The sequence below is a fragment of the Juglans regia genome, chromosome 1, assembly GCF_001411555.2.
Source record: "Juglans regia cultivar Chandler chromosome 1, Walnut 2.0, whole genome shotgun sequence".
NCBI lineage: Eukaryota > Viridiplantae > Streptophyta > Magnoliopsida > Fagales > Juglandaceae > Juglans > Juglans regia.
This window is the reverse complement of record NC_049901.1, coordinates 31,608,515-31,677,828: the sequence shown is the minus strand read 5'-3', so window position 1 is coordinate 31,677,828 and position 69,314 is coordinate 31,608,515. Positions and strand designations below refer to the sequence as shown.

Below are 69,314 nucleotides of genomic sequence, written 5' to 3'. Positions count from 1 at the left end.
CGCTTGGGTCCGTGTTATCAGTTAACATATGGTGAACTATGCTTGCGTCCATGACACCATCTAACATATTATAACATGTAGTGAAACACACTTGGATCCGTGTTATCACATATCATATGGTGAATTACACTTGAGTCCGTGGCACCTCATAACATAACCTGTGGTAGAGCATGCTTGAGTCCATGTCACCTCAAAACATCATATCTTTCATGTGGTAGACCATGCTTGAGTTTGTGACTTGCACATCCACCCATAACATAAGACCAATTTTAAAGTTTACTCATCATTCATGTGTTTCTTACTAACTTTCATAATGCATGAGAACATGTTTGACTTCATGAATTTATCTGGCATGGCATACTCTTGTGCATATCATAACATTATACATGGCAATTAATATGAGTCTTATACCACATAGCATAACATAGGCATGGCATAACATGATCTAAACATTACATGACCATTACATGGCATACATGATCTAAGTATTACATGAACATTACATGGCATACATGTGATTTTCATGACATCTCATCCATCTAACATCAATCCATATCAGCATAGCATACATAGGCTCATTTACAAGCATATCATCATAATTCATAGTGGTTCGTGAAAAGGGGCCTAACTTTGACCTTGCTCATAGCGTAGCGTAGATAAACATCACATTTTTCATGCACAATTAGAATAACAGAATTGCTACAGCTACCCGGCGTTGCGTACCTTTTGCGGAACCGGCTGGCGTGGCCAGTATTATTTATAAAAAACAAAAACAAAAACAGAGGCAGAAGGAAATCAAACCCATCCCCAACACCAAAATTGTCTCAGTTGCTAACTTGCTACAGATCCCCTAGCGCTAAAATCCAAAATCAGTTTCACTTGCAAAGCAAACCAAAGAAAAAAGTTGTAGCGTCGAGTACTAGCCTGTAGCGTCACTAGTAAAATCGGTCTCACTTGCAAAATCGGTTTAACTTGCAACGCAAACCCAAATCTGTCTCAGAAATCAAACCCACGACGGGTACTTGTAGCGTCGCCGAACCCCATAGTCTCGAAGAAAGATCTGGATCTACGCCGGTGGTCGATTTCTGAAAGAGAAGTTGTGCCCGTGCTGGGTATGAGCATCTTTTGGTGTTTTGTTTTAATTTTTATATTACCACTTCTGCGTATGAAAATAAAAGAACATAGAGAGATTAAATTCCTGCGAGAAAGTAGGGCTTTTTTGTTTTGATTATGAACATTTTTGTTGAACCATATCATTGCTAAAGTCTCCCAGTAGTTTTGCACAATGTAGTAGCTATATTGATTTATTTTGCAATTCTTCTCTCCATGGATTTTTTCTTCATTTAAAAGCTGTTCTATAATATGAAGATGGGAGTGCTGCGAAAAAAGTGAGAAGATGAAGATGAGAAGAAGATGCGCAGTAGATACAAAGAAGAAGTGAGATGAAAAAAATGGGTCTGCATGAAGAAGTACCTGATCGTGTTCGTCTCCGTGTTTGAACCAAATTGTAGTGATTTTGGGTATAAACGAAACATCCTGTTTTATTTTATACACATGGATGGCCGTGTACGCCGGGTTCCCCAACCCCGGGTGCAAGTAGCTTTTTTCTTAGAATAATTACAGCACACATATAATTATGATCATGCTACTTACCTCTTAGTGTTGCTTCCACAATCTCACATCGTAGCTCGTGACCTATACGATGCACTAATCATCACTAACGTTTCTTAGAACAACATGTCGTAGCATTCTAATTACTTGGAATCATACCATAGAGATAATTTAATAAATATTCAGTTATACTAAAATTAATAGATAGTAATATTATTTAAAGCTCATAACATATTCCTTGATTTTCTATTTAAATATAACATAATAATTTTATTAAAAATCCAATTAAATAGACAACTGGAATATTAACTAGAATAATAGACTCAATAGTATACTTTAAAATATAATTTAAATTCCTTATAACTTACTATTGTAGCATGGTTTATAAAAAGATTAATACTTAATAACATAATTTAACTCCTAAGTATGTTCTTGAAAAATAAGGTTTTTGGACTAATATTACCGGGCCCAAACTAATCTTAAACACAAGTCCCATTTAAAACTAAGCCCAACCCCAACAAAACTCAACCTAATAAAAAGGGCATTTTGGGAAAACATCGTAAATGGGCATGGGCATTTTGGGAAGGGCGAAGACAACAATAAAAGGAAAGAAGCACAGAGGCTACGGAAGAGGAGCATCGTGGGACAGGAGGATTTGGGACTCACCGAGAGAGAAGGAGAGATGCGACAGTGGAGGTGAGTTGAGTTCAACGGCGGCAACCAGAGGATTCCTCTGAATATGGTGGTGCGACATAGGGAGAGAGTTATGAGAGAAAGAGAGAAACTATCAAACCGAAAGTAAAAAAGAAAGAGGAGAGTGGCAGACAATCGTGGCTTTATCAGAATAGTGGGGATCCGGTGGAACTTGGCTGGCCAGCAGTTTCTGGGTTACCTTGTGGTGGTCCGGCGTCCTCTAAGGTTGACAGTAGGTAGTGGCAACAACACACACAACTGTTAGTTAATAACAATAGAGAGAGAAATGATAGAGAGATATGGGTCAACGCACGCGGTGGAGGAAGGAGGGCTTACCGTCAACGTTCTCTATGGTCGTTTCCGATGAGGAGAGAACCTCGGTTTGCTAAGAGGGTCTACAGGGCTCTGCTAAGGGCTAGTTTGCTATAAGGAAGGTGATAGGGCTTTTATTTTCAACATGGGGGCTTGCTGTGAGAAAGGATTTGGCCACAAGGGTGCTACTGGTTTGATGAAGGGAATATTGTGAATAGAAAGGAAGGATTTATGGGAGGGTTTTCGGAGCGTGAATTGGTTACCAAATAGGAAACTATTCAAACTAGGAAACCAACAAAAGAATACACGGGGTTCTGATAGGGGAAGAAACCCAATCAAGTAAAATCACTATTTTAAAAATTATCTGTTATAATATTTACTAAAATAATAATAATAATTATAATTATAAAAATAAAAAAATCTAAGCCCTAATTTATGACCCGTATGTTACAGGCTAAGGGCTCGAAGGGGGTCTCTTAGTGTCATCTTCTGTCATCTCGTCCTGGGTGTGGTAATAGTACTCATAATGCTCGGAATCATAAAAAGCATTAACTCTTTCCTCATTGAACCTCCACTATGGATCCTCGCTCTCAAGCCAAGGATCTCCCTCCTCACGGAAACGAACGCGACTAATGAGCAGTCAGAAAAATCTAATGTGTCGAGGGGATAGGGGTTAGGATATAGCAGCTCCTGCTTAGCATGACGCTGGTCAGCTGCCTGCCTCGAGTAAGGTTGATCTGGTGTAGCTGAAGGAGTCAATCTAATACGGCGTCTAAGCCATTGAACCCTAGTCTCTGCCATCCACCTGACAGGGTCATATGGCTGGCGCTCTTCATGTGGCAAGGCTCTCCTAATATAGACATTACCTCTCCCGTCATAGTCAAGGACGTGAGTCCTATGGTACTCCAACCTCTCCTGCTAAGTCCAAAAGGTATCAATCATACGGTCTAGTTGTCTACGTCACTATTCAACTCTAAGCCTCCAGAGTCGACTGGAGATCATATATGTTCGTTGGGCAGCTATACCATTTCCGGCCATGGCGCAACTATAAATGACAAGAGAAATGTAGGTCATAGGAAAAAATTAAATGGATGCCATGCATGCATGAATGGGTACGAATGCCATGATGTTGCGTGATGCCACACAAGTCACAAGCCAAACAAATAGGGGTATTTGTTTCTCAAATCAACTTCCTTCTCCCAAGTAGCTTCCTCTACATCGTGATTCCGCCATAGAACCTTAACCAGCGGAATTTTCCGATTTTGAAGTTCCTTATCCTCCCAATCTGTGATCTGAACAAAAGTTTCTTCATAAGTTAGGTCGAGTTGTAGCGAAATATCCCTCGTATCTACAAATGTTGGTGTTTATTTCTCGAAGCTCTTCTTGGGCGAAGATACGTGGAATACGTTGTGAATTCTTTGGAATTCGGCTGGAAGATCCAGTCTATAAGTGACTGCTCCTACTTTTTCTAGTATCTCATAGGGTCCTACATATCTCGAACTTAACTTCCCCTTTTCCCAAACCTAAAAACTCCTTTCATGGGTGATACTTTGAGGTAGACCCAATCACCAACTTTGAACTCAAGGTTCTTTCTTCGATATTCGGCATAGCTCTTCTGTCTATCTTGGGCAGCCGATTTGATCCTTCATTTCTTGAAGAATCCCTGCACCGTAAATCTTTCCCTCTCATACTTCATCCTAGGGCTGGGCAAAATTTTGGAATTTCCGACTCCGCCCGACATCCGCTCCGATTCCGACTCCGACGGAGTCGGAGTGGTCGGATTTCGGAGTCAGAGTTCGAAACTACTCCGAACCCCGTTTCGGAGTCGAAGTCCGACTTTGAATTTAAAAAAAAACGTCGTTCCACTTAATGGGGGGCGCGGAGGGGAAACCCGAGCCCCCCCCCCCCCCCGATTCCCTTCTGGCTTCTTCTTTCTTCCTTCTCTGTTCTCTGTTCTCTGTTCTCTCTAGTCTGCTACGTCTGCACTCTGTTGTGTCTCGCGTCTCCGTTGCCACCGTTCCTCATTGCTTCTCTGTGCGACTTCAAGCTAAGCTTCAGCCTCCGTTCAGCCTACGGTGAGAGTGAGGGGTTCCGAACTTCCGAGCCCTAGAATTAAATCAAGTAGTTTAATTAATTAATTTTATGTAAATGTCTCTCACTTCTCTTGTGAATTGGTATTTTGTTGTGATTCTTCTGAATTGATTTTGTAAATTTGTAGTAAGGAAATGTGTTTAATGAAATGTACGCTGTGTTTGTAAGTTGTGTTGTATGCATGCATAGTGTTTTAAAATGTGTAAGAGATGTTAACTCCGACTAATGAACACTTGCAAGTATAATTCTCAACACTCTTCTTTAAATTCACATATATTCTTTAATCAAAATCGCCTATACATGATGGCTAGCTTAATTAATTGGTTTAATTAGCTATCGTTCCTATATATATATATAATGTTCGGCCTCATTAAAAGCGAATGCCAATGATTGATCAATCTAGCTCAAGCTGGGCTTCGCCAGATCAAATAAATGTACTTAATTAATTTCACCAAATTAACGGTAAATATAATTATAAGCCCATCATTTTCTTGGTGCACCAATAATATTATTGGTGCTACAAGGAGCATATATGTCATGTCTAATTAACTCGTTACTTTTATTTAGAGGCGGCCTGCAATTTAATTGCTAATTAGGCCATGATCAATGCCTTTGTCTTGTATACATAATATATATATATATATATATAGATAGATCTCAAGCTAATTAATTTCCTCGATCCATAACGATTTTAAGAAAGCAAATTAATTAAGCAAGCATGAAAATGGCAATTGAATGTTGTCTCATAATTAAAGTAGTGGCTAATCATCACATCTCTGTCTAGTTAAAGATGATCATAATCACCTACATGACACAGAATTAGCTCCTAATTTAACATTTTAAATAAACTCTGTGTGTGTATGTGTGTGTGTGTGTGTGGACGCTCATGCATATATGGAGACCACAACTAAACTAGCTCATCCGCCCATTCATATAGATAGCTAGCAGTTTGATCAACTACAGTAAATGAACTTGTAGCTAAATTAATTTGTCCGATTAGCAGTAGTACTTAACACTATAATTGTTGTGCTGTATTGAACATTATAAATTTTGTGTAGTAGTATTTTTTGAAAACTAGTGTATTGATGCTCGTTAAGTTTTAGTGTTTTACTTATGTACATTGTTTAGAAGTGTATTCTCAAAATTAAAACTTGATACATATAACTATTAATTGTTGTGTTGTTCTCACATGTCCCACGCCTTTTAAACTTGAGCATTGAACCCCGGCCTCTCTGCCTCCAACTTTCAGGTTCTGGATATTGTCAATTTTAGTGCTTAGCATGTAAACCTTGTTTTACACACACGCATAGATAGATAGATAGGCAAACATTGTTTTTCATCTCATAGACCTACACATCGATGCTGAGATTTATTTATTTATTTAAACTCTTATTTTTTCAGCTTCACTCAAAATCTTAAACCAATGATGAACTTATAACTTAAAATATTAGTACCCTCAGCAAAGCACCAGTGTGTTATTTGAGGGGTTCCCCTTGCAATAAATAATTTTATATCTTTGTGTAAAATAGTATTTACATGTGCCCTCTTGTAATGAATAATTTTATATCTTTGTGTAAATTTAAATGTTTAATAAAGGCTAGTTATTTTTTAAACTATTTTTTTTTCATTATTATTTTTTCAGCTTCTTTGATTGTGACATGGATCGTCCACAAGGGGATGTGGCGGATGCCAATGCTACAACTCCTACACCGGTGGGTACTTCCACCCTTAAAGCCACATCTAGAGCAGCTACATCTTGTGCAAGTAGTCGACTCTCACTCCTAGTTGATATAGAGGATGAGGATATGTTCAACGAAAAGGAGAAGATGCCAATTGAGCAAGATCAACCACCACGGCCTTCTAAAAAGAGGTCGTGGACATGGGAGACTTGCATTTCCTTCCATATAAAGCTTCATAAGGTGCCATCGGAATGGTGGCCTGGAAGCTATTATTGTATGAAAACTTAATTAATGGCAAAAGCCTCTCCCAATCGCCTTTTTCATGCAAGACACATGCCCTCAGCATGTCTTCCAAAGTCTAAATTGTTTGTTCAGTTTGCCCATCAATCTAAGGGTGATAGGCAGTATTGAATTTCAAGTTGGTGCCTAAAGCTTCCTGAAGGCCTTGCCAGAAACAAGAGGTGAAACTTGTATCCCTATCTAATACGATCATTTTTGGAACTCCACGTAGTCGCACTATTTCTGATATAAATAGCCGAGTTAATTTCTCCGTAGGGTTGGTATTTTTCACCAGCAAAAGGTGAGCACTTCTTGTTAGGCGATCGACCAAGACCTAAATAGAGTTATTTCCTTTTGAAGTTCTTGGTAGTCTAACTACAAAGTCTATGGATATATCCTCCCATTTCCATTTTGGGATTGGAAGTGGCTGTAATTTGCCAGCGGGTCTCTGATGTTCTGCCTTGACTGTTTGACAAACATAGCATTTATTAACATACTCCGCTACATCCTTCTTTAAGCCTTCACACCAAAAGTGTTGCTTTAGGTCCTGATACATTCTTGTGCTTCTTGGATGAGCCGTGTATGGAGTCTGATGTGCTTCTCTTAGTATCTTATCCTTGATTTCTGGATCAGTTGGAATCTCCTTCCGGTCTTGGTGATACAACAACCATCATCCCTGAGGGTGAATCCTTCTGGCCTTTCCTTCTTTTCTACCCTTTGCCTGATCTCTACCCATATGGGATCTTCCATCTGTCGCTTATTTACTTCCTCCCATTCTATAGGTACAAATTCTTGTACTGCAGCGAGAGACGCATCAGGATGAAGATCCTTAATCAATAAACTTCTCATGCTATGCTGGAGTGACTCCATTTTTAAGGCGGGATCTGAGGGATCATCATTTTGCGACTTTCGATCTAGTGCATCTACTACCACATTAGCCTTGCTAGGGTGATACTTGATTTCACACTGGTAGTCGCTAATCTTTCCCACCACCTCCTCTGCCTCATATTTAAATTTTTTTGACTAAATAAGTACTTGAGACTTTTGTGGTCAGTCTAGATTTCACAAGTTGCACCATACAATTAGTGCCTCCAAATCTTTAAGGCGAAAACTACAGCGGCTAGCTCCAAGTCATGGGTGAGGTAGTTTTGCTCATGGTTCTTCAGTTGTCGTGAAGCGTAGGTGACAACCCGCTCACCTTGCATGAGTGTGCATCCAAGTCCTGATTTGGATGCGTCGTTGAATACTACGTAAGGCTAGTATGGGGTTGTGAGTCTTTTCTTGAGTTCCACAAAACTCCACTCTCACTTCTCTATCCAAATATAATTAGTGTTTTTCTTGGTTGGGGAAGTAAGAGGTCCTGGCAGCTTGGAGAATTCTTCCACGAGTCGTCGATAGTAACCAGCTAAGCCCATGAAACTTTGAATCTCATGCACACTAGTCGAACGTTTCCAATTTACCACAACTTCGACCTTGCAGGGATCAACTGCTACTCCTTGGCTCGATATTACGTGCCCTAAGAATTTTACTTACTTGAGCCAAAATTCACATTTGTTAAATTTGGCGTACAACCAAAGTTCTTTCAACCTTTCCAAAGCCAAACGAAGATGTTGTTTGTGCTCTTCCTCACTCCTAGAGTAAATTCATATGTCGTCAATGAATACGACAACAAAGTTATCCAGGTAGGGTCTAAATACTCTGTTCATCATATCCATGAATGCAGTAGGGGCATTACTAAGAATTTGTAGTGTCTGTATCTAGTTTGAAACATTGTTTTAGGGATATCATGTTCCCTAATCTTGAGTTGATGATAACCAAACCTAAACTCTATCTTCGAGAACATTGATGCTCCTTGCAATTGATCTAACAGGTTATCAATACGCAGTAATAGATACTTGTTCTTAATCCTTACTTTGTTCAATTCCCTATAATGAATGCATATCCTCAAAGACCCATCCTTCTTCTTTACAAATAGAACTGGTGCACCCCAAGGTGATGAATTAGGCCAAATGAATCCCTTTTCCAGCAGTTCTTCTATTTTCTCCTTTAGTTCCTTCAGTTCTAAAGGAGCCATACGATAAGGTGCCTTATGGACAAGGGTTGTAGCAAGTTCTAGCTCTATAATGAATTATGTTTCTCTATCAGGAGGTAATCCGTGTAGATTGTCAGTGAAAACCTCAGGATAATCTTCAACTATAGGTATCCCCTGAATCTCCTTACTAATACCGTAATCTTCCACTATGAATGCTAGGTAGGTCGTGGCACAATTAGCGATGCACTTCCTTGCTTGCAAAGCCGAAATTAGAGAAGGGGTAACCTTCACAGTCCCTTTCGTATAACGGATCTGTCCATTTTTGGGTGATTCAAAGATAATCTCCTTGTTCTGAAAATCTATCCTACAACAATGTTTGGCTAACCAGACCATCCTTAGTATAATGTCAAATCTTAATAGGTTGAAGATGATCAAGTTGGCTTCCATCAATCTACCTTCTAGGCTTAGTGGGCAGTTTTTCAATATGCAGGTATAGGTGATCGTGCTTCCATTAGGAATTGACACTACTATAACTTGAGGTAACGTCTAGGTCAACAGGTTACATGTGCATGCAAACGCCACAGACACAAAAGACCTTGTAGCGCCGGAATCAAACAAAGAGCAGGTTGTATATTCATATAGCGCGATCTTACCTAAGGTGTAATCAACTACCAACTACTTAGCATCTAATTCAAAAAAACAAATTACTAAAGAGGACTACTTAAAGAAAAATCCCAGTGATGACTCCCGCCTCTTCATCTTCGAGAATCTCCTCGTTCATCTCACCAGGGGTGATAGTGTACACATGAGCTTGGGCATGCGACCTCTGATTGGGCCTATTATTAGGAGCATTCCTTCCACTTTGTGCATTTTGAGGGCACTCCTGTATCATGTGTCCTAACTAACCGGATCGAAAACATACTCCTAAAACCACTCGACATTCTCCACCGTGATTCTTTCTGCACTTCTTACAAGTAGTAGGTGGGGTTGTCATAATGACTTTGCCCTTGTTGGCTCCCTATATAATCCTACTTTTGGCATTATTCCCTCCTGTAGAGAAAGAAGTAGCCCTTTTTCCATTCTAGCTTAATATGGGCTGCCACGCTTCGTTGTTCCGCTTCTGTTATCGCGACCACGTTAACTAACTCCTAGAAATTGTTGATGCAAAACCTGGCTATGTAACTGCGAATCCAGGGTTGTAGTCCTCCTTGAAACTTCTGGGCCTGCATCTTTTCCGGGGCAATCAGATGTGTAGCGAACCTTCCAAACTCCATGAATTTTGCAACAAATTGTTCGACTATGAGATTGCCTTGCACCAAAGTGGCAAACTCTTGAGCCTTATGAGTTTTCTTCAATTCAGGGAAGAATCGAATGTCAAACTACTCTTTGAACCTATCCCAAGTCAAAGCAATGATATTGCCCAATCCCCTTATTAGCAGTTGCCTCTTAGTATCCCACCAGATACCAGCTTCTCCTTGAAGCAGATGCCCTGCTTACTGTACCTTCTACTCTTCCGTACATCCACTAATCTTGAAGGTCCTGTCAAGACCTAGTAGCCACTTGTTGGCTTTCATTGACCCCCATGAAACTAGGATTTTTGTATATTAGAAATTTCTCATATGAGCAATCTTGGCTCTCTTGCTTTTCAACATGCGGGTGTGGCTGTTTTCGGTTTTGCCTCAGGATTGTCTCCTGTTGCTGCTTCATGGTTTCCGTCATTTGGAAAATTGCTTCTCTCACGTGCCATTCAAACAGCGGTCATGTTCCTGACGAGCATCGGACCATTCAGGATTTCTTTCCCTTCTCTCACGTGTCATTTTGCTTCAGTCTTCAAATCCTGTGAGGCACGTGTATCAAGTCCAATGCCTACTGCAAGATTCAAGCCTATCCAATCTAAAGGTTAAAATTTATACTTTGGCATATCATTCCTAAAGATATGTGGTACCCAGAGACGTAGTTGATCTAATACCACCCTATGAAGCCCCCAACCTCCGCTTTGGATGGAATGGAGATTTAGAGTGTCCAGACATGCAACATAAGGTTACATACCCTCGTTCATGATAGTTAATATGCAATGCATCCTATAAATGTATCTAGCAGTATGCAATAACCGCAGCGGAAAATGGGTGACTAAAGAAAACTTATGCTAGAATAAGCTGAAATATCCCAATGTCATTCATAACCATCACGAGTTCAAAACATAAGGTAGTATAATCTTAGTACAATTATTCTTGATAAGAAGTCTCCATAGCTAAATCAAATGTTTCATGCGTTCTAATGCACAAAGGGTTAGAGCTATAAACATCAAAATGAGGTCCAATCTTTTGTCGAGATTCGGCTCCTCTTCAGTCAATCGGATCCACTGATCCATCTAGTCCATCCTCGTCAGGGACTGACAAAAATTCTATCATTGAGTGGAATGATAGTGGGTCTACAAGAGGTGAGATTTACTTGAAATCTCAGAAAGTTAGACAACCAACGTACACAAAGATAAATTATGTATGATGAATGATAAAAATGAAATGCATGTGATGTAGAGAAATCAGTGCATTTCTCCTATCTAGATTCCTCAACATTTTCAGAAAAACTTGAGACACATTTCTTACTTCAACTTTAAAAAACATATAGTTCATCATAACGTTTCATAAATATTAGCAATTCACATTTAATCATAACATTAACATCATAACGTATAGTATTGTCACAATTCTCCATATGCAATGTAAGTACCTGCTGATGACCATAGTACAACTCACGTTGAAACTACGTTGTCTGCAAACTCGTTCTCAATGCTTTGGTAACATAACATAACATAACATCATTATAACATGTACACCCACCAACCTTAGGTGTCCAGACTTAATTTCGCTCCGACGTTCTTTAAAAAGAACTCATTCAAAGCTCGTTGGCTATTATTCATCAACCAAGGGTTACCACTCCATTTTTATTCACTCTAGAATGGACATAAGAGTTTCACTAGGATAATTCCCCATCCTAGCCTTTGGGGTCGTTAAAAAAAAATTCATGCTATGCTTGTAAAATATAGTTCATGACATGTGCATATATAGCAAATTTTCATGTGAAAATGACATTTATATGCAATATGTTAAAAATGGTAAAAATGTCACATGTCATGTAGGTAAGTAGTCATGTACTCGATGTATTATATAACATGATGTTTCTTGCTCAAAATGACAACTATAACATGAATGTGGCATTTCTCAATAAATCATAAATAACTTATCAAGATGTAAATTAGAGGCCAACGTACAAACTACCTGAGTTTGGAAAAACATAGCAATTAATCAAAGTTTTACTAAGTTAAGACTTGAACTACTATGGAATATTTTCCTAATCAAAAGGTTTCAAAAATAGATATTTTTTATAAATACTCCTAGACTTTCAAAAATTGCTACTAAGGCCCTAATTTTTCACTATTTACAAACAAACTCTAAATTTAACCAAACTTCATAAACCTTATATTTTTCATATTCTAAAATCATCTATGCCCTTAGAATTCCAAAAATCAAAGTGGAACTAGTCAAAATACACTCAACCCGTGGCATGCACTCTAGTTGATACTTAAGTGTAATTTCAACTATTGACCCTTATGAATGCAAGCATATTCAATTCTTTTTAATTAAAAATAATTACTATGCTTAATCTTAGGTGAACAATTTCATTCCAACACTTAATCATGGCTAAAAACCTTAATCTCTATTAAACTAGTCCTTAAGCATGCATGATATCTCTTAGGCCTAGTTTGTTTTCGGAGATGAGATGAGATGAGATGAGATTAAAGTTAAAAAGTTGAATAAAATATTGTTAGAGTATATTTTTTAATATTATTTTTGTTTTGAGATTTGAAAAAGTTGAATTGTTTATTTTATTTTGTATTGTAAGTTGGGAAAGTTGTAATGATTAAATGAGATGAGATGAGATGAGATGTTTTCCCAAAACAAACGAGGCTTTAGTCTTTTTCATCAAGAAAAGTTTCAAAAACTGGAATGAAATCATGTAATTATCTTCTTATCCCCATCACAATTTTTTCTAAATACTCATATCTCAAGCTTAGGTGAAATAAATCAAAACTCAATAAGTTAAGCATAAATTAAAACCTATCATGACATGCTTCTAATCTCAAAATCAAACCTTCAATGATCATTCTAAGACATTAATACATCATATCAAAATATGCTAAGACATGCCATAACTAAAATTTCCACTTAAAACAATTTAAACACTTAATCCCACCATAATGAACTCGGTTTTGATTTAAGCATGGTAACCTTTTCTACACTAATCCAAAATTCACTTCAACACTTCAAAGCAACACATAACATGCAAACTAAGATCTAGGGCAAGAAAAATTACCATTTTCGTGGCCCTCTAAAGCTCCCAACACAAGAACTCTAAAAAACTTCCCAAGAACACTCGAGAACACTCGATTTCTTTCTATGGCTCACTAAGGGAGGATAAGCTCTCAAGATCTGAAGAGAAGCTTGGAAAAGTGGTGTGGATGAAATGAGGGAGTGGAGGGGGGTTTTATAGGCTTCAAGAGGGGAGGAGATGTTGGCTTTGGTTCATGGTGATTAGGTGAAGTGGGCAGTGGTGAAGGAGTTTGAATTTTCCAGCTTGGTTGCATCACCATATGCAGGTGAATAGTAACCCAAATCAAATTATGGTCTTCATTTTCAGGTGTTGCAAAGTGCTAAGTGGGTGCAGGAGCAGCCATGGGGTGAAAAATAAAAAAAGGAAAACAAAAATGAGGCATGAGGATGAGTATCTTGACGGATTTTCATTTTGTTCTTGCATCACCTTTGTTTTTATCTCCATGGCTGATTTGTGTAGGTATCATGACACTCCTTGAAGGCTTTTTTAGATGGTAGAAGGTGGAGGGTTGACTGTCATGTAATAATGTATGTGCAGCTTAAAGAAGAGGGTGAAATGGGGGTGTTGTCAAGTGATGTCTTGCACAAAAGCCAATTAGTTTTGGATCTATTTGGGGTGGCTTTGGGTCAAGGTTCACCATGATGGTTGGAGGGGCTCTTGGGGATTGGAGGAAAAGGGAGGTGGCCTGTGGTGGTTGCTTAGCCATGTGCAAAAATGCAACCAAAACACAAGCCATTCGGTTTGGCTTCAACTAGAACTCCAATGGAATCAGTTGGCTTCTTTGGCTAAGTTTCCTGAGGGCAAAAATGTCCAACACTCAAACTGAACCAAGGGGATAATATGAGGTGTTAAAAGATAAAAATACCCTTGAGGAAAGAATGAAATTGGAGTGGACTAGGGGCTGAATTGGTATAATGCAAGAAGAGTGATGTATCAGGGCCGATTGTGGTTTTGGGCATTAATGTCTTTGCTCTTAATGACATGTGTGAATATTTATCTAGGGATCTAATATGATCTAAAAATGATGAAATTGAATAAGAAAATAAGAAAATTTCAGATAAAAAAAGGTGAGAAATAATTAAAAGGAAAATTAAGCTTAAAACATAATTTTAGAGATCACTAATCATGTGGGGTTTGATCCATGCTCTTAACCAAGTACAAAATTTAATTTGAGTCCAAAGAAGTCCTTAGGGGTGTGGGCTACAACTTGTGAGGAAAACTAATGATATAGTGTATGTGGGCTTCAAATAAAAGTGTAAAAATGCAAGACAAGGCTTTGGGCCTTGTTGGGCTTAAAAAGGCCAGGAGAAGGAGTTACATGATTTATCAGCTTTGGGTGTGAGTTGATGGTAGGCCTTGATTCCAGATTTTAAGAGGTGACGAGAGACCTCAAAATCCACAAAGATGGAGCTTGAAAGGCTTGCCTTATCATAAATGGGTCATGGATCAATGCTAACACCAAATTAGGCCCAAAAGGCCTTATGTCTCCCTCACACTTGAGCCAAACCTTTCTAAGGCTAACCCATCGAGACTTGAACTCTTATAAGGCTTGGTTCAAGGTTTCTAAGTCTTGGCCCGTAATGTTCTAAAGGTTTAAGGGTCATAAGTGTAGCACTAATGGACTTGCTTTCTAAACTATTCATTCTTAACCATTGAGTTTAACCACTAATGACACTAAGTGCTATAGTTTAATGGGTAAAATAAACGTAACTAATTCCCAAAAATAAATAATAAATCTTATGCAAAAAGAAAATGAAAAGCCAAAATATATAATATTATAAACTCATTCTAAAGAAGATTAAGGGTTAATCCTAATAAGTAATTAGGCGTAGTGTTACACGTGACATAGAGGGAGTTAAGTTTTGTGGCATTTGACTCTGGAGGCTTGCTCACTAGTGGTTTCAATGGGTGTTCCGTGGCTAATGGCGTGCTAGTTCTTCCAGAGTTGTCCAAGCTTAGTGACTAGAGTTGAGACCTGAGACAGGGAGGCTGCGCTGAGAGCTTGTGCGAGAACTAACCTATGTTTTTGTGTGAGGGGCTGGAAACCAAAAAGAAGTTAACAACTTTTTAAAATGCCAAAAGGAAGCAAATTCGGTGTATTCAGAGTTCTAACATTCATTAGCTCGTGTCTAAGTTAATGAGTTTGGTTCCATGATAAACAAGTGAAAAAAAGGCGTCCATCCAAGTAGTAAATAGGCAACCTACAGCTGATATTGACCAATCAGTCAAGTGAATTAGATGGAATGAAACGAAGTTTTGGAAGGTTCAGTAAGATCAACCTGTACATTCTATACCCACCATGCTTCTGTCTGGAGTTTTTAACACAGCACCAATGTAAGTCCCCAAAAGAAGAATTTCGCTTACAATCATGCACCATGAAGTTCCATCATAATACACAATTATGCAAGACCATAGAGTCGTCAAAATGAGCATCATAGGGAAATTTGTCTCAAGTAAGCTAAATAACACATATTACACGAGCCTTGAAGTGCACCTGCAACAATCGCACATGCCTTGCATACACTTCCCATGCAGCCAAATTTCCCTCCAAAGCAGATTCGCTTCGTGCAAACATTCAAGAGAGATCTCCACTTCACATTTACTACATCAAAGCATACTAAAGGAGATCCGTAATTTCACGAAAGCATCCAAAGAAGATCTGGAGAGAAAAAATCAACCAAAGCATAGCTTCTTCCAAAACCTTTAAAAATTATCCGTTGGTATCCTCAGTCACTTCACTGATTCTGAGTTTATCCGGCTGCTACTCTCCCCACTGGCATTGAACCCAGCAATGGGCATGGAACGGTTACCAAAATCTAATAGAAGTTTCCGTTGGTGCTCATTAGTGTGAGGAAGACTGGCACGCAGAAGCTCAACAGGCATTTCCCTACTAATAGCTAGGGCTGCATCTGATCCAATGACGTCTGTACTTGGCTGGATCTGTGAACATATGGATTGCACTATAGTTTCATATTTACTCAGGCAATACTTGGTAAGAAGTGTGAAAAATTCATCAAATGAAGCTTGCCACAGCGCACGATTAGGAATGCTGCAGTTGCCAGCAGCATGAGGATCAGTTAAGAGCTCAGTAGCCCTTTCAAGAACAGATTTCAAAATAATAGAGGCCCCATCACCAGCAGGGCTTCCAACTGGGCGCAATGGTGGCTGCTCTGAAGAACAAACAACTGCAACAAGACAAGCACTTAGCGACCGTAAATCCATGACCTTGACACATGAGGAAACTGTCTTCGCAAGATGAGTGGTTGTCTCAGCTGCTCCAGGATCAGATTGAAGGCCGCCGAACAAAAACCTTAAATGACGAAAAATAGCCATACAAACAATACGGGCAAGCTCGCTACCAGAGAAGAGAAGCTGAAGGAACCTAGATAAGAGTTTTCGACCCTTGGGAAGAGAGACCAATCGTAAGAACACAAGGTCATCCTTGGAAGTCAGCCCAGTGTGGCTGGTTTTGCCAAGTGGGTCTACAAGTTGAAGTGATGTTGCCAGACCTTCTAGAAGGATCTGTCGCCTTCGCCTGAGCTGAGCCCCACCATCCTGGGATGCACTAGATTGTAGAAACCGATCAATATCATCGACATCAAGAAGAAGACAAAGTCCATCCTCAATGGTGATTCTAGCAGCAAGCATCGGTTCCTGTTCCAGAGGCTTCTCAGAGACTTTCTGGTCGGAGCTATCACCAGAAGCAGAGGGAGGAGGGTCAACTTCAAGGAGGGGGCGAGGTCTGCGTATGGAAGAGAGAGGTATCCTACCAATAGCATCAATAGAGAGATGAGGATGTTGTTCTGTACTATTACGGCCTCGAGAAGGGAGCTCCCTCAAGTGAGATGGGCAGAAAGGCTGTTTCAACCTCGATCCAGTAGCTCTTTTGGCAAGACTTGCTTGGTGGTAATAGTCATCAATGTATGGGTCATTGCCATGTGTAGCAGCATGCTGCATTTTAAGTATATTCTCTATTTCTTCAGATGTCATATACTTGGATCTAATTTGGACCCACCCAGTCTCACTTTTCTGGCTACTAGTATCAGATCCTTGGTGAGAAAAACGAAGATTATGTTTGCTCCTTTGTGATGATTTTGGTCTTTGGTCTCTCATATCAGCCAATCCAAACTTTGACTTATGTGAGGACGATGGATGGACATTATACTGTTGGGACTGTAGTGCGGCAAAATGGGCCAAAGAGGGTAATTGATGGTGCAGTCTCTGCTGTTGCAGCATCTGCTGTGGTGCCATTATTTGTGGGGACCTGAGACCATTTTGATGAGGTAACTGTTGTTGCACAATAGTGTTTAAAAGGCCTGCGTGATCCCCATGCAGTATACCAGCATGGTTGGCCCAGAGATTTTGCGGCCTGCTATTAAAAGAAAGGCCACCACTGGTGAACTGAAGCATATTTCCACCATAATTCAAACCATGAGATAAACCAGCCAAGTGATGAGTAGAGTTAGAACACGGAGAGGGGTTTGGTGTAGAGAAGGGTATCTGTGGACCACCACCAAGAAAAGACATATTAGGGTGGTGTGGTGAACCTTGTTCGGATCTGCTTCCAGGTGGAGGGAAAGACGTGAATGTTGATTTAGGTACTAGAATTGGTTCACTAGAGTAGCGATGCAGCACCGGTTGCTGCTCCGGGTATGAGGATGTTCTGTACAAAGGTTTGTATTCTGCAACACGAGCAGAGGGTTGAGGTTGTGATGACCACCTCTTCTCTTCTTCAACACCGTCTGTGCCAAACATATGCTGATCTAACCAGTTACCAAAGTCTCCATCTTGTGTCCACTCAGCAGCAGATGAACCTGCACAGAACTTGCCATTAGCGAGAGGGAAGTTCAGAAGGGAAAACAGGGGGCGGTGGGGGCAACAAGAAGCAGTCTTTTGCAATTAACAAACAAATGACGAAAAATGAGGTAAACAAACTAGCACCAGACTTGATCGTCAAAACTTGTTGGTGTCAAATAATTAATAAATTCACCAAAAAAGTGTTTTTCAATGAAGACACTCATTTTGGCAACGAGGGGATTAAATCAATTTGAGAACCATATGAATCAGATTCACTGTTAATCTTAATCAGCCTGATATCAGTAAGCTGCAAGTGTGATGGGAATGAAGAGGGCATTTCATTAAACAGTGAAATTGGTACAATATAGACCCAACGAAAATCTCACATGAACGTTTAAACCCTGATAATATAATCCTAGGAATTGAGCACAAATAAATGGTTCAGACAAACAACAATGGATAAGATTCATATTTTATATGTTCTTTCCAAAAAGCTACAAAAGCGTGTTTTTGTACTTAAAACTTATTAAAAAAAGTGCCAAAAAATGTAGTTAGGTGCGCTTTCATAAATGTACATCACTTTTGATAAGAGAAGCGCTTTAGCCTTGGCACTTTGCAGTAAGCACTTAAGCGTACTGGGGATGTTTGGAGGATGAGATGAGATGAGAATTTTGTAAATAGTAGTGAAATAGTTTGTGAATAGTAGTGAAATGGCTTGAGTTAAGATATTTTATTAGATTTTGGGAAAGGAGAGAGAAAAAATTCAATAAAAAAATTATAAGTTAAAATATTATTAGAATATTTTTTGATTGGCGAAAAATATTGTTAGAATATAACTTTTTAATATTATTTCTGTTTTGGAATTTGAAAAAAATTGTATTGTTTTTGTGTTTTGTTTGGAAGTTTGAGAAAGTTGTAATGATCAGGTAATAATTAGATGAAAAAATTGAAAATTTGAAATTGAAAAGTGTTTGTGTTTGAGTAAATGTTTGGGAAGAAAATTATGAGATGAGATGAGATGGTTTGTGTTTCCAAATAAAGGCATAGAATTAAACCTTTCACTTGCAAAAAAAAATTAAAAAATTGAAATCCACTCTCCATAATAACCAAATTCTTCTAGTCCGTTGAAGCTGAAGGTTGGTTGACATTCAATACTGTAAAATACACAGGGATTGGTAAAAATAATACCAGATCAATCTTCCAGAACACCAATGAATGACCAGCCAACTTTCTGAATGTAAAGAGAAAGAAATGGTTAATCTAGCCATATGGTTCATGAATACTTTAACAAGGTAGTGCAGAAGTTACATACAATTTTGTTGAGTTATTAAAGGGTATTTTACTCTTTTGGCTTATTTTTGTTAATTAATATATGGACAACATTGACAGATATTAAAAGTAAAATGTTTTCTGGTTTAGAACATTCTCTTCTAAAAATCACAGAATACTAAGGCCTTATTTGGTTATACATATGAGATGAGAAATCTATGAATAGTAATGAAATGGTTTGAGTTAAGATTTTTTTGGAGTTGTGGGAAATGAGAGAAAAAATTGAATAAAAATATTATAAAGTTAAAATATTGTTAAGAACATAATTTTTTAAAATTATTTTTGTTTTGGGATTTGAAAAAGTTGAATTGTTTGGAAGTTTGGGAAAGTTGTAATGATTACATAATGATTAGATGAAAAAGTTGAAAAGTTGAAAATTTAAATTGAAAAATGTTTGTGTTAGAATGGTGTTTGGATGCTTTTTTTTTTTTTTTTTTTTATAGGTATGGTGTTTGGATGGTGAGATGAGATGGGGTGAGACCATCTGTAAAACAAAACGAGACCTAAATCACTAAGATACTCTTGACCGCTAATGAATATTTCCTCTGGCTGGTTTTTTTTTCTTTCAGAACTCTAGGATTTGCTCGATCAAGCACCAATGAAGAGATTTTTATCTGTTTCCTTACTTGGGGTCTCTATGTCAAAAACCAAGTCTGAAGCAACTTTAAGATCCCAAAGATCAACTTGGAGAAGTACCAAACTCACTTCTGCATAAAGTGGTTTTTGTCATTGAAATGAATCCCAAAAACGCTTTATGGGAACGAGTAATCAAACGATCACTCTGTGCATGACTGAGTAGGCCCCCATTCCAAGATTCCCATTTTGTAGTAGTAGAAACAAAAGGCTACTTAAAACTTTCAATTAGATTGTAGAATGTCCTGACCCAACTGACACCCTATTGCATCACAAATAATCTAAAGACTACCAAAAGGCAGAAAATATTCACAGTAAGGTTACTCACTTTCTCTTGAAAAAGATCCAGATCCTCTATCACCAATAACTCCCGGGTGTCTTGGTCCTGTTACAGCTCTGTTCAACTGTGTAACATAACAACGTCAACTACTAAATAGGGGTAAAGATTACAAAATTATTTGGGTAGTGCAATTAAGGGCAACATAATATCAATAGAAAAACTAACCAGCATAACCATAGCAATTAAAAGGTTGACTAAACATCATGCAACCATAAAAGCAAAGTGACTATGAATGAGGGGACCACAAGGTGGTAGCTCAGTTGGTATGAGCTGGTATTTTCATGGCTTCGAGGTCAGGAGTTTGAGTCAGGACATAAGTTGAAACCACTTGTGGTAGTAAAGCCTAACCTTTGGGCTTTGGACCAACTGGATACTTTGGAGGTGTTGTGGTAATGGGCTTGCCCTTGGGGCAGTAGCAAAGGCTCAAACTGGACATTCCACAGCGGAGAGGGGCTCCTATGGTCACGCCCAAAGAGAGTTGCTACGCTAGTCGCCCCCACCTCTCCTTTCGAGAAGGGAAAAAAAAAAAAACCTATGAAGGAGGGGGCCATGAAATTTTTTGATCAGTAAATAAGATTTTATTGATCGAAGGAATAGGCAAAAGCCAAGTACACGGGTCATATACAAGAGAAACGCCTAGGAGTGATGTTCTAGTCATACAAGAGATTGGCCATGAATTGAATAACCACTATTGTATATCTACAATTCTCCATGCTAAATAGCTGGTTATAATGTTTGACTGACTAATCGAATGATTTCATCATGTATTACAGAAGTTTGAATAATATAGCTAGGGATAGATTGAGATGGTAGACAGCATCTGGTTCCTGGATCTTGAAGGAATTAAAATTACAAGTACAGGAAATTAACGACCTACTTCTATACTGATAAGGAATAAAGTCTAATGCATTCAACTGTGATTGTCATTAAATGTATATTTTGTGCTCTAAACACCAGCATTGGGAGAACTTTTGTCATAGCCAAGCCCTATAATCTCTAGGTGTGGATAGAAATTCGAACCCTAGGCCCTCAGGCCCATGATTTACTGCATTGTTATTTTGTGTTATTATTTATTATGTTTAAAAATGAACCAGATATTCGATAGGAGATGACATGTTGCATTTTATTAGAAATCAACCAACTCCTAGGCAGACTCAGAATCCATCACAACCTGTTTATAAATTCGAAGAACCTAGCATTAAGAACCCTAGCAGCAGCTGCCACTTTAAGATAGATTAGGACGAGTTTTTAACTCTCCAAGGATTGGGATAGTGCCAAAAAACCATACAGAACTACTAAGATATGCAGCCAAATTCTGGAACAAAGAGGATGGTTTTTAATTGTAAGACATCTAGAAACCCCAAGAAGATGATGATCAGCCCTAAGTTAAGCCCTAGAGTCACCCCCTTATGTTCTCAAAAACCTAAATAATTTTTTGAAACCCTAACCCTAGGTAGCAGTGGCACAGCCTAGAAATTTCCCTAGCTGCCGACCCTTTATATAAACTCTAGACTCCAATCCTCCATAAAGTAACGCAGTCACTTCTTATTAACCTAGCCGTAAAGAATGGTTTCCCTTCTCTTTTTTAGGATTGCTTTCGATCAGGGAGCTTCAGTGGCAGATTATATGGACAACTTCAATGGCTTTTACAGTAGAATGTGAGGCTAATTCGAGCCGTACAGGATTGGGAGGTCGATGACATCTCAGATTTTTTCAGCATCTTGTATGATCATTGTATAAGGCTATGTTGTATCAATCCCCAAATGATTTTCCTTGGAAGTGCTTTTGGGGGAGCAAAATGTCTCGCAAGGTTGCTTTTTGGGTTGGCTGGCTTCTCTTGGGAAAATTTTGACAACTGATAATTTGAGAAAGCATGGTCTCATTTATAATGGATTGGTGCTTTACGTACAAAAGGAATGGAGAATCTGTGGATCACCTACTTTTACATTGAGAAGTGAGAAAGGTTCTTTGGGACGAGATTTTTAATAGGATTGGTGTAACGCCCCAAGGGGGGCCCAAGCCACATATAGGCCTATACTCCAAAAGGACTTGTCAATCATACAATTGGAGCCCCATTAGAACCATTATAAAGAGTATAAACTTCTCCAACCCAAGCAATGCCGGATCTCATACACCATATACCCTTATCATTCAATATGAGGTATCACGATTGGTCTTGCTTAGGTGATGCCTAGGAGGGTGGTGGATCTTCTGCTTGCTGGAGGGGAATTAAGGGTAATCGCCAAATTGCTGCAGTTTGGAAGGTGGTTCCTCTGTCTTATGTGGCGTATTTGGCTCAAGAGGAACGGTCGTCGTTTTGAAGAAAGAGAACGCTCGGCTATCGTATTGGATGGGACCTATTTTCATGATTTATTTGTTGCCTTCTCTAGTTCTTAGCTTGTAATTAGGTGTTTTCTCTTGTATACTCTTTGTGTACTTGGGCTATGCCAAATTATGTGGTTTAATAAATTTCTTTTTACTTGGACTGCCATTAAGGCCTATTGGAAACTCCCACAGTGACTGAAAACAATATCGTGGACATAATGACGACAATCCCAATTGCTTTAGGAATAGAATTACACCATGTATACATGAAACAAACACAGAAAGCAAAGAAACACCAAACTGAAACTTCTACAAAAATGCCCTAAAAAGGGGAGAGAAATCAAGTTCTACCCGTAGTCAAGAAAGTGAAGTTCGTATAGGTATTAACATAGTGTAGTATTGTATAGGTATTAACACTTATCAAAAAAAAAAATAGTATTGTATAGGTATTAACACACAGTTTGTATGGGCTATCTCAATATGATTTATTAGTACTTTCCTTTCCTCTCCCTTATCTTTTATTCATTACTAACATAAATACTCTTTTTTTTATAATTAATAAGAGAAATTTTATTCCAAGTAAATAGGCATAGCCCAAGTACACAAGATGTATACAAATGAGAACACCTACTTGAAAGCTAAAACAGAATACAACTAAAGCAAAACATTACAATCATTCCCATTCCTTACAAGATTCTTCACCCAAAAACTTGTAAGCTCCCTAAAGAACGTTCACAATTTCAAAGCACCTCCCATTCCTCTTCAACCATAAACACCAAAGCAAGCACAAGGGGATCATCTTCAGCACTGCAGTGCTGTTACTTCTCCCCACAATACCTTGCCAGCATGCAAAGAAATCTATCACACGCATAGGCATCACCCAAAAAATGTCAACCCTTGCAAAAATCTCATTCCACAAAGAAGTCGCCACCTCACAATGAAGAAAAAGATGATCAATAGATTCACCATCCTTCTTACACATAAAACACCAATCAATCACCAGTAAGCCTCTCTTCCTCAAGTTGTCCGTGGTTAAAATTTTCCCAAGAGACACCAGCCAACAGAAGAAAGCAACCTTACTAGGCACCTTGGCTCTCGAAATACTTTTCCAGGGAAAATCTTTGACCCCATGACAGGTTAACACCTTTGAAAAAAGAACTCACTGAAAATCTGGAATAACTGTATGCACCCACTGCAGACTATCCTCCCTGTTCTGATCAAGCTTCATCTCATATAATCTTCCAAAAGATCAGAAACTTCACATACTTCCCAATGTCAATGGACAGCCATAATTGTTTCCGTACTTGTTTCCATATTTGTTTTCTTGATTTACTCTTCATATAATTAGCATAATATTTGACAGATTGTATAGGAATAGAATTAGCATATACGTAGTTCTTTCCATGTATAGAATGCTTTGTACAGTTTATATAATAGAGAGAAATCCCAAGGCCAACGATTCGGCCATGCATACAGTATTTTGCCTAATTTTGACATGGTATCAAGAGCCGCATGAATTTTTTTTCTTCTTTCTTCTTCTCGGTTTGTCTCTCGGCGTGTTCTGCGCTGTCCTCTCCCTCATCTTTTCAGTTTCGGGTTTTCTGGGTTCTTCTCAGTGAACCACGTGACAGCTTCTTTTCGGTCTGTTTTGTCTGGGTTGGTGCCGTCGGCACTTTCTGTTCCTGCTTTGTCTCTTCTTGGCAGCTTCTGTTCAGGTCTCAGCAGCTGCAATCTTCTAGTGGGTAATTCTCGGCAGCTTCTCAGCAAACACTTCTGTGCCTTCATTTTTTTTCCGGCACTTTCTTCATTTTGTGACTCCTTGAGTTTTTTTTTTTTTTTTGGGTTGACTGGCTTTGTCTCAGAATTTATTAATTTGTGATGGACTCCGCACCTGTGTCAAGTTTACGGGCACAAATTACTCTACTTGGGCCTTTCAATTTGAACTTTTTCTCAAGGGAAAAGATCTTTGGGGTCATATTGATCGCACGGATGTCGCCCAAACATCCAATACTGACAAATCCAAGGAATTCAGGGCTTCTCCTTCATGGGCTGTACTTGATGGTCGGATTATGTCTTGGCTTCTTGGTTCGGTAGAGCCACATATTGTTTCCAACTTGCGGGCTCATCGCTCCGCTCAATCCATGTGGAATTACTTGAAGAAAGTTTATCATCAAGCTAATGATACTCGTCGTTTTCAGTTAGAACATGCGATTGCCATGTTTCAACATGGTAGTCTTTCCGTCCAAGACTACTACTCGGCCTTTCATGAATATACTGATTTGGTTACAGCAGATGTTCTTGTTGCCGCTCTTTCAACTATTCAAAATCTTCATGAAACTAGCTGGCGTGACAAATTTCTTATGAAACTACGCCCAAAATATGAATCTGTTCGCTCCCCTCTCCTGAACAGATCTCTTGTTCCCTTTCTTGATATTTGTTTTGGTGAGTTACTTCACGAAGAATGTCTTAGTACCCAAACTATTCTAGAGCAATCTCATGGTAGTTCAGGGACGGCTACTGTGGCTTATGTTGTCCAAGGACGAGGATCACCTATGAATTCTAAGAACTTGCAGTGTTTCTGCTGCAAGGAATATGGGCATATCGCTACCAATTGTCCTAAGAAATATTGTTCTTATTGCAAGAAGAATGGTCACATTATCAAAGAATTTCGTATCTGCCCTCAGAATCGTCAGGCCCAAGCATTTCAGACTTCTGTTTTTGCCCCTCCCGCAGCGACTTCTGCAACACATGGCTCTTCTTCAAGTGCTTCCTTCTTTCCTGCACCTCCTACAGTAAATTATTGCACACCAAACATGGTGCAATGGATGCTAATTTCGACATTATCAACATGGGGTTCCAAGGTAAAAACTCTACTAAACTTTGGTACGTAGACTCAGGGGCCTCTAATCACATGACGAATACTTCCACCGCCCTGTGTTATGTTTGGCCCTTTGCTAGTCAATCTGCCATTCAGACTACCAATGGCAATTCTTTGCCAATCGCTACTGTAGGAGATGCCTCTTCTAAATTTACTAATGTGTTTTGTAACGCCCCAATGGAAGGCCCAAACCACATGGCCTATACTCCAAAAGGACTAGTCAATGATACAATTAGAGCCCCATTGGAACCTTATAAAGAGCAAGAATTCCTCCTTTCCAAGCAATGTGGGATCTCATACACCACCTACCCTTATCCATATCATATGGGATATCACAATCTACCCCCCTTAAATTCCCGACGTCCTCGTCGGGCCTGTCCATTGTAGTTGGCACGACTCAAGTCCCACATTTCTAGTTGGGATAGACTCTGATACCATTTGTAACGCTCCAATGGAAGACCCAAACCACATGGCCTATACTCCAAAAGGACTAGTCAATGATACAATTAGAGCCCCATTGGAACCTTATAAAGAGCAAGAACCTCTCCTTCCCAAGCAATGTGGGATCCCATACACCATCTATCCTTATCCATATCATATGGGATATCACATGTTTCTTGCTCCTCAGCTTTCCACGAATCTTATTTATGTTGGTCAATTAGTTGATAACAATTATGCTGTTAATTTTTCTAGTGATGGTTGTGTTGTGCAGGATTAGGTAAAGGGGGAGCCAATCGCGAAGGGACCTAAAGTGGGGCACTTTTTTCCACTATTTTTACCTGTTCCAACACTTTCGCCAATTTCTTCTATTAAGTTTTTTGCTTGTAATAATGTTTCTAATCTGAGTATGGTGTGGCATCGTCATTTAGGTCATCCCAATACTCAGATGTTATCACGTGTATTGCACTCTAGTTTTCTTGGTAATAAAGAATGTTCTTCTTTATCTCGAGTGTGATTCTAGCAAACTTGGTAAAAGCAAAACTTTTCCCTTTCCTTTGCATGCTAGTAGAGCTTCTCACTACTTTGTCTTATCCATAGTGATGTTTGGGGACCTTCCCCGGTTAGTTCACATGAAAAATTTAAATATTATGTGACTTTCATTGATGATCATAGCAAATTTACTTGAGTTTATTTTATTCGCCCTAAATCTAAGGTTTTTCTACTTTCACTAAGTTTTTAGCATATGTTGACAATCAATTTTCTACGACTATTAAGACATTACGCACAGATTATGGTGGTGAATATTTGTCTACTGAGTTTCAGGCATTCTTAACTTCTAAAGGTATTATTCATCAACATTCATGTCCTGTTACTCCCCAACAAAATGGAGTAGCCGAACACAAAAATCGTCATCTTCTTGAAGTGGTACGTACTCTCTTGTTAGAATCCTCTGTTCCATCCATGTCTTGGGTTGAGACTCTGAAAACTGCTACTCAATTAATTGTTTACCTTCCCAAGTCTTACACATGGAATCTCCCTATTTCCGCTTGTTTGCTAAACAACCCAGTTACGATAAATTTCATATCTTTGGTTGTGTATGTTTTGTTCATTTACCTCCTCATAAGCGACATAAATTATCTGCTGAATCTGTTAGATGTACATTCTTGGGATATTATATGTCAAAAGGGATTTGTTTGCTATGATCCTACATTACATCGTACGCGCATTTCCAGAAATGTTATTTTATTTGAAAATCAACATTTCTTTCATGTGTCCTCTGTGCCCTCTTCTTCTACTGTGGTCCTCTCCTCCTTTGAGCAGCAGTTCTCATATCTTCATCAAGTCAGTTCTCGCTTTAAACCAGGTATGGTGTACGCGAGACGCTCCCGCCCACAGTCTCTTCCAATGGCTCACCCGATATCTGATCCTAACATGCACCAGAATCAGCCAGTTGCAGCACCTCCAGAACCTTTGGTGTGTCTCTCTCCTCGAGTGTCTGTGCCTCGGATAGGTATGGGTTTTCTTCTGGCAATTCTATTTCAGCTCTTACTGTTGCATTGTCCAATTTTGATATTCTCACATGCTACTCACATGCTGTCAAACATGACTGTTAGCGACAAGCTATGCAGGAAGAAATTGCCGCTCTAGAGGCCAATCACACCTGAGACATTGAGCCTTGTCCTTCCACTATAGTTCCCCTGGGTTGCAAATGGGTTTACTCAATCAAGGTTCGCTCTGATGGAAGTTTGGATCATTATAAAGCTCGGTTTGTGGCTCTTGGAAATAATCAGGAATATGGTGTCAATTATGAGGAGACTTTTGCTCCTGTGGCTAAGATGACCATTGTTCGTACGATCCTAGCTCTTACTGCCTCCAATGATTGGCCACTACATCATATGGATGTCAAGAATGTTTTTCTTCACGTGGATCTTAAAGAGTGTATTTATATGAAGCCACCCTCGGGATTGTTTCCCTCTCCAACCTCCAATGTGTGTAAACTCCGTCACTCTCTTTATGGTCTCAAACAAGCTCCAAGGGCCTGGTTTGATAAATTTCAAACCACTTTATTACAATTTTCCTTCAAGCAGAGCAAGTATGACACTTCATTGTTTCTTCAAAAATCAGACATGGGTATTGTTGTACTTTTGGTTTATGTTGATGATATTGTGATCACTGGTTCCGATTCTGCCTTACTGGTCCAGCTCAAGACTCATCTCTCATAGCCCTTTCATATGAAAGATCTTGGGTCTCTCATGTATTTTCTTGGTCGAGGTGCATCGTAGTCCCTCTGGTATTTCACTCAATCAACATAAGTATGCTGGACTACAGGAGGCTACCTCTGTCGATACTCCCATGGAATTAAATGTCAAGCTAAGCAAAAAGGAGGGTGACTTACATGTTAATCCCAGTTTATATCGAAAGTTGGTGGGTAGCCTTGTCTATCTCACCATCACTAGACCAGATATTTCTTTTGTTGTACAGCAAGTCAGCCAATTTCTTCAGACTCCTCGTCATCTTCATTTGGCTGCTATCCGTAGGATCATACGCTATGTTCAAGGCACTTCTGCCCGTGGCTTATTCTTTCCTGCAGGGAATTCTCCTCATCTTGTTGCTTATAGCGATGCTGATTGGGTTGGTTGTGCTGATACACATCGCTCTATCACTGATTGGTGCGTGTTCTTAGGTGATGCGTTGATCTTCTGGAAGAGTAAGAAGCAAGATAGCATTTCTAAGTCATCTACAGAATCTGAGTACCGAGCGATGTCTCTTGCTTGTTCCGAAATTATTTAGCAACGAGGTTTGCTTGCTGAGTTAAACTTCTCTGAGACCGATCCTACACCTTTACACGCCGATAATACAAGTGTTGTTCAGATCACGGCCAATCCTGTCTATCATGAGCGCACAAAGCATATTGAAGTCGACTGTCACTCTATCCGTGAAGCCTTTGAAGCTCGTGTTATCACTCTTCCACACATTTCCACTGAACTACAAATTGCTGATATCTTCACCAAGGCTCTCACTTGTCATCGACATTGCTTCCTAAGTAGCAAATTGATGCTTGTTGATCAACCCGCATCAATTTGAGGGAGGTTGTCAATGGACAGCTTTGCTGTCAATATTTGTTTCCATACTTGTTTCTATATTTGTTTTCTTGATTTACTCTTCAATATAATTAGCATAATATTTGACAAATTGTATAGGGATAGAATTAACATATACGTAGTTCTTTCCATGTATAGAATGCTTTGTACAGTTTATATAATAGAGAGAAATCACAAGGCCAAAGATTCAACCATTCATATAGTATTTTGCCTTATTCTGAGACCCAATCCTGTACATCTCTAGTGAATTCCACACTCCAGTGAATCAAATTGTTAGAAAAGAGATAGGACTCAGCCACTGCAGCCCCTTCATCTCTAGCAATCCTAAAAAAATTAGGGTAAACATCCTTAAGAGTTGAATCCCCACACCAAATGTCATGCCAAAAATAGATGCCCACCTTGAATTTAGTATTCTTCACAAAGCCCCCCCCCCCAAAAAAAAAAACCCCAAAATCCCAACCGAATAGACTTCCACAAACCCACCCCAAACATCCCTCTTACTTCATTTGTACACCAACTCCCCCACATCCTCCATATTTAACATCCACAATATTTCTCCAAAATGCATTACTCTCATTATGATACCTCCAAAGCCATTTCCAAGAAGAGCTTTGTTGAAAAGTCTTAAATTTTGCACTCCCAAACCTCCAAAAGACACCGAGAGACAAACATTATTTCAACTCACCAAATGAAACTCTCTTTCCTCTCCATTACCATCCCACAAAAAATTCTGATAAATCCTCTCTATGCTTTTAGTAACCCCAGTTGGTAAAGGAAAGAGAGAGGAAATAAGTAGGGAGATTAGTCGATGTGCTCTTAATCAAGATAATTCTTCTACCTTTTCACAAGAATAACTTTTTCCAGCCAGCTAACCTCCTCCTAATCTTCTCAATCACCCCATCCCAAATAGAAACTGATTTGTGAGGAGCACCCATAGGTAATCCAAGGTATCTCATCGGTAACAAAGCTACCTTACATCCCAAAATATTGGCCAGATCTAAGATATTCGTGACCGTACCTACTGGAACAATTTCAAACTTGGAAAGATTAATTCTTAAACCAAAGACAGCTTCAAAACATAACAGTAAGGCTCTCAAAACACGAAGGAGAACCTTATTGTTATCACATAAAATCAAAGTGTCGTCTGCAAAAAGCAAATGTGATACTGTAATACTATCCCGAGTCATCACCCACCACAAAACCCGACATAAATCTTCCTTCAACAGCTGCTTCAAGCATACGACTCAAAGCATCCATCACTATTACAAAAAGGAAATGAGACAAGGGGTCTCCTTGCCTCAAACCCCAATAATTGTTAAAAAAACCAACTAGATTGCCATTCACTAATATCGAAAATCTGGCCGTCAAAATACAATGTTTAATCCATGAACACCACTTCTCACCAAAACCAAATCTCCCAAGTATGTATAGAAGAAATCCCAAATGACATGATCAAAAGTCTTTTCCATGTCCAATTTAACTAAAACTCCAGATTTATCCATTCTTAATCTAATTTCCAAGTATTCGTTTGCAATTAGAACCCAGTCAAAAATTTGTCTTCCCTCACAAATGCATTATGAGACTTTGATATAATCTTGTCCATAACCACACTAATATGATTGGCTAACACCTTGGCGATGATTTTATAGACCCCATTTATCAAGCTAAGAGCATTCTCAATGGATTAACAAAAGTTAAAGGATATTTTTTATGAATGTAAGATAATTTGATTTTTGGCTATTCCATTCACATAAATCTCCACATTGGAATAGCTATTTTTTTCATTATATAACAATAAAATAATATAAGATGAATTTGATTTTGGCTATTCACATCAAATCTCCACATTGGATTATTCATTTATTCATTATATAGTAATGAGTAATTAATAATTTCAAAAATATTTAATTTTTTTTAATTATTATTTTATTTTATTTTATTTACTATTCTACCTATTATATATTAATTAGTAATCATATTCTAATTAAATTAATATATCACTAACTCAAATTAATATATCAATGTATGAACCTAGCCCCCCAACACATGAACCCGTGCACATGAACCCAGCCATTGTGATAAAATATGTGATAGAAATAAAGGGAGAGATAATTGATAAAATATGTACTTAGTGTATGTACAGTAACCTTCAAATTTAGAAATTATTTTAAAAGTAACTGTAGCTAAATTCTAATTATTTGGAATTTGGCTAATCTATTGTGATCACATTTTGTGCTCTAATAGCTAAATACTCAATGAATTTAGCTTCCCAAGAAGTCGAAATCAAAAATCTGTCCAACCGGGTCCATGCTCTCCCATTTGACCATGTGAATTCCCCTCCCGCCATGGGTAAATCAACCACTGTAGCTCAAAAATAAGATCTGAAAACTCAGACATAGCTTTACTATTCTGAGAATCCCCTCCTCACTCACAAGGGAACCAAGTAACATTGAAGTCCCCACCAAAGCACCAAGGGTGATCCCACCAACAGCAAATTCCCACCATTTCGTCCCACAAAATACTCCCTCTAGAGTCCAAGTTTGGCCCATATACTCCAGCAAACACCCATTCACATCCATCATCCACATTCATAACATGACATGCCACTAAGTAATTTCCCACATAATGATCTACTAATTCCACAGCCCTCCTATCCCACATAATAATAATACCTCCCGAGGCTCCATTAGAGACTAACTCAACCCAACCCACCCAACTACAGCTCCATAGGCTATTAACCACCGATTTATTGACTATCTTCAATTTAGTTTCTTGAAAACAAATAACTTCAGCCTTCCACTAACAAACCATATTATTCACCCGAAGGCGTTTCCTATAGTCATTTAGCCCTTGGACATTCCAAGATATGATCTTGGGCTTCATGAGGAACCATTGACAGCCCTCTCCTTGCCTTTATTTCTAAAGGCACTCCCTTCCCTAGAGTTATAATTGATAGTACACTCCAATCTTTTCAGCTCCCTCTCCTTTTTGGTAGCTGATCTGGCCAAAGCAGGTTGACCAGCCTCTATGGCAATTAGGAGAGCTCTAAACTGTACCTTAAATCCATCACAAGAAATCCCCACACAATTCCTGATTTCTTCCACCTTCCTCAACACCAGTCAAAAGAATTATTAGGCCATTCGATACCAGGATTAATAGAACACAAAGGAACAGAATCAGGATCTTCATCTTCATCTGAAACAAACAACTCTCCAAATTCACCAGAAACAAAGCCTTCACCTCCAACACTCACCATCTGTAAATTAAATAAATTGAGCTGAGTATAAGGAACCTTAGAGACAGACTTCTCGACCCCCCCTCAACCCCTCACAATAGACATCTTCTTCCACACTTGCCTTCCCTGTCACTAGACCTAGGGAAGACATCTCATTCCTATCAATCGTATTAGAACACGACCCCATAGTACCCCCGAGAGAGCCTCCATTTTCTGTCGCATCTTTCTGTGTTACATGCTCTTCCACCAGAGCCATTGTGTGTTTGGACCTAACAATGGAACAAAACTGACCCTTTGATGGATAGGAACCAATTTGAGGAGTCGACTGAGACAAACCAACCATCGTATTGCTTCCCAGAGAATCGCCTTCGACCATCAACCTCTTCTATGTAAAAAGGACTTTCGTCGGCACCGCTGCTTCAATGGCCTGTTCCTTTGATGGCGTCGTGGTTGTAGAAAGCCCTTTCTCCATATCATATTAACCGTATCGGAACTCGTCGACGGGATACGCCCAGAAGATTCGCCCGTCACCGTCGACCCACTCTGTGAAGACGGACCAACCATTGGAGCCGCCACAGGTTTGGGCTAAAACATCACCCTTCTCGGGCTTGATTTGCTCTAAAGCCCACCACTGAATTGGTCTTTCCGAAACACAGGCCTCTTAAGTGGGCCTCTATCAAGCCCAACTCCATTATTAGCTTTAGAATCCTTAGGCCCATGCAACCCCCCCTTCTTCTCAACAGCAACTTCATTATATTGTTTAGAAACAAAATCTAAGCCCATAATTAGGCCCAGTCCATCATCTACTATCTTCAACAATGTGTCCAGCCCAATGTTTTGAATACCGTACCGGAAGTCGTACCAATCAAGGCACTGAAACAAAATATTTTGGTACCAATACTGTTTCGTGTACCGTTTCGGAATAGTCGATATATGAATAAATTATATATATAAATATATATATAAATTATATTCCAAAATAATAACATATATATAAATAAATTATATATAAATACATATATATATAAATTATAAATAGTCTAGTCTGAATTGGGGGTCAAAAAATAAGTTTGTAATTTGAAAAAATGAAAACAAAAATGAAGGCCGAAATATAGGCTGGTACAGGCCGAAATTGAGGCCGATACGACCGATACGGCCGGTATTTGGGCCAGTACAAAACGTATGGGATACCTGTACCGGCCCAGCAGCCGGTACAGAAAATTTTGGTCGTATCGGCCAGTACGGTTGGAAATTTAAAATAGTGGTCCAACCTCTCCTTCCACCCCAGGAGCCCTACCCGTATGTGCCAAAATGACCCTTCAACTTCTCCTACTTTCTACAACTTCTGGGAATGCCGGCCGTCAACCCCAACTACAGGAAGATTCCTACTGATCACCTCCATCGATCTTTCTTTCTTATTTCTTGTAATCGTCCTTGCCTCATAATGCTTGGTATAATCTTTTCCAGATGCTTTGCTAGGGCCAAGAATATCATTCACTGGATTCAACGAAGCTAACAAGGAGCTTCATGGGAAGAAGAAACCTCTTTGTGAGGATAAACCATTCTCACCTCTTTTCCTTTGAAAGCCTTATTATCAACACCGTTGTTAAAGTCACCTTCGTTTTCAAAGACAAAAACAGAGGAACTTGAACCCTTACCTTCCTCACAAAACCTTCCCATCCACTTCCATTTCTACCTTCAGGAATTGTAATGATACCCTTCCCCTTGCCCGGGCCCAGCTCAACCAATTTCACAAACCTACCATACGTGTTTTGACATAGTGGGATCAGAAAAACTTTGTTTCCCTCCCTTCTAGTCAGGTAAGGTGCCCTATTACCCGAGAACTTTAAGCATTCCTCGACCACCTTAGCCATCCAAACCACCACATCTCCATTGAGGTATAGGTCCTTCGTGAACTTTCTACATTTCTCAACTAAGCAAAATAGAGTCCCCCCTCTTCTTCTGATCACAAACAACTTCGCTTCAATCCAAACACTACACTACAATTACATATCACCACATGCAAAAGCATATCTAAATTGACATGAAAATTGTGAATGTAAATCAATTGAGATATGCATCTGCATGTGTTGTTATGCAATTGTAATGAGTATTTATGTTAGTAATGAATAAAACATTTTTTTTTATCAGTAGTAATGAATAAAACATAAGAAGCGAAAGGAAAGGAAAATACTGCATGATTGCACGCACTATATTGTGACTAATGAATTTCGAGGATTAACAGTGCTAAAGGATGAGAGATGCATGGTAATGCCAAAACTTTGCTCACTCGAGAGCACTTGAGTTTGTTGTGTAATGTCCATCTCCTTTCTGGTGGTGTTCCACCAGAGACCGCTAGTTGGAATCGTGATCTTAAAGATCACCCACCCTTGTACACAAGGCATAATCATGTGTATTGAGGAACTGCATGTGATGTACATGTATGATGTAAAGGTTTTCTTTCTAATGTTAAGTTTATGCATGTGTTAAAAATAAAAATTGAAATGTTATAAATTATAAATGTTTACCCTTTATTATATTTGCTAACTGCGTATTCAACTCATTGTTGTCTTTACGTTTTAAACATCACAGATGATGAAGAATTCAATGATAGATCTGCAGGGCAGGCTCAGCATATGGAGACTAAGACTTGACTAATTGTATTGTTTATGAGAGATTTTTTCTTTATAATGTCTTTCCAAATAACGTTAAGGATTTTATGAGAACTCATAACTTTATCGTTTTGAAATAAATATTATTGTTGGGTTTTATTGATCAAGTTTCAGAATATTTTGATGATGGAATCTATTTATACGTGGCTCGTAGAATTGTTTATGTTAGTAGCATCCCTATGCTTAGAGGAAGGGGGTGTTATAACTTTTTATTTTATAAGTTGACAAGCGTGTTATAACTTAGGCCTCGTTTATTTTCACAAATGAGATGAAATAAGATGAGTTAAGATAAAAGTTGAAAGTTGAATAAAATATTGCTAGAATATTTTTTTTTTAATATTGTTTTTGTTTTGGGATTTGAAAAAATTGAATTGTTTATTTTATTTTGTGTGGAAATTTAGAAAAATTGTAATGATTAGATGAGAATAGTTGTGAAAACAAACGAGGCCTTAACATTTACAAAGAAGAGAGAGCATTATAGTTAGAATCTAATACCATCACATGAAATAAAGTCAAAAAGTTAACAAACAAGACATAAAATGAAAGAAAATGAGAAACTCATCAAAATTTATATATCAATGCTTTCATGAGCATCAATTTCAAGGAAGCTAACCTTAGCAAAAGTAGCAGCTAGATCATCCACGTCAGACAAAGATCCAAAACCTACAACCTGAAATGAAAAGTAAGTAAATTGAACAACGTACTAGTTTTCAGACCCAGCGAATTGAATTGTTGAAAATACAACATAACTCCACTAAACTTGTAGTTTCGAAAGATAGAGAGAGTGAGTATAGATTTTCTAATGAGTCTACTATCTCCTTGATAACATTGTTCAGTTTTTAAAACTTCCTTAAAAATCCAGAACCAAACCAACATCTAGAAACTGACCAATTTTCAAACAGTCAATTATTTCAACATCTAATAGACACAAAATATGAAACTATGAGAGAAGTTGGTGTTCACAGACGTGAACAGGTCTTTTGTTTATTTAGTGGATTTATTTATACTTCCTGTGTGCCGGGATAACATCTCTTCTCATCATTAATTAAATTTTATCTTATTAATAAAAAAATAAAGTTGTATTACCCTAAAAAAATCTGCATGTGAATAACCAAACCTTCAAAGATTCTATCAATCAAAGAAGCATGTTACAACGGTCAGATTTAGATAAAGAAGTTCAACCTCTTTCACTGGGATACCAACACCATAGCCTTTTTTTTTTTTTTTTTGGGGGGGAACTGATGCTTGATTGGATACCATTTTCTACTTCAAGACTTATTCATGATAAACATGAAACAAGTCCTTTACCTCAAGGTTGGGGAAGCCACTTCACTCTCCTTCAGCTGATTCAGAAACTATATCTCTTCTATTGGAAGGAGCTACAGAAGCTCTCTCGAGAGGTTAGGTATAGGAGTGAGGGAACAGACTCAGACTCCTAGGTCTCCTTGGAATCCTTGAAAAGCATAGCATAGACATAAGGTAGTTACCCATGGATTAACAACAAGGAATAGCGAAGGTGGATGCTTGTTGACTTTTTCAACTCCTCGAGTTGAAACATCAATGGAGTCTCAACTCTCAAAAACTATTGTTGTTGGCCTAAATGGATGAATCGAAAACCAAAACCATGGAGCGCTATTGGCTGTGCAGGAAACGCCCATATGAAATGATTGAGCAGACCCGTGTACTTGGGTTTTTGCCAATTCCTACGATCAATAAAATCTTATTTACCGATTAAAAATAAGATTGAGTAGAATCCAGGTATAGGTGATTATGATGTGTGAAGCAACAAGGGTTAAGGTGAAATGACAACGTTGATGAGGAACTGAGATGGAGGTCCCATAGGGATTGGACAGTTTCTTGGATATGCATTGCATGAATTTTGTATATATATGAGTGCATAAAGATGGGGATAATCAAAATAGGATTATATGTAGTTGAGATGCTAGGTTGAAAGACATAGAAAGGTACAACTATAGAAAAGGAAAGTATATACCAGACCTATTGACATATTTTTTATATCCCGATTGGGTGGATGAAATATGTAAGGAGATTGTGATACCCCAAATTGTGCCAAGTCCCATCTGAATGGGTAAATTGTAAACACATTACATAAACACCAAGTCCTGCATCAGATTTTTATTAAGTGAAAATTTACATGGATAGTGGTGACTTCAACTGGATCTTTTGGGTGTGACACATATGTGTTTAGCACTTTCCCTAGGTCATGACACTAATTCGAGATACATTTGATTACAACCATAGGGCATTTTTTTTATTGGCACCGGGTGGTCTAGGAACAGCGTCCCAACTAATCCCGAGGGTGCACAAGCCCTCGGCAAGGAGTTTCCCGCAAGTGCACCTCGGGTAATTTGAAGGGAAAATCCCCCAGTCTGATGGCCCCTAGAGATTGTTTGCACTCAAGGAGATTTGAACCTTAGACCTGGGGGGAGCATACCCCCAAGCCCAAGGCCTTTACCACTTGTGCCAACACCTAGAGGTTACAACCACAGGGCATGCATAATGGAAATCATAATTGTGGCACGCAATGAAATATAAATTCAAACATTTTTCAACATGTAAGGTAAGTTTAAACATTTTTTTTTACCTATAAAAAAAAGTTTAGCAATTTTTTTTTTTACCTATAAAAAAGTTTAACAATTTTTTTTTACCTATAAGAAAAAAGGTTTTAACATTTTTTGAAGATAGCAAAAATCTTACTTCTTCTCTATCAAACAAATGATACTCATCGTCAGCAGGTCCGAATGCGGGACCATTATCTCGATTGTCTTCTAAACCTCCCAAATCCACTTCTTTCACAGCATTATGACCAAAAAACTCATATTGCGATGCATCAAAGAGTGCATTGCCTACATGACAAAAAAAACACAGTTACAAAAGAATATCAGATCAGCAATAAGACTCACTTCAGCTTCAATCCATCTCAAATTAGCATCCACTTTCAGGTACCAATCTGTAACATAGAACGTTGCACGCCAGAAAAGGAAGAAGCCAAAAAGTCATATGTTTCACACTAACTATTTTCATTCTTTATCTAATAGCAGTTTCATATATCCCATATGGTAAACTTTTAGCAAATAATCCATTAATCTCCCCCATCGTTTAGGACAAACACTTGAACAACATGGAGAGATATAACTTTATGCAACCCTAAACTAAACCAAACTTCAATTCAATAAACGTGAAACTGATACACAGAAACTCTTTAAACGGGACTTGATTTGCGAAAAAACTCATATCTTGAACTTAAACGTATATATTGTCGAAGACAATAAGCAAATTCGCATAATTTAGGTATAAGATAATTTTGATGGTAGCCAAGAGGAATCAAGAAAATAAATGGGGATTAAGAATGTTCGTTAAACTTCATCTTCCAAGAACAAAAATGATAGAACAAAGGATCTTTCTTTTCTTATGCTGGTATCCTAACAAGCAATTTAGAGCCAAAAAAACCTTAGAAATTGAAGCACATAAAAAGAAAGAGCATATTTTCTATTTTTAACAAAAAAACAGAGAAGAGAAAAAGGAAAAAGTAAGAGTCTTGAAATTCGACCTGAGGAATTTTCAGCGAAGTCCTTGAAGGCTTTGCCGTCGGATCTCTCCATATTCACAGAACCAACCTCCAAAGATTCGAGCAATCGCGACGCCAGAAAAAAAGGTAAAACTACGTAGACTCAGTTGGGTGCATTGTAATAGAGAAGAAAATTGGGTTCTAGGGTGTTCGTGAATTAGGCGGTGAGACGGGGTAACGGCAAGGGCGTGTGCGTCTGCGTGCAGAATGCCTATTTTGGGAATTGAGAGAATTTTAGGCTACGAGAACCCCTCTCACACAGACGGAGAGAGAGAGAGCGAGAGAGAGAAATATTATAAGCATAATGGTTAAGTTAGGTCATTCTGCAGCTCAAGAAGGCGACGACGACTTTCGCATCATTCTCCTACGTTTCAGACAGGCTGATGCGAGAGAAGGACGGAGAGGTTTTCCACTTAATTGGAGTTTATTCGGAGTTGTAATAAACCTATAAGAGACCACCATGTAAGCACTCATTGTATATCAACGTCATAGGATTGAAAACAAAACAAAACAAAACAAAACGTTCCACCGATCGAAACTTAAATTTTGACCCGACCCGATATGATCGGAACTTGATTCAAATAATTTTGTATAAATTGAATAAAATATTATTAAAATATTAATTTTTAATATTATTATTATTTTAAAATTTAAAAAATTTAAATTATTTATTATATTTTATATAAAAATTTAAAATAATTATAATAATAAAATAATTTATACAAACAAACTCCAATTCAACTATTGGGTCAACCTCTTCTTTAGGTAATTTTCTCTCTTCATAAATGCTAAATTTGTGACATGACATCTTAAGAAATGAATAAAATTCAAATTTTATAGAGTTAGGAAATACACATGCTAGAATTATTGGCGCAGGATCACTCTCTAAAATCTGTGGAGCCTTGGTGACGTGGCAATTTGATGGTATGACATGCTAATATGGCGTTCTTATTCCAATTTAGATGATTATGTGGCAAGAGACTTTTCAATTATCATTTTCAATTTATTAATTACCTTATTTTGTTGCGTAGTCTTAATTATCCAACCAACCTGCATCAATTAGATTTTATGGCATTAGTGTAACAATCCAATTTAATATTAATAGGATCAGAACAAAATAATTTTATTGAGCCTAAATGAGATTTTTTTTTTCAATCAAAACCTGTATATTGTATTCGTGTATCAACCGATCTATATTGTTTATCGAGAGGTTAACATAACTCTGAACCTCCTGAGGATGATCCTCCATCCACATTTTTTCCTCATTTACAAGTAAAGCAAATTTAGCAAGACTATGTGCAACACAATTACAATTTATGTTTACATATAAAACTTTCCAATGCCTTCTATTTTTCGAGACATCATTCATATCTTTTATCATTTGGCCATGCCATTCCTAACACACTTCTTTACCGTTAACAGCTTTAACCACAGAAAAAACATCACCCTCCAATTGCACCTCATTGAAACTCAGTTCATCACACAACTTCATAGCTCTCCATAATGCATAAACTTTAGCCGACGCAGGATCAGAAATGTTCAATTTAGAGCAGCACAAAGAGACCAAACTTCACCACAGTTATCTCTAATTACTACCCCAATCCCTCCTCTGTTCTCATTTATCTTTAAAGTCGCGTCCCAATTAACCTTCACAACCTCCCCCACAGGTGGCTTAATTCACCCTACTGCATTGGCCACTACTCACCTGACATCTCCCTTGCTTATTTTGTGCCTATTGAAACTCAGTCAAGCAAACAACAACTTGGTTAAACACCTCATTAGGTCCCTCGAACCCGATATCAAACACCAAGCCATTTCTCCTCAACCACAGTCTTCTTAGCACCACAACCATCACTTCCAACTGAGCTTGAGGCAGCTTTGAAATCCCTTCATACCAGAGTTCGAAAAAATCCTTCTCACTGCTTGACCACTTCTGCACTGGACTCCTTTCACATGCCCAGACATCACTTCCCCACTGCAACTCCACAAGGCATGACAAACTGTTTCATCACATCTCTTGCACATTGGACATAAAGCTTCCTTTATAACTTTCCTTTTCATCAAATTTTTCATTATAGGAAGAGAATTTGTAATAGCCTTCCAAACAAAGACCTTTACAACCCTAGGAACATTAAGCTTCCACAGTTTTTTCCATCCCTCATCTGTTATGCCAGAAAATTCATCACTCTCCCTTCTTTTCCTATTTACTTGTACATGATATGCACTTCTCACACTATACATACCATTTTCCGTGAAAGCCTAAATTTGTTTATTAGGAAGACTAGAAAAGCTAACAGATAGCTTGCACACAATATCAACATCATCTTTATTAAGTACTTGCTTAACCAACTCCACATTCCACCCACTATTTCCATCATCAAGAAGTTCCTTCACCTTTGCCTCAGCTTGCAGGATATTCACAGGAGATTGAATTTTAAAAGTTAAAGCCTTTGGTACCCATTTATCCTCCTAGATCTTGATGCTCTTGCCATCCCCAACTCTCCATATCAACCCTTCTTTCAATAGATCCAAGGAGTCCTGCAGACTTCTCCATATAGCCGAGGGCTTAAACCCTAAATAAGAATGCAGTATATCTGTGTGTCTAAAATATTTTTCCTTGAGAATCACCTCAGTCATAGAGTGAGGATTCATCATCACCCTCCAACATTGTTTTGCAAGAAGAGCTTGATTGAAAGCTTCTAAATCTCTGAATCTCATACCCCCATCAACTTTTGATAACCCCATCTTGGACCAACTCCTTGTCTAGATTATGTTCTCCTTCTACTTAAAACCCCACCAAAACCTTGCCATTTAAGATGCTAAATTCATGACAAAGCTTCTTATGCAGTCTAAAAGCACTCATATAATAAGTAGGAATGGCTTGGATAACTGCCTTTAGTAGCATCTCCTTTCCTGAGGGAGACAAAAACTGGTTTTTCCAGTTACTTAGCTTCTTCCATACACGATCTTTGATACTACAAAAAGACTAGTATCTGGACCTACCAACCATAATTGGAAGCCCTAGATACTTTTCACAGTTATTTTGTATTGAACCCCACGGTCCTTCACAATACCATCCCTCGTATCTGCACCAACTGTTGGACTAAACATAATTGTAGTCTTATGCTTATTCAGACTTTGACCAGATGTCTTCTCATAAAGCTCCAATATCCCACTCATTTTCTTCCATTCTTTCCAAGTGGTTTTTCCAAATATTAAGCAATCATCTGCAAATAATAAGTGGGTCAGTTTCATCCTCCCTCTAGCTACTGAAACACATTTCAACTCGTCTCTTTCTCTTACCTTTTCAAGTAAGGAACTTAATCCTTCTACACAAAAAAGGAAAAAATGAGGAGACAATGAGTCTCCTTGTCTTAATCCCCTTGTAGGAACAATGTTGTCGCCTAGCTTTCCATTAACAAGAACAGAATAAGACACTGATAAAATGCACTGCATAATCAAACCAGTCCATCTGACCCTAAAACCCAGCTTCCTCATGACTGCCTCCAGATACCCTCATTCCACCCTATCATTGGCTTTACAAATATCCAACTTCACTACCATACTCCCCACCCTACCGGTTTGCCTGCACTTCATCGTATGCAACACCTCATAAGCTGCTATAACATTATCTGAGATCAACCTCATAGGGATAAATGCACTCTGAATTCTTGATATAACCTCATCCAGTACCCTTTTAAGTCTATTAGCAAGTATCTTAGCAATAATCTTGTATAAGACATTGCAAAGACATAGGCCTAAATTCATTCACATTTTTTGGGTCACTCACTTTAGGAATCAGTGCAATAAAAGTCTGGTTGATAAAGCCTTGCAAACTGCCACCATTCAGAAACCCCAACAGACCTTTACTAACCTCATCCCCCACCACATGCCAAAAGGACTGAAAGAAACATGCCCCAAAACTATCAGGTCCTGGGCCCTTCAAAGCTCCCATCATTCTCAAAGCCTCTTCATCTCCCTCCCTTACAAAATCTTTTTCAAGAACATCATTCATAGAAGTTGTCACCCTAGCCTCCAAAGCCTTTACACACTCATTAATTTCTACTATGGATGGCTTTGCACTGGTATAAACCTAAGAGAAATTATCCCTGAAAGCTGCAGCAATACCCTCCTCACTCTCCCTCAAAACTGCCTAACCATCCAAAATAGAGACAATCTTGTTCCTTCTCCTTCTTTGATTAGCACACTCATGGAAGAATGTAGTATTCTTGTCCCCCATGTACTAATTTCTTTTTGCTTGCTGCTTCCATTTCACATCCTCCTGCTAAAGTAACAAACCAACCTTTTCTACAAATTCTTCAACTCCCACATATTTTTTTGACATAAAACCCCTTGTACCTCCTTGATTTTCTTTGTAAGCTGCTCAATCTTCATCCCTCTCCCTTTATCTCTCCCTTTGAAACAGGTTACCAAGGAACCACTACAAAACTGTAATCTGGTCTGGACTCTCTTGAGAGGTTTTGGAATTAAGTGCCCCTCCTCCCATCCCCTTCTTATCTCTTGCTCACACTCCTCTTGCTTAATCCAACAGGCCTCAAATCCGAAAGGGAATTGCTTCCTCCTCCTTCTTTGCTCACACTCATTAATAGAAAGTAAAATAGGAAGGTGGTCAGAACACCTCCTAGACAAAGCCTCCACCCTCATCTCCTCAAACATAGACCTCCACTTTTCATTCACAACAAACATGTTCAATCTCTCTTTTGTAAAAGACTGGTCAGAATGCTTATTTGACCAAGTGAAAGCATTCCCTTAACAACCAATATCACCAAGCCCACAGTCCTCCAAAACTTCTATGAACATGTTAACCTCACTTTTAGCTCTCTTTTTACCTCCCACCTTCTCATTATGCCTTACAATTTCATTGAAATATCCCCCCACACACCAAGCTACATAATTAAAAGGCATCAACCTCCTCAACAAGTCCCAGGAGAGACCTATTTTCCCTATCTCAAGGTGGCCATAGAAGCCTATAAAATTCCAATCCCTACCATCCCTCTCCCTTTTAACAATCATACTTATATGCCAGTTTGAATAGTTAACCACTTCCACACCTTTCTCATCTCTCCAGAGCAACACAAGACCACCTCGCTTCCCAACATAATCCACAACAAGGCATTCCTCTACGCCTAATCTTCTTTGCAGTCCAGCTATTTTACAAGATCTGGCTTTTGTTTCACAAACAAAAACCAAAATGGGCCTCTTTTCCTTAACCATAAGGCTAAGATCCTGAACTATCCGAGAGTTCCCGATCTCTCGCCAATTCCAACATATTATTTTCATAATGCTTGATGGTGCTGTTCAACAGCCACCACCCATAGTATGTCATCAAAACAGAGCACATCATCACTATCTCGTATCTCTTTTCCTTCCACCATCATTTCACAATCATCCCCAACAGACTCATAGTTTCTTTTCAACAAAGAATTTGAACTAGGAAGCTTACATGACTCAAGCCTAGCTCTAGCCCTTCTCTTCCATCTGGATGATCTTTTGCTTTATTGGTTCTATTCCACAGCATTGGAACTCAATCTCTCTATCAGCATCTTCCTTTCCAACACAACTTTCTAAACATCAGACATGCTCGCATTGGTACCAGGCCTCAAACCCTTCACCCTTTGATCCTGCACTTGAGACTTCAAAACCAACTCCTGAGATTCTAACAGATTAGAATTCTCATCACTCATCTCCTCACCCACCTTAACTACCTCCTTTATTTCTCCCCTTTGAAACTCCTCTCTCGTCTCCACATCTTCTGAATTTTGAACAGAATGTTCGCCCCTCCCCTCTCTTTTTTCTTTCACTCTCTGCTCCCCACCCTTGACACCTCATTTTCTAGCTTGAGGCAAAGCTCTAAGCTAGACACCATGCTGACCAGCATTCCCTTCATGCTCCTTACAACCATCCTTCTCGTGGACAATTCTTTCACAGCTAAAACATAACCTAGGCAGCTTTTCAAATTGAAAAGGCACCCAATTTTTCTTTCCATCCACAATAATAGTTCTACCTCGAGCAACAGGCCTTCTTAGGTCACACTCCAACCTCACACTAAAGCACCTCCCCAAGCCGAGCCATCCTCCTGCACTTCAACCTCCATAACCTCCCCCATCGATCTTCCAATTGACTCCCCCATCTTCTTATTCATACAACTCAGAGACAAATTCAACATCAACACCCATAGGCAAGCATGATCAAAATCAAGCAGGCTAGGTTGCGTTTAACCATCAAACTCTTTCAAGACAAACATATGACTATCAAGCAGCCATGGACAGCCATCAAGAACCTCCAGCTTATCCCTTCGATTAACAAACATGATAACAAAGCAATTACCTCCAATTTCTTGAAACTCTAATGGCTTCCCGACCTTCCAAACTTTCCCCACCAGACTTCTTTCTCCCTTCAATTTCATTGAACTGAGCATTTCTTGCCGAATCTCAATCAGGGAATCCTCCTCATCATTCAGCTTCAATCTCCTCCATACTTCCTCCATTTCCTCCATCGTAGTACTCTACTCACATTCGCAAGCAAATAAATTCTTCCTTCCTTAGTAGAGGAAGAAGACTAAGCACTTCTCCTCAAGTCGCTTTCCAGAGCAGGAAGAACGGTTGAGAGAAGACTATGATTTGATACCTACCTACTCAATTATAAAATTCCTTAAATTAGATTTAATGGGCCATTCTGGACAAACTCAAAGACTATATAATTTATTAAAGTTGGTTAAGAATTTTTAATTAAACCCAAAAGTTTGTTTTACAGCTTGTTGAGGTTCAGTGAATGAGTTTGGATGACTCTAACATACCAATATTTTTTGAAAGTTCAATTGAGTTTTATCATATAATTTTAAATAGGTCACGGGCCCAATATTTATTATGATGGATTATGAAATTTGATTATACTCAACAATTTGGTTAAAACACATTTAATATTCATTGAGCACTTAGGCTCATATTTATTGGATAATAGGCTCAATGACTTATTTAAAAGTCCAAGAGTACTTTTTGGACAACTTGTGCTTACTTTGGACTCAGACCCGATCAATTAGAATTTGTTATTTGACTTGGCCTACAAAATTATAGACAAGTCTTGAAATTTGGTTAGACCCATTAAATGGTCCAACCCACTTACTAATGGGCTAAGCCTATAAAAAAAGATCTAGCTTATGTATGTGTGTGTATGGGTAGAGACCAGCCTAAGACCAAAACCCATTAAAAAGCTGAAGCTCATTTCCCATTAGATTCATATTAAACTCCCCCATGAATTATGTGAGGAACCTCCATCTTCTCCCTACTATTTACAAATATATTGAGATATTCAAAGTATCCAAACCGACCACCCCAAGTGTAGATTTGGGATTACGGATATTGATTACTTAGGCCATGTCATTTTTGGCATTGGAGTGAAGGCTGACCCATCTAAAATTGCCTTAATGGTGGAGTTGCCTATACACATTTCTTTGAAAGCATTGAGAGGATTTTTGGGCCTTGCGAATTATTATAGAAAATTAATAAGGCACTATGGATCTATAGCAACCCCATTGACTGTGTTGTTGAAGAAAAACTCATTTGTGTGGATTGAAGAGTCAACCAAAGCCTTTATCTAGTTGAAACAAGCTATCACTCAATCTCCTGTCTTGATAATTGGTTTTTCTAAAAGCTTCACAATTGAATGTGATGCTTCTAGGGTAGGCTTGGGGGCTATGCTTATGCAGGAGGGTCAACCCATTGATTTTTACAGCAAGGCTTTGAATGGAAAGACTTTACTATTATCCATATATGAAAATGAGCTTTTGGCCCAGGTGTTTGCAGTCAGTAAGTGAAGACCATATTTGTTAGGGTAATCCTTTAAAATGAAGATTGATCAACAGGCTTAGAAGTACTTATTGGAGCAAAAGGTGGGTACTGAGACCCAATAAAAAATGGTTATCGAAGTTGATGAGTTATGAATTTACCATTGACTATAAAATGGTGAAGGATAATAAAGTTGCAGATGCACTTTCAAGGAAGGCTAAGGAAGAAACAACTGCATGGCTCTCATATCTTTTCCAACTCCACTGTGGATAGAGGAACTAAAGCAAAGCTATCAGCTGTCTCCCAAACTAAATGACATTTACTCCCAACTCTAGCAAGCTCTAGGTGATCCAAAGCATTACTTAGTGCAAAAGGGTCTATTGTTGAGGAAGGGAAAGATGGTTATGGTTCCTACTTCACCATTCAAGGCTAGCATACTACAAAATAATATACACCATAGTCCATAGGTAGGGCATGTGGGCTATTATAAAACACTGAAGAAGACCAAGTTAGATTTCTATTGGGAGGGGATGCGCAAGGATGTTTAAAAGCTTGTCAAGGAGTGTGATGTGTGCCAAGCTAACAAGTATGAAACTCTTCATCCAATTGGATTACTGCAGCCACTGACTGTTCCTAGCTCTCCATGGTCGGATATTTTCATGGACTTTATTGAAGGCCTCCCTCTCTCAAATGGGTTGAGTGTGATATTCATAGTGGTGGATAGACTTACAGAATTTGCTCATTTCTTCCTCTTTCACATCCTTATACGACAAGTAAAGTGGCTCAAATAATTTTTTTTTAGTCTTATGGGAATGCCCAAATCCATTGTTTCGGATAAGAATTCAATATTCACCAACTACTTTTAGAAGAGGTTTTCATTTACAAGGAAGTTCATTGAATTTGAGTTTTGCTTATCACCATCAGTCTGATGGACAAATTGAGGCATTAAACAAATGTTTGGAGGGGCATCTAAGATGCTACAACAATAACAAGCCAAAGGAGTGGAGCCAGTAGATTCCTATCGTTGAATGGTGTTACAACACCACATGTCACTCTTCAATTAGGGTTTCTCCTTTTGAAGCCCTCTATGGTTATCCTCCACCTAAGTTGCTCACTTACATTCCAGGGACTACTGTTAATGCTACATTGGATCAGTAGTTGAGGTCAAGGGAGCAGCCTTTGGCACTATTAAAAGAGAACTTGCACAAGGCCTAGCAGAGAATGGAAATGTTTGCAGACAGGAAAATGATTGTGAGGAGCTTTGAGGTGAGAGAATGGATATTTTTTAGGCTCCAACCCTATAGACAAAAGACATTTTCAATGCACCATAACTTAAAGCTCACTCCAAGGTTCTACAGTCCTTTTCAAGTGGTTGCAAAAATAGGCATAATGGCTTACAAATTTAACCTACCATCCACTTCCAACATATATCTGGTTTTTCAAGTGTCAAGTTTGAAGAAAATGTTGGGATAGCACAACACTTCACTACCGACATTACCTCCTCTGGATTCACAAGGGCAAATTCAACCTGAACCTAAATCTATACTGGAGAGGAGGATGAGGAAAGTTGGAAATCATGTAGCAACCGAGGTTCTTGTGAAATGGTTGGGAGCACCAGTAAAAGACAGTTCTTGGAAATCTCTGTGGAAGCTAAGCAACCTTTATCCACACATTGGGGACAAGGTCTTTTAATGGAGGGAGAATTGTAAGTGGCCTTGAGTTCAAGGGCCTTAAAGGAGAAGGGATTGTTAGGGTAAAGTTTGGGAGGAATCTAAGTGATGTGGGAAGATAAAAATATTAATAGACTGAAGGTCGAAATGGTGCGTTTGAGGATTAAGTGATGCAGTGCATTTTGTAGTGCGAAGAAGGACAGTTGATAGAGAATGTTGAAACATTGCGTATTAACTTGAATTGGAATAAAATGTTACATTTTGTTAATTAGCATTTCATTTGTATAAAAGACTGACAATTGAAAACTTGTATGTTGTTCAGACTTGTTAATAAATGAAGTGAATTGGACGTTGCAGATTCCTCGAAAATCTCTTCCAAGAATAAAGACTCTAATTCCTTGTTTCTTCTTCCTTTGTCTTTCTTTCTTGCATTCTATTTTCCATTTGTTCTTGCTTGTGTAAGTGAAGGGAGTCCTTGACATATCCTTGCCATAAGCACACAACCATAGCTCCAGCACCCACTATCTCTTGAAATAAAGTCATTTCCTTCCTTCAAATGTCTAAAATCTAGTACCTAGAAGCATATGACGTGTGATGTGTTTTAAGCTAAATTACAAAAAATTTCCTACCAATACTTTTTGGAAAATCAAGAGAAAATAAAGGTTTGGATTTGGAAATAATTTTATGATTTAATCGTATAATTATTTGGGATTGATGATATTTTACTATTGTAATGATTTTAGGCTTACGAAAAATAGGTTATTTAAGCATTTTGGGCTTTAAATAGAAAGTGCATGTTTATTACTAAATTAGGTGACAATACATTAATTGTATAGGTAATTGGTGTACCCCTAACATGATCATACATTTACATGTATGTACGGTAAACAACATGTCTATCATAAAAGTATTATGATGTATACTCTTCATGGGAAGCCATTTTTTACATACCCAAGTCATGGAGAAAATAATTTTTTACTGCCATAGTAGATTTATAAATGTCATAATCTTTTATGCATACATTCGTGTTAGTTGTATGACACATTCATTAAAATATTTTATGAAAAATCATGATTTTATGTGAAGAATCATGCATCAAATTATTTATGAAAAACCATGATTTTATGTGAGGTATTATACATCAAGATATCTATGAAAAATTATGATTTTTGTATATCAAAATATTTTATGAAAGGTCATGATTTTATATGAAGAAACATGTATCACAATATTTTATGAAAAGTTACGATTTTATTTTATATCTATGATATGATAAGGTATGAAAAGGCAAGTTATGAGAAGAAAGTATATACGCATGATTATGATGAGGTATGACTGTTAAGATACGTAATGGTCTATGTTATAACAGTGAAGACATTATCATGAGGTCAAAAGGCATATTGCATTGCTAGGACGTACACTCTGATAGTGCACCTAGTGTTGTCTTCTTTATGTATAAATTCTCAACTCGTGGCCATAGGCAGAATCAGAATCTTCAATATTCGCTAACACTAACTCACAGAGTCAACAGTTGGTATCGGCCAATGATGACAAATGAAAGATAAGTTAAGGCATTTCATGTACAATTTAGGTTCATATTATTTACATATGTAACTATGAGTATGCATATTTTTCAAGAAACCTTATGTTTGATAATATGTTTACAGATGATGTTACTTATCGAGTATTTGACTCGTTTTTCTATATTTTATATTTTAACCATCCTTTGTGAGGATCTTTATGAGGATGGAGCAATAGGATGAGACTTGTGTTGTAAAACGATGGCATAAAGTAAAATAGAACAAAAAAAGAAATCAATCACATGACACAAAAATTTACATAGTTTGACAATGTGCTTACGTCCACGGAATTGTAGATGATTTTATTCTCTTAAGGAATATCAAAGTACACTATAGGGAGAAATTACAATGCTCAGAACTAGCCATACTGTTCATAATAAACATCTATAGGGTTGTACGGTGGAAACCCTACTTTTACAATTGCTGGGTTATTCGCTTGAGTAAGCTGTCGAGCGAGTCTCGAGCAAACTTTTTGTCTAATGTTCGTCTGAGCGACATGTCAAGCAAGTGTTGAGTGAACTCTCTGTCTGAACTTCACTCAAGCGAACTTCCTATTTGGCATTTCTCGAGTCATAAACCATGTAAAAAATGTTTGGCATTTTACTTTGGCTTGGGTCGAGAATTTTACAAAAAAAATTGTGACAAATCCTTGTTAAGCCAAGTCATCAAGTCGGGTTGTCACAAGAATGAACTAGTCTCCACAAACCCAACAACTTGGCTTAGGGAGACAAGACAGAGGTCTAGGTGAGTCTATCCTCCACCTCTCACCTCGACTCTCTCTCTCTCTCGGACAAGATGTAAAATTTACTATTACGTTCTCCCCCTCCCCCATATCGTCTCTCAATCATCTCTACCTACCACCACCGCTCGGCAACATCATCTCATGTACGTTTCTCTCCTCCACCTCTCACCTCAACTCTCTCCCTCTCTATCTCTCTATCTCTATCTCCCCCTCTCTCTCTCTGCGAAATTAAGATTTACTATTATAGTTGCCATTATCGTCGTCTACTACTATCACATACATCCAACTGCTTGAGACACCCCATAAGGTAACACCACATTTGTCTTTCTTTTCCTCATACTCTTGATGTGCCCTAACTAGAGAGAGAGAGAGAGAGAGAGAGAGAGAGAGAGAGAGAGAGAGAGAGAGAGAGCATGAGAGATAGATGATAGAAGGAAGAAGAGAGACTCACTTGAGATGCCGTTGAACAGTAGTGGTGGCCGAAGATGATAGAGAGACGTCATGGGGGAGGGGAGAAGGCGAGAACAAGAGAAAATAAATGATTTTGAATTCTAAAGCCTATTTAGTGCTTTTTGTTTAAAAAAAATCACGTGAGAGTCTAAGAGGTTGTAAAACAGTAGGTGGAGTATGGTTATCCATAAAAGAAAGAGAAAACGAAAAACAGAAGGGAAGGTGTGTTACAGATGTCCACCCCTTTTTTTAAACAAAATATTCGATTTGACAACAATATCCAAACTTATTAAAAAATTGAAGAAACTTTTTAAAAACGCCAAGAAGAAACAAAATTATTTTATTTAAATAAATCACTGAAATGCAATGTATTTTGAGTTCTAACATAGGGGTATAAAAAAATCCAAAAAACTAGTTGAACCGATGGATTTGGTCTAGGTCACAACTAGTCTCATCCCAATTCTTTAAATATCGAAACTGGTTTTCATATTTTGAAAATCGATTTGAACCAGACCGAACCAATATATATATATATAATTTTTTATATTATATATATTATATATAAATTACTAATTAATATAACATAAAACTTTAATCATATTATTCAAGTATATTAATCTTATAACATTTGATATAAGTTAGACACTACGTACACTATACTAGATAATTAGATACTAATGAATTAGTAATTATTAATAATTACTATTTTTTTTTAAATCGGTTTGTATCAACCGATCAGGTATATATATGTATATATATTTTATAATATATATTTTTTATATTATATATAAGTTTTTATATTATATTATACATATTATATACTAAATTGTTAATTAATATAACATGAGATTTTAATCATATTATTCAAGTTTATTAATCTTATAACATAAAATTAATATAACATTTTATATAAGTTAGACACTACTTAGGCCTCGTTTGTTTTTATAACTCCTCTCAATTCATTTCATCTCATCTAATTATTACAACTTTTTTAAATTCGCATACAAAATAAAATAAACAATTCAACTTTTTTAAATTTCAAAATAAAAATAATATTAAAAAAATATATTCTAACAATATTTTATTCAACTTTTGACTTTAATTTCAACTCATCTTATCTGCGAATACAAACGAGGATACTATACTAGTTAATTAGACACTAATGAATTATTAATTGTTAATAATAAATACTAAACTCTAACAATTAAATTTAATGTTGAAAAAGTTATAATACGAAACTTATTTAATGCCACACGTGTAAACGATAGATTGAAAATATAAAAAATTCCGATTTCGGTGATAAATAAGTGATAAACCAAAAGAATCAATGTATACTGATTTGGTTCAACATTTGTCCAAAATTAGATCGGTCATACCTCTATTCTAACTTTCAATGGCTTTGTCAAACTTATGAGTTTGGTTCCGTAATAAATAAAAGGCCCAAAAATGTTAAATGGTAAGACTTACAAAATTATTGTAAGTTGTCTATTAGTAATAGTAGCAGCAGCAGCACTAGAATAAGGCCTTTTACAATTATAGGCTGTGGACCCAAAATAAATGTTTGCTTTTAAGATTAAAATTTTAAATTTTAAAAATTTTAAAAATCTCTCATCTCATCATTATAACTTTTTTAAATTTTTATACAAAATAAAATAAATAATTCAACTTTTTTAAATCTTAAAAAAAAAAATAATATTAAAAAATATAATCTAACAATATTTTATTTAATTTTTTAACTTTAAACTCAACTCATCTCAAATCTCTGAAAACAAACGATGCCTTAACCGATCCTAATGAATTTTAGGATTCGGTGCTACCCCTTCCCATCCATCAAGCCAAAGCAAGAGAGAAAAATGTGTCCATCCAAGTAGATAGGTAACCTACAGCTGACAATGACCAATCAGTCAAGTGAATTAGATGGAATGAAACGAAGTTTTGGGAAGGTTCAGTAAGATCAACCTGTACATTCTATGCCCACCATGCTTTGTCTGGAGTTTTAACACAGCACCAATGTAACTCCCTAAAAGAAGAATTTCGGTTAAAAACATGCACCATGAAGTTCCATCATAATACACAATTGTGTGAGACCATAAAATCGTCAAAATAAGCATCATAAGGAAATTTTGTCCCAAGTAAGCTAAATAACATATATTACACAAGCCTTGAAGTGCACCTGCAACAATCGCACATGCCTTGCATACACTTCCCATGCAGCCAAATTTCACTCCAAAGCAGATTCGCTTCGTGCAAACATTCAAGAGAGATCTCCACCTCAGATTTACTTCATCAAAGCATACCAAAGCACATCCGTACTTGATTTTCACTTCACGAAAGCATCCAAAGAAGATGTGCAGAGAAAAATCAACTAAAGCATACATTCTTCCAAAACCTTTGAAATTTATCTGTTGGTATCCTCAGTCAACCCTTCACTGATTCTGAGTTTATCCGGCCACTACTCTTCCCGCTGGCATTGAACCCAGCAATGGGCATGGAATGGTTACCAAAATCTAATAGAAGTTTCCGTTGGAGCTCATTAGTGTGAGGAAGACTGGCACGTAGAAGCTCAACAGGCATTTCCCTACTAATAGCTTGGGCTGCCTCAGATCCAATCACGTCTGTACTTGGCTGGATCTGTGAACATACGGATTGCACTATAGTTTCATATTTACTCAGGCAATACTTGGTAAGAAGCGTGAAAAATTCATCAAATGAAGCTTGCCACAGCGCAAGATTAGGAACGCTACAGTTACCAGCAGCATGAGGATCAGTTAACAGTTCAGTAGCCCTTTCAAGGACAGATTTCAAAATAATAGACGCCCCATCACCAGCAGGGCTTCCAACAGGGCGCAGTGGTGGCTGCTCTGAAGAACAAACAACTGCAACAAGACAAGCACTTAGCGACCGTAAATCCATGCCCTTGACACATGAGGAAACTGTCTTTGCAAGATGAGTGGTCGTCTCAGCTGCTCCGGGATCAGATTGAAGGCCGCCGAACAAAAACCTTAAATGACGAAAAACAGCCATACAAACAATTCGGGCAAGCTCCCTACCAGAGAAGAGAAGCTGAAGGAACCTAGATAAGAGTTTTCGACCCTTGGGAAGAGAGACCAATCGTAAGAACACAAGGTCATCCTTGGAAGTCAGCCCAACAGTGTGGCTGGTTTTGCCAAGTGGGTCTACAAGTTGAAGTGATGTTGCCAGACCTTCTAGAAGGATCTGTCGCCTTCGCCTGAGCTGAGCCCCACCATCCTGGGATGCACTAGATTGTAGAAACCGATCAATATCATCGACATCAAGAAGAAGACAAAGTCCATCCTCAATGGTGATTCTAGCAGCAAGCATCGGTTCCTGTTCCAGAGGCTTCTCAGAGACTTTCTGGTCAGAGCTATCACCAGAAGCAGAGGGAGGAGGGTCGACTTCAAGGAGGGGGCGAGGTCTGCGTATGGAAGAGAGAGGTATCCTACCAATAGCGTCAATGGAGAGATGAGGATGTTGTTCTGTACTATTACGGCCTCGAGAAGGGTGCTCCCTCAAGTGAGATGGGCAGAAAGGCTGTTTCAACCTCGATCCAGTAGCTCTTTTGGCAAGACTTGCTTGGTGGTAATAGTCATCAATGTATGGGTCATTGCCATGTGTAGCAGCATGCTGCATTTTAAGTATATTCTCTATTTCTTCAGATGTCATATACTTGGATCTAATTTGGACCCACCCAGTCTCACTTTTCTGGCTACTAGTATCAGATCCTTGGTGAGAAAAACGCAGATTATGTTTGCTCCTTTGTGATGATTTTGGTCTTTGGTCTCTCATATCAGTCAATCCAAACTTTGATTTATGTGAGGATGATGGATGGACATTATACTGTTGGGACTGTAGTGCCGCAAAATGGGCCAAAGAGGGTAATTGATGGTGCAGTCTCTGCTGTTGCAGCATCTGCTGTGGTGCCATTATTTGTGGGGACCTGAGTACATTTTGATGAGGTAACTGTTGTTGCACAATAGTGTTTAAAAGGCCTGCGTGATCCCCATGCAATATACCAGCATGGTTGGCCCAGTGATTTTGCGGCCTGCTATTAAAAGAAAGGCCACCACTGGTGAACTGAAGCATATTTCCACCATAATTCAAACCATGAGATAAACCAGCCAAGTGATGAGTAGAGTTAGAACAAGGAGAGAGGTTTGGTGTAGAGAACGGTATCTGTGGACCACCACCAAGAAAAGACATATTAGGGTGGTGTGGTGAACCTTGTTCGGATCTGCTTCCAGGTGGAGGGAAAGACGTGAATGTTGATTTAGGTACTAGAATTGGTTCACTAGAGTAGCGATGCAGCACTGGTTGCTGCTCGGGGTATGAGGATGTTCTGTACAAAGGTTTATATTCCGCAACACGAGCAGAGGGTTGAGGTTGTGATGACCACCTCTTCTCTTCTTCAACACTATCTGTGTGAAACATATGCTGATCTAACCAGTTACCAAAGTCTCCATCTTGTGTCCACTCAGCAGCAGATGAACCTGCACAGAACTTGCCATTAGCGAAAGGGAAGTTCAGAAGGGAAAACAGGGGGTGGAGGGGGCAACAAGAAGCAGTCTCTTGCAATTAACAAACAAATGACGAATTCTAATGAGGTAAACAAACAAATGAGCACCGGACTTGATTCTTAACTCTAAGCTGCATGAATAGCTACAGCTAAATCAGTTTTGCTTCCACTATATCAAATATTATTCATATTGGCTGAGAATATGTGCGCGTGCGTGCGCTTCACACTGAATTTCGACAATGACAAAAAGTGAAATTACAAGGACTAATTGATACATTTTCTGCCAATCATCGAGCTTTCTGATGCCTTCACACAAACTTCATATTTTAGTACGCTAATATAGAAAATCAACTACGTCACAAGCTTCAAACAAATTTTAACTATGCAATTTGTGTCACCAAATTACACCGACTGAATTTTGACATTTTCATGCTCATTAAATAACAGCTTTCCAGAAGCATTTCCGCTAGGCTGTATATGGTTCCTTATTTTCACCATTTTAAGCCAACTAATATTTTGACAGAACACCATTATCCTCATATTTTATATATTCTTTCCACAAAGCTACAAAAGTGTGTTTTTGTACTTCAAGCTCACTTCTAAAATATCACAGAATATCAAATCACTGCGATACTTTTGACCTCTTATGATTACTTCCTTTGACTCTTTACTTATCAAAAAATAAAAAAATGAATATTTCCTTTGGCTAGTTTTGTTTTCTTTGGGAACGCTAGGATTGGCAAAATCAAGCACCCAATGAAGAAGTTTATCTCTGTTTCCTTACTTTGGGTCTATATCTCAAAAATAAAGTCAGAAGCAACTTTAAGATCCCAAATATAATTTTGGATAAGTATCAAACTCACTTCTGCAGAAAGTGGTTTTTGTCATTGAAATGAATCCCAAAATCACTTTATCGAACGAGTCATCAAACGATCACTTTGTGCATGACTGAGTAGGCCCCCACCATTCCAAGATTCACATTTTGGAGTAGAAACAAAAGCCTACTTAAAACTTTTTTTTTTATAAGAAAGAACTTTATTCATCGAATGAAATAGGCAAAACCCATGTATACAGAAAATATACAAAAGAAAACACCTAATTACATTCTAAAAGAAGATATCGAAAACCAAAAATCATGAGCTGAAGCTCCATTAAGCACTATAGCAGAAAAACATTGAAATAAAGAGAACACAGAAATTCCAAATTTCCTCCATAGTGTGTTCCTTATTATTAAAGCATTGCTTGTTCCTTTCCCACCAAATACACCACATAAGACACAAAGGAACCATCTTCCACACAGCAGCCACTTGAGGAGAATGTTGACGCCCAATCCTACACGCAAGTAGATCCACGACTTTCATAGGCATCACCCAAGCCAGCCCAACTCTACTGAAGATATCATCCCGCAACGCCTTTGCCATCTCGCAGTGCAGAAGTAAATGAATTATCCACAGATTCCCCATGTTTCTTACACATGAAACACCACTCCATAACAACAAAGCCACGCTTTCTCAAGTTATCGATCATCAGAATGTTCCCGAGTGATGCTGTCCGTATGAAAAAAGTGACTTTGGAAGACACATGAGACCTCCAAATACGTTTCCAAGGAAAAGGAGAACAATGCTGAACAGTCAATGCCTTATAGTAAGACCGTACTGAAAACTTTTTACTACCCGTATTCCATAACATTCTATCCCTCTATTACCCCCAATCCCCAGGGAGCATAAGAAGCTGAAAAAATCAGATACCTCATCAAGTTCCCAGTCCTGTACAGCTCTAGTAAAACAAACATCCCACTACAAGGTTCCATTAGAAGAGACTAACAAATCAGGAACAGTAGCGTTCCAATGGGCTGCCACACTAAAAATAACTGGAAACTCACTAAAAAGAGCCTGGTCACCACACCAAACATCAAACCAAAAATGGATCCTTCAAACCTCACCAACAGCAAAGTTAATTTTAGCAAAATTCGCCCATCCCTTTCTAATAAATTTCCAAAAACTCACACCATAAGCCCCCCTAGCCTCCTTAGAACACCAACCCCCCCCCAATCACTCCCATATTTCCAATCTATAACCTCCCTCCACAACGACTCCCCTTCCAATTGATACCTCCATAACCATTTCCCCAACAAAGCCTTGTTGAAACTACTCAAATGACGAACCCCCAAACCTCCATTTGAAATAGGAGAACAAACTCTATTCCAACTAACAAGGTGGATTTTAGTCTCCTCTCCCATTCCACCCCAGAGAAAAGTACAAAATAATTTTTCAATCTGGTTTGCCACCCCTGCAGGCAATGGAAATAAAGATAGGTAATAAATTAGGAGATTGGAAAGAGTACTTTTAATAAGAGTAATTCTAGTATTCTACCCCCTTTTGATAAGTATAATTGTTTCCAACCCACTAGCCTTTTCTCAATCTTCTCAACTATCCCATCCCAAATAGACTTAGCCTTGAAAGACGCTTGCAACGGAAGGCCAAGATTTTCATAGGTAAGGAAGCCACTTTACAACCCAAAAGAGCTGCCAAACAGTTAATATTTCGCACCTCCCCCCATCAGAACGATCTCCAACTTACCCAAATTCACCTTAAGGCCTGATACAACTTCAAAACATAATAATACAGCCCTTAAGGCTTGAATATGCCCACGATCAGCATCACAAAAGATAAAGAGTATCATCTGCAAAAAGAAGATGAAAAAGTGTGATAAAACCATAATTAGCATTTCCCACCAAAAACCAGAAACAGCCCCCAAAAAAAAAAACAAAATAGCAGCCTCCACCATATGACTTTAAGCCTCCATGATAATGACAAAGAGGAAAGGGGATAAAGGGTCCCCTGTCTTAAACCGCGAGAGCTATGGAAAAAACCACAAGGATTTCCATTAACTAACACTGAAAAACGAGCGGTAGAGACACAATGTCTAATCCACGCACACCATCTCTCCCCAAATCCACACCTCCCAAGCATATAGAAAAGGACATCCCAATTTACATGATTATATGCATTTTCCATGTCTAGCTTACAAATAACACCAAAGGCACCCTCCCTCAATTGATTATCTAAACATTCATTAGCAATCAGCACAGAATCAAGTATTTGCTTATCCCGAACAAAAGCATTTTGGGGTTTAGAAATAATTTTCTCCATCACCGTACTCATACGATTAGCAAGCACCTTTGAAATTATCTTATAGACCTCACTCACAAGGCTAATAGGGCGAAAGTCTTTCAACTCAGAGGCCCCAGCTATCTTAGGAATAAGAGCAATAAATGTGGCATTAAGAGACTTCTCAAACTTATGATAAGAGAAAAATTCCTGAAAAACCTGCATCACATCTTCGTTCACAACATCCCAACAAGCTTGAAAAAAGGGCATAGAAAAACCATCCAAGCCAAGCTCTATCTTTGACCATCCCACAAACCACCGATAAACCTCAACCTCATTATCCTCAAACGGTCTCCCCCTCATATAACTCCAACTATAAATTGGGCTCAACCAAATCCCCTCCAGATGATGCCTCCTGATGTAGTTCTCCAGAATTGTCAACCCCAAGTGATTGACCCATGTGGTGAAGGCCTTGGTGTGGGCATCACTCCCTTCAAGGTTCGAGGTTCAACACCTCATGGGTGCAAACAATCCTTTGGGGCCACACCTCTTGGTGAAATGCTAGCGATTTAACCAGTTCCGTGTAGGAAAACTTTCGAGAATGCGGTGCACAGGACTAAGATTTACTCTGCAGGGGTGGGTCCAAAGGGCCCTACTTTGGAGAGGTTCCCCGACATAAAAAAAAATGTAGTTCTCCAAAATAAGCCAATAACGAGCTATCGTCCATCTCATGATCCAAAAAATTTTCAACTGGAAAAACAGGCTTATTTTGGAGAACTACATTTTTTGAGCCTTCTGCGTATCCACCAGGCCATCTTTTGAGCCTTCAAAGCCCACAGGGCCCATGCCCAACTCTACCCATTTCAACATGAGATCCACATTATATTTCATTTCCAATAACGCATCCTGCATGGCCTTCAACGAGAAATCCCTCCCAATCCTTGATGTGCCTTCGTTGGGAATCACAACATCACCCTTGAGAATGTGATCAGACTTCTGCATTGATAGCTCTCCCGAATGCAAGATCTTCCCACCAGACACCCCACGAACCTCCCTACTACCCTTCATGCTTGGCGGTGACTTCTTCAAAACCTCCACGAAGGTCCCCTTCCGTCCCTCGGCAACGTGAGAAGTTGATACAACCTTCTTAGGTACTCTGTATTTCACGCCCGAAACAGAGGAAGAAGAAACATCCACTCTCAACGATTCTTCAAACCTCCTCTACCCCTCGCCCTTTGACACTTCTGGAATAGCGATGAAGCCATGCCTTCTTTATTGTCCAAACTCTAACAAAGACAAAAACCGACCGAAACTATTGATTCCCCCAGCGCAGATGCCAACCACTCCATAGCAGCATCAATGGAAATGAACTTAGTGACCCTCTGACTGCTCTCTGTCATCCTTCAATACTAAGCATTTTCTCGTTTAAACTCAAATAGCTTCTGATCAATACGTAGCTTCCGACACGAACCCATCGAAAAACTAGTATCAAGAACAACCCACAAAACCAAAGAGAAAAAGAGAAAAGGAAGAGAATAAATGAATATTGAAATGAAAATAAAACAAACATTCTAGTAGAGATTAATGGATTATTTCTGGCGAGAGGCACCAGAAATAAGAGAAAAGTTCAGGCATAGAGAGAGAGAGAAGGGAAAAGGGAAAACTACCCACAAAATTTGCTCAACAGCTGTGTGATCCCTTTGCTCATCAAACTGCATGTGTAATACATCACATTTTCTTCAACATCTAAATAATTTGGTGATCAAAAGGGGAAAAAATGAAGCATTGCTGCATAGTGGTCTCTATTTCTAATAAGGAAAAAAGAACACAGATGTTGTTCTAACTATGCATTTCAGAATGAACAGGCAAGTCCAGTTTACAAAAGAATCCATTCAACATAAAAGTTTACTTCTACTACTTTCAATTAGATTGTAGCATGTCTTGACCCAACTTACACCCAATTGCATCACCAATAATCTAAAGACTACCAAAAGGCAGAAAATATTCACAATAAGGTTACTCACTTTCTCTTGAAAAAGATCCAGATCCTCTATCACCAATAACTCCTGGGTGTCTTGGTCCTGTTACAGCTCTGTTCAACTGTGTAACATAACATCGTCAACTACTAAATCGGGATAAAGATTAAAAAATTATATGGGCACTGCGATTAAGGGCAATATAATATCAATAGAAAAACTACAACCATCACGATGGCAATGATGTTCAAGCAACTTTCACTCAAATGAAGCTAAAATGAAGCTTCTAGTAAATAGCATTCAATTTTCAATGTTTTTAATCACAAAAATATATGCCACCAAGAAGCAACCAGCATAACCATAACAATTAAAAGGTTGACTAAACAGTACCTCCATTCACGCAACCATAAAAGCAAAGTAAATATGAAGGAGGGGGGGGGGGGGCATGAGTTGAATAACCACTATTGCATATCTAACAATTCTCCATGCTAAATAGCTGGTTATAATGTTTGAATGACGAATCAAATGAACTCAGCATACATTACAGAAGTTAGAATCATGTAGCTAGGGATAGATCGAGATGATAGACAGCATCTAGTTCCTGGATCTTGAAGGAAATAAAATTACAAGTATAAGAAACTAAAGACCTACTTCTATACCGACAAGGAATAAAGTCTAATGCAGTCACCTGTGAACTGTCATTAAATGTATATTTTGCGCTCTAAACACCAGCATTGGGAAAACTTTTGTTATAGCCAAGCCCTAGAATCTCTAGGTATGGGGTGGAATTCGAACCCTAGGTCCCCGGGCCCATGATTTCCTTCATAGTTATTTTGTGTATTATTTATTATGTTTAAAAATGGACCAGATATTCGATAGGAGATGACAGGTTGCATTTTATTACAAATCAGCCAACTCCTAGGCAGAATAGGAATCTATCACAACCTATTTATAAATTTGAAGAACCAAGTATTTTTTTTTATAAGTAATAATATTATTCAAAGAAATAGGCATAAGCCCAAGTACACGGGACATATACAAAGGAAACACCTATAACTTCCAAAAACGAAAAGAAACTAACACCAGAAAACTAAGACAAATGCAGAAAATTATCCTCCATTACAAAAGCTTTAACCCAAGAACTCAAAGTACTCAAGAACAAATCCCTAAGCTCTCCCAATGGGCGTTCTTTATCTTCAAAGCATCTCCCATTTCTTTCAAGCCAAATGCACCACATAAGACAAGGAGGAATCATCTTCCAAACTCTCACCGCCTTCTTACAGCCCTTCAAACCCTTCCACCCTACCAACAGATCTACCACATCTCTAGGCATTACCCAATGTAATCCTGTCCAACTCAAAACCACATTCCACAAGAATCTTGTCACTTCGCAGTGAAGAAACAGGTGATTTACTGATTCTCTGTCCCTTTTACACATAACACACCAATCAGCAATAAACAGACCTCTCCTTCTGAGATTATCAGTAGTCAATACTTTACCCAAAGATGCCGCCCAACAGAAAAAAGCAACCTTAGAGGGAACTTTCACTTTCCAAATGCTTTTCCAAGGAAACACACAACTACTAAAGCGTGACAAAATTCTGTAATAAGTTGAGACTGAAAACTTAGCATTTCCAGCAGGAATCCACACCCTGCTATCCTCTCTTTCAAGCACCAACTTTGAACTGTAGAGTTTAATCAGCAGAGCCTTAACTTCATCCACTTCCCAGTCATTAACGTCCCTTGTAAAAATGATATTCCATTCAACCTTGTTGTTACTACTGCAGTAAGAATCATAAATAGTTGCATTATGATCCCTAGCAATTCTGAATCATGCCAAAAGAGAATCCTGTTTCCATCTCCCACCTTCAATCTGAAATTATTGGAGAAGGAATCCCATCCTTTTCTAATAAATTTCCACAAACTAACCCCATAAGCACCACTAGCTGCATTAGTACACCAACCTCCCCACAAAGTTCCATATTTCACTTCTATCACATTTTTCCAAAGAGCTTTACCCTCCAATTGATATCTCTAAAGCCATTTCCCAAGTAAAGCTCTATTAAAAACCCTTAAATATTTGATCCCCAAACCACCACGATCCAGTGGTTGACAAACCTTCTTCCAACTAACCAAGTGAAACTTCTTATCCTCTCCATTGCCTCCCCATAAGAAATTTATAAATAAACTCTCAATCCTCTTTTCAACTCTGCCGGAAGAGGAAAAAGAGAAAGGAAATAGGTGGGCAGGTTGGACAAAGTGCACTTTATAAGAGTTAGTCTTCCCCCCTTAGACAAGTAGATCCTCTTCCAACCCGCTAACCTCTTTTCAATTTTTTCAATCACCCCATCCTATATGTTGACAGCTTTAAAAGAGGCTCCCAAAGGAAGCCCAAGATACCTCAAAGGCATAGAAGAAATTCTGCACCCCAGTAAATTAGCCAAGTCTGATAAATTCTGAACATCACCCACATGAACAATTTCAGGCTTCAATAAATTAACTCTTAACCCCAAAGCAACTTCAAAACAAAGCAAAAGTGCTCTTAAAGCACGAATATTATCCAAATCAGGCTCACTAAAAATCAAGGTGTCATTAGCAAATAACAAATGAGAGATCTTTAAACTGTTCCTAGTCACATTACCCACCACAAAACTGGACAGGAAATTACCCTCCACAGCCTTCTCAATCATTCTACTCAAGGCGTCCATAATCATAACAAAAAGAAAGGGGGAAATGGGATCGCCTTGCCTCAAACCGCGAGAACTACAAAAGAAACCAGCCGGTTCTCCATTCAACAAAATAGAAAATTTTGAAGTCGAAACAAAATGCTTAATCCACGAGCACCATTTAACACCAAAACCAAATCTCCTCAATAAATAATCAAGAAACTCCCAGCTAACATGGTCATAAGCCTTTTCCATATCCAATTTAATAAGAATACCAGCTTTCTCCACATTCAATCTACTCTCCATACATTCACTAGCAATTAAAACAGAATCTAAATCTGACTACCCCTCACAAAAGCATTTTGAGATGGTGAAATTATCCTCTCCATCACCCTACTCAAACAATATGCCAGCACCTTAGAGATAATTTTATAAATGCCATTCACCAAACTAATAGGCCTAAAGTCTCTAATGTCCACAGCCCTTGCCTTCTTCGGAATAAGAGCAATGAAAGTAGCGTTCAAGCTCTACTCAAACCTCATATATGAGTGAAACTCGGCAAACACCTTCATGATATCATCTCTAACAACATCCCAACAATCTTGAAAAAATGCCAAAGTGAACCCATCCGGACCCGGAGCCTTATCCTTGTCCATACCTTTTACCACATCTAGAATTTCTTCTTCCTCAAACTCTCTTTCCAACCACTAAGCATCCAACTGCTCTATAGAGTCAAAAGCAAGGATGTCCAGTTTTGGTCTCCAAGAAAACTTTTTTGAAAACAGCTGCTCATAAAAATTCACAATGTGGGCCTTAACATCTTCTTGATCCGAAATCAACCTATCCCCGTCACGAAGGACCTCAATCGCATTATATCTTCTGAGAATTTGCCATTTGATGAAAAAATTTGGAACACCTATCCCCCTCCTTCAGCCACAACACTCTCGATTTTTGCCTCCATGAAATCTCTTCCATTAAGGCTAAATTTTCCAATTCAGAAACCACCCCTAATTTCCTGATTCTATCCTCTTCCGATAACAACCCTTGCACCTCCTTCTCTTCCAAAGATTGCATTTCCTCTGTAAGCCGCTTCCTCTTGGTATCCAACAGCCCAAACTCCTCTTTATTCCATCTCATCAAATCTATCTTAAGCAATTTCAACTTTCTAGCCAAAACAAAACTAGGAGTGCCAGAAACATTATAAGAATACCACCAACCTCTAACCTTTTCCCCAAAACCTTCAACCTTTAGCCACGTTCTCAAATTTAAAATAACTTCTTCTACTCACAATTCCTCCACAATCCAACATAATGGGAAAGTGATCCGAACACAGTCTCGGCAAAACTTTCTGTGTCAAACCAGAAAAGTGTGCTTCCCAAGAAGAAGAGACCAGAAACCTATCCAACCTAGAAGAAGATCTACCATTAGACCAAGAATACTCACCTCCCACCAAAGGCAAATCTATCTGATTTAACTCAAAAATTAAATCTAAAAAAGAATCCATAGCACTTGAAAAATAAGAATCCCCCGACCTCTCATTAGGAAACCTAGTGAGATTAAAATCCCCTCCAAAACACCAAGGTAAATTCCACCAACTACAAACACCCGAAATTTCTTCCCATAAATGAATCCTCCTACTATCCACATTTGGGAACCCTGGCAGCAGCTGGCACTTTAAGATAGATTAGGACGAGCTTTTAACTCTTAAGGATTGGGATAGTGCCAAGAAACCATATGGAACTACTAAGGTATGCAGCTGCCAAAATTCTGGAACAAAGAGGATAGTTTTTAATTGTAAAACATCTAGAAAGCCCAAGAAGATGATGATCAGCCCCTAAGTGAAGCCCTAGAGTTGCCTCCTTGTGCTCTCAGAAACCTAAATATTTTTTTGAAACCCTAACCCTAGATAGCAGTTGCACAGCCTAGAAATTTCCCTAGCTGCCGACCCCTTTATACCTAGACTTCAATCCTCAATAAAGTAAAGCAGTCCTTCTCATTAACCTAGCTGCCACCCTCTTCTTGTAATTGACCCTAGGGATTTCAAATTTTCATAAACAAGAATTAGCACATAATAGAAAAACATACCATATTTCTGTGTTGTGCCACCAGCCCTAAAGAAAAGAAAGCCCAAAACTTTCTTTCCTCTCCTCTAAGTCAGCCCCACTGCTCATAAACCAGAGGTACTTCTTTTGCCGTGGCCTGCCAACAACTCTTTTCCTGAAGTTTTTATTGTCAAATCATTAAAAGAAATCATAGAAGGTGCTGCCACCATGGGTAAGACAACTTCAAGAAAACTATCTCTTCCTCCTATGCATGTTGGGTACGCCCTCTAGGCCTTACTAACTGTTGCAGCAGTCATAAGTGAGCAGTTCATCGATCTATGCTCTTCCTGCTCTATAATCTAAGTTATAAATGCTGTCCCTCTCCATATATTTCTGCCCATATCTCTACAGCACCAAGAAAAATAAAAACCAAGAGGACTAATTGCTGCATAGTGTAGCCAAGCATTATGGGCAAGAGCTTTTTATTTATTTTTTTTATCGTTAAGTAAAGAAGATAATCAATATGACCATAAACTATAAAATACTTGTCATAAGCCCTAAAAATTTGCTCTTCTCCTAGACACACTGCGCATACTTGAGATTAAAATCAAGAATCATAGAGAAGCTGTCCTATAAGTCTAATACACTCAAGAAATCTCCTGAACATGAGGTTATCATGAAGAAATCCCTGCTGCCAATTTGCAGGAAAATTCCAGAAGTATACCTATGAATATCTAGTTGAGTTAGAGGCTGTGAAGATTAATTATATGACTGCTGAATAGGTTTAGGGGTTCAAAAGCTGAGAATTTATAATAAGGCACTCCTAGGGAAATGTTTATGGTGATATCACCAGGAGGGGGACGCTCTTTGGTTGATGCAAAATATGGGAGCATTTGGGGAGGTGGTTCAAATAAAGTAAGAGGTGTGGGAGAGTGGAAATCTATTTGGAATGGATGGGGGATTTTATTAGTAATTTCAGATTTGTGGTGGCAGGGTCGGGGATCCCAGATTCAATTTTGGCATGATATTTGGTGTGGGGACACTGCCCTAAAGAATGCTTTCCCTTCTCTTTTTGGGACTGCATTTGATGGAGCTTCTGTAGCAAATTATATGGACAACTCCAATGACTTTTTATAGTGGAATGCGAGGTTTATTAGAGACGTACAAGATTGGGAGGTGGGTGAGATCTCAGATTTTTTTCAGCATGTTGTATGCCTTTAATATGGAGCTCAATGGGGAGGATAGGTTGCTTTGGATTCATCGTGGAACAAGAACTTTTTGGTCAGATAACTGAAAAAGGTTGCTTTTCTTGGTCGGCTGGATTCTCATTGGAAAATTTTGCCAACTGATAATTTGAGAAAGCATGGTCTCATTACTATTGACGTGCAAAAGGAATGCAGATCACCTACTTCTACATTGTGAAGTAACAAGGGTTCTATGGGCGAGATTTTTAATAGGATTGGTCTTGCTTGGGCGATGCCTAGGAGGGTGGTGGATCTTCTGGGTTGCTAGAGAAGAATTTAGGGTAATCGCCGAATTGCTACAGTTTGGAAGATGGTTCCTCTATGTCTTATGTGGTGTATTTGGCTTCAGAGGAACGGTCATTGTTTCGAAGATAGAGAATGCTCGTTGGGAGGAATTACAGATTTTATCTTCCACATGTTATTACTTTGCGCATCAACTATTGTATTGGACAGGACATGTTTTCATGATTTTTTGTTGCATTCTCTAGTTCTTAGCTTCTAATTAGGTGTTTTCTCTTGTATACTCCGTGTACTTGGGCTATGCCTAATTATGTGGTTTAATAAATTTCTTTTTACCTATAAAAAAATTATTGACTACCATTAGGGCTTTTTGGAAACTCCCACAGCGACTGAAAACTATAATGTGGACATTTTCTGCATTAGCTAGGACCTAGACTTTATACACAATGATGACAACCCCAATTGCATTAGCAATAGAATTACACCATTTGCACATGATGATACAAACACAGAAAGTAAAGAAACACCAAACTAAAATTTCCCCAAAAATGCCCTAAAAAAAGGAGAAATCAAGCTCTAGTCTAGAAAGTAAAGTTTGTATAGGTATTAACACAGAAGTTTGTATGTGTCTCTCAATATGACTTATTAGTACTTTCCTGTCCTTTCCCTAAAATTTTATTCATTACTAACATAAATACTTACAATCAAATATCAGCACATGCAGGAGCATATCTCAAATTCTCAATTGATATGAAAATTGTGAATGTAAATAAATTAAGAAATGCTTCTGCATGTGCTGTTATGCAATTGTAATGTATATTAATGTTAGTAATGAATAAACATAAGGGAAAGAAAAGGAAAGTACTGCATGATTGCACGTACTGCATTGTGACTAATAAATTTAGGAAAGTACTGCATGATTGCACGTACTGTATTGTGACTAATAAATTTTGAGGATTAACGGTGCTAAAGGATGAGAGATGCATGGTAATGCCAAAAATGGCTCACTCGAGAGCACGAGTTCATTGAGTAATGTCCATCTCCTTTCTGGTTGGGTTCCACCAAAGACAATTGGTTGGAATCGTGATCTTAAAGATCACCGACCTTGTACACAAGGCATAATCATGTGTAATGAGGAATTGCATGTGATGTATATGTATGATCTAGAGGTTTTCTTTCTAATGTTAAGTTTATTTATGCATGTGTTAAAAATTGAAATCTTATATATTATAAATGTTTACTCTATTATATTTGCTAACTGAGTATTCGACTCACTGTTGTCTTTACGTTTTAAATGTCATAGATAATGAAGAATTCAATGATAGGTCTACAGGTCAGGCTCAGCATATGGAGACCAAGACCAAGACTTGAATAATTTTATTGTTTATGAGCGAGTTTTTCTTTATAATGTCTTTCTTCATAACGTTAAGGGTTTTATGAGAACTCATAACTTTATCGTTTTGAAATAAATGCTACTGTTGGGTTTTATCGATGACGTTTCAGAATATTTTAATAATGGAATCTTCTTATTCTTGGCTTGTAGAATTGTTTATGTTAGTAGCATCCCTAAGCTTAGAGGAAGGGGGTGTTTTAATTTTTTTTTTAAGTAGAAGGGTCTGTTATAACTTAACATATAGAAAGAAGAGAAAAGAGCAATACAATTAGAATCTAATACCAAAAACAAAGTGTTGAGAGACGACATAAAAATGAAAGAAATTGAGAAACTCGTCAAAACTTATATATAACTCTTTCATGAGCATCAATTTCAAGGAAGCTAACCTTTGCAAAAGTAGCAGCTAGATCATCCACGTCAGGCAAAGATCCGAAACCTACAACCTGGGATGAAAAATAAGTAAATTGAAGACAACCTACTAGTTTTCAGACCCAGTGAATTGAATTGTTGAGAATGCAACATAACTCCATCACTAAACTTGCAGTTTTGAAAGATAGAGGAGAGAGTGAGTATACATTTTCTAATGATAGATTGTCTAATGAGTCCACTATCTCCTTGATGCGTTATTCAGTGTTTAAAACTTCCTTCTAAATCTAGAAACGAACCAACATCTAGAAACTGACCAATTTTGAAACAGTAAATTATTTCAACATCTAATAGAAACAAAATATGATACTAAGAGAGAAGTTGGTGTTCACAGAGGTGAACAGGTCTTTTGTTTATCTAGTGGATTCATTTATACTTCCTGTGTACCGGGATACCGTCTCTTATTATCATTAATTATATTTTATCTTATTAATAAATAAATAAATAAACCTGTTTACCCTAAAAAAATCTGCATGTGAATAACCAAACCTTCAAAGATTTCTATCAATCAAAGAAGCATGTTACCATGTTCAGATTTAGATAAAGAAGTTCAACCTCTTTCTCTAGGATACCTACACAATAGCTTTTAAAGTGAAACTGATGCTCAAGCGGATACCATTTTCCACTTCATGACTTCTTCACGATACACATGATACAATTCCTTTAGCTCAAGGTTGGGGAAGCCTCTTTACTCTCCTTCAGCTGATACAGAAACTATATCTCATCTATTGGAAGGAGCTCTACTCTCCTTCAGCTGATACAGAAACTATATCTCATCTATTGGAATGAGCTCAGAAGCACTCTCGACACGTGAGGTATAGGCGTGAGGGAACAGATTCAGACTCCTAGGTCTCTCCCTAGAATCCTTGAAAGCATAGCATGGCTTGACACTAAGGTAGTTACCCGATTAACAATAACTCAGGAAGACGAAGGTAGATGTTTGTTTATTTTTTTCATCTCCTCCAGTGAAAACATCAACGGAGTCTCAACTCTCAAACACTATTGTA

The 69,314-nt window shown here is 38.3% G+C and overlaps 2 protein-coding genes across 9 annotated transcripts in view; both read right to left on the bottom strand.

Moving 5' to 3' along the window:
- Window positions 1-15,297: 15,297 nt before the first annotated feature.
- Window positions 15,298-38,868, bottom strand: LOC108993574 (protein PAT1 homolog 2-like). Of its 3 annotated transcripts, XM_018968546.2 has the most exons (5): window positions 38,412-38,868; window positions 37,559-37,707; window positions 35,454-35,510; window positions 20,177-20,252; window positions 15,298-17,903 (listed from the first exon to the last, which is right to left on the bottom strand). In XM_018968546.2, exons 1-5 carry the CDS (start codon window positions 38,461-38,463, stop codon window positions 15,820-15,822), a joined length of 2,418 nt encoding a protein of 805 aa, XP_018824091.1. In that variant the 5' UTR covers window positions 38,464-38,868; the 3' UTR covers window positions 15,298-15,819. The 3 variants fall into 3 exon arrangements, with proteins under 3 accessions (XP_018824091.1, XP_018824093.1, XP_018824094.1); XM_018968548.2 differs by lacking the exons at window positions 20,177-20,252; window positions 37,559-37,707; window positions 38,412-38,868; XM_018968549.2 differs by lacking the exons at window positions 20,177-20,252; window positions 35,454-35,510; window positions 37,559-37,707; window positions 38,412-38,868 and adding an exon at window positions 19,075-19,145.
- A 13,533-nt stretch (window positions 38,869-52,401) lies between these two features.
- LOC108993576 (protein PAT1 homolog 2-like) overlaps window positions 52,402-69,314 on the bottom strand; it is a 19,145-nt gene continuing 2,232 nt past the window's right edge. For 2 of the 6 annotated variants that reach the window (XM_035689070.1, XM_035689076.1), the window contains 3 exons: window positions 68,268-68,324; window positions 60,345-60,420; window positions 52,709-55,184 (listed from right to left, as the gene is read on the bottom strand). In XM_035689070.1, the coding sequence (XP_035544963.1) occupies window positions 53,095-55,184; window positions 60,345-60,420; window positions 68,268-68,324 (2,223 nt within the window). In that variant the 3' untranslated portion in view covers window positions 52,709-53,094. The other 4 variants (XR_004801294.1, XR_004801293.1, XR_004801292.1 and 1 more) reach the window with 4 other exon arrangements.

Bases quoted from the DNA above. Each gene is read 5' to 3' on its own strand.
- LOC108993574 (XM_018968546.2), bottom strand. From the start codon at position 38,463: ATGGAGAGATCCGACGGCAAAGCCTTCAAGGACTTCGCTGAAAATTCC. The intron at 35,511-37,558 runs GTAAGATTTTTG...TTTTCATTTCAG, and splicing joins ATTTGTTTGATAGAGAAGAA to GTTGTAGGTTTTGGATCTTT. The intron at 17,904-20,176 runs GTGAGTAACCTT...AGTTCTGTGCAG, and splicing joins TGGATCTTTTTCAAGAGAAA to GTTCATCTGCTGCTGAGTGG.